Source organism: Anguilla anguilla, chromosome 1, assembly GCF_013347855.1.
Source record: "Anguilla anguilla isolate fAngAng1 chromosome 1, fAngAng1.pri, whole genome shotgun sequence".
NCBI lineage: Eukaryota > Metazoa > Chordata > Actinopteri > Anguilliformes > Anguillidae > Anguilla > Anguilla anguilla.
In genome coordinates this window covers 69,498,619-69,570,473 of record NC_049201.1, presented here as the reverse complement: position 1 = coordinate 69,570,473, position 71,855 = coordinate 69,498,619, and the positions used below count along the sequence as shown (strand labels likewise).

The window sequence follows — 71,855 nt, the reverse complement described above, 5'->3', positions numbered from 1 at the left end:
ATTACACACAGTGCCCAATGTTTCAAGCCTTTCTCATCCTCTCATCCTGTGCAACACGATGAGAGGATGAGAAAGGCTTGAAACACTGAATTTACTTGATATGATAGATTATCATTAATTCTAAATCTTAAGAAAGCATCCGTTCATGAATCATCTAACGTGCGCTATCCATCAACCAGCCTGGAATAAGCTCGCCAAGTCAGCCATCGAAAAGGGTCCCTCTGACTCATCCACCATTTTGCTCGTTTTTGCCTGCTCACGTATTCATGTAAAAATAGTGCAACCTTGCTACGCAGCTAATGAACCGTGGCATTTTCAGTCAGATAACCGTTTCGATATTAAGGAAAGTTGGCGTGCATGCTTACACGGTGTCTGGTTAAATGTCTACACTTGCATTTCAATTTTTCAAAAAGCACTTGCATGCCCGTTGCGGAGGTAAGGGCTTGTTAATACTGCGGTGAAATAAAGAGCAGATCTCTGGCCCGGTGACCTGCGCCACGCAGCGCCGTGGAGCTGACAGGAGAGAGCGCCTCCAGGCCCTGGCTCGCCGGGCCGCGCTGTCTCCGGTGTCTCGGAGGCGGCGGGGCGAGCCTGTCAAACGCTGCGGCCCGGAGGTCGCGTTCGGGCCAGGGGCCGCCGGTCACGGAATACGTCTCCGCTCCTCGACGCGACGCGAAGCTAAAGGCGCCATTAGAGCCCCGGACCGCGCGGGGAAAAGGCCGGCTCGAAGCCGCGTTTTAAAGAGAGAGAGGCGGCGCGGAGAGGCCCCAGAATGCACCGCGGGCGCGCGGCGGCGGCGTTACGGGAAGCGGGCGCTGTAAAGAACACAAACGCGACGCCGCGAGGAGAGGCCCAGAATGCAATGCGGGCGCGTCTTGCTTTCAGCGGGAGCACTCAGGCCCGTCCGGCGCTAACTAAACCGGCGCTGCCATTAATCACGAACACAGGCCCGGCGCGGCTCCGCGCCTCCGCCTCGCTGCATTACCGCGATCCAGCGCCCCTGAACTCCACCGTCAGCCCTCTGCTTTACAGCACTCAGCTACATTATGCAGAGCACTAAAGTACAATACAAACACACCCCCTCCCCACACAGGCTTCAGCGCGGAATAGATGAGGTCTACCTCCCTTCTTTCTCCCCCCCACCTCTCTCTCCTCTCCCCTCTCTCTCTCTCTCCCTCTCCTCTCTCCTCTCTCTCTCTCTCTCTCTCTCTCTCTCCCCCTCTCTCTTTCTTCCATTCTCTCTTTCAGTGACAGCAGTGTGGAGTGTTGTCACTCGGCTGTCGTCACTAGGCCCAGATAAGACCCAATCTGGGAGCAGCACTCCAGTCAACAGCACAGCATTCCTCTCCCCGTCTCTCTCTCCTTCTCTCTCTTCTCTCCATCCCTCTCTCTCTCTATATATATATTTTTTTTTTTCTTTCACCCTCTCCTTTTCTAATGAACACAATCTCGAGCTCTCTCCCGTGTCTCTCCCACTTTCGCTCAATTATATTTAATTCATGACAGGTGCTGGCAATGTTTTTCCAAAAGCAGAGGCAAGGCGCTACTCCGCGCAGCACGCCAGCGGTGATGTTGCGGTGCCTGCGCGGGCCGCCGCGTACGGTGCGCGCGCGTCTTAGCGCGTCTTCGTGCGACGCCGCCGCGCACGGGCGGGTGTACGCCACGGGTCTTTTCTCCTCAGAGATATTATTCCAGAATCCGCTGTTTAGGATTTAATGGTGCAACTACTGCAAAAAAAACCCCACATTTTTTATCCGTTTGTTCTGTGTGTTTGCAAGTGTGTGTGTGTGTGTGTGTGTTTGCGTAGGAGTATGTGTGTGTGAGTGAGGGGAAGAAAGGCCCTGTCATGTCTGTGTGAGCGTGTTTGTGTTTGTGTTTGTATGTGTGTGTGTGTTTGAGAGAGGGGGAGGGGAGGTCTTGCCATGTGAGTAAATGCAAGCCTTTTCCACAACTTAACATTAATATTCCCCTCCCTCGCTCCCTCCTCCTCTCTACTTCTATATCCTCTTTTCCATCTCTGGCTTTATTAATATCCCCCTCTGTCTTTCTCAGTCTCTCCTTCTTTTTGCTTGCCTTCCCTCTTTCTCCCCCTCTCTCGGGAAGTGACACAGAATTCTTTAAACTGCTGTAAAAATACATTTATTATCATAACCCTGCAGCACGCATTCACAGTCGCAGACTGCAGTGCACACGCATGCACACACATGCAGACACACACGCACACACACACACACACATACACACCCACAAACACGGCCTCACTCACTCGCCCCACACACACACACACGCGCGCGCGCGTAAACGTAAAAACACACACGCAGAGCAGACACACACACACACACACACACACCCGTGGACAGACACGGTGTGCTCACACACACGCTAGCGAAAACGGCGCCGAGCGCAGGAGACGCCGTCGCGGAGAGCCTGGAACGGAGACAGCGGGCGCAGCCCCGGCCCGCACACTCCCACACGCGGCGAAGCGACTCGGCACGTCACCGGCTGTCTTCGCGGGGACTTCCCGTCGGCTCGGCGCAGGGGCGGAAACAGACGAGGAAGAAAGGGAGGAAAAACGCATCAGACGCAGCGCCGCTTAGAGAAGGGCAAGTTCCCTTCAAAGCGGGATCATCCTTACATCTCCTTACTCATCTCCTCCTCGTGACAGAGCGAAAAGCTGCACATTAGCAGGTAGGGGAGGAAGGGACCGGAGGAAATTGATATTAGGCGCACCCCACACACGCACACACAGCCTACGCACGCGGGCAGAGTGAGGCGGGAGAAGCGGCAGAGCATTGATATTCAGCACACCCACGCGCAGACTGGTGAGAATGTTGGAGCCGCGCGCGGTGCCCTCCATATGTTTCCCCCGGTCACACGTTACGCCGCGCCGCCGCAAACGCGCCGACCGCAGACGCGCGCGCGCGAAGGCCGCGTGCTCGCAACGCGCCCTAAACGCACGCGGCGGGAAACCCCCGCCATTCACAAACAGCGTTCGGCAACGCAGCTACGGTAAATACACGTGGATCTACGTGGTTGGGAAAGGTGTGTTTATTTATGTTGTGTTTCACGGGCCGAATCGCTAAACCGTATCGCGCCGCGCGTGTGCGCACCTTCCTTAATAATCCCGGCGGGAAACACGCACCGGCGGCAGAGCGAGATCGGAAACACACACTTTCGCCGGTTTGAGATGTAAAATGACTCCGAATCACGGACGGAGGGTGAGGCAGATAGGGTGAGAATGGGGGATGAGGAATCAATACGCAGCAGACATAAATAGACAGGGATAGAGAGAGAGAGACAGAGAGAGAGAGTGGGAGAGCGACAGAGAGAGAGAGAGAGAGAGAGAGAGAGAGAGATAAAAGACATGCACGCAGATGGAAAGAAGAGCCAGACACACTGATTGATGGTCGGATACATTGACAGAGCCTCACAGGTCCCACAGTGGACACAGGTCAGCCCAGACCACTCAGAGAGGATTACAGACACACAGAGGAATTATATATTAATGACAGCGATTATATATATATATATATATATATATATATGCACAGAGAGGGAAATGGGATTATTCAATTCAATAATGTAATGTAAGCAAGGGAGGATTGAGCAGCAATGAATCCAGTGCTTATTACCAGGATCACTGACACGCAAAGAGGCAGATTTTTGGTTCAAGTCTGTGGTTAGCTGATAAAACTGCAGTGAAAACAAGGCCCAAATTGATTCTGTTGTTCTACGCTTGTTACGGCAAAGCACCACAGAGAATGCAAATTTCCCTGTTTTCCTTTCATCTTCTAATTACAGAGATGATTGCCGCTAAAGACTCTCAGATTTGATTTTCAAATGGCGACTTTCAGGAAATTCTCAGAGAAAGAACAGTGTTTACACTGCGGGAATGCAAGCAAACACATCACGCTCCCTAGGAAGGCAGTGTAGAAATGTATACTTTCATACGTCCAGGCATGGTTCCATTTTAGTGGCTCAACCTATGGGTGTGCTACGGAATCCTGACTGTGACAGTGTCCGCTGCTGCTGTTGTGTCGCCCCAGGGGGAACAATTCCGGTATGAGAAGCGATGAGGTGGACCAGCAAATACACTATACCTTTCCAGACTGGAAGGTAAGAGGAAAAGATGGGGGGCATAAATGTGATTAAATAAATAAATAAATAAATAAATAAATAAATAGATAGATAGATGTGGTCCTTTCAAGGTGAACTGACACAGTTCTGCTGTGAATGTCATTAGTGGTGGGGCGGCAAAAACGCAAGAAGTCACTTCTGTTTGTGTTCACGCCATTCTCTCGGGTGAAGTACCAGACCTCAGTTGAGTTTGTAATGTCACAACACACTATTTCATTACGTTTTACCGTTTTCAATGTCTGTATTATCAGAGCTGACATTAGTCAAACCGCGGTAAAATGGTTCAGCGGTTACACAAAGGACAGGTAGACTTCATAAATGCATGTTGGTTCCCATTTATGTTTGGTAATTCAAAATGTCTCTTGTCATATGATATGATGCCGTCTGCTATGTTTGCACTGAAGATCCTGTTCAAAGCAAGAAAAATGGATGTGACCAGGCATTTTCATATGTAGTTCACTGGAATATATTACAAGTATATCTACTGTATATTCACAGCCAATGCAAGCTCCCATAGTCCCATCTGCTTTCTACACAACAGGTGGTGTCACTCAAGGCAAGAAACCCCTGATGAATTGCAGAGGAGCATATCAAATGTTTCCTTCCAGACATCAATGCGCTCAATTCAAACATTTGGCTAATTTTCCAGACGCTGACAACGTATGCAACACTGATAGAATCTCAACATGAACCGATCTCTAAATCAAAATCGCCATTGCAACATTAAACAGATCCTTAAATCAAACTCACAGAGAATCGCATCGTAAACCGTTCCGAAAAGAAAAATCAAATAGGAGTCGCAAGAGAAACCGATCGTTAAATCAAAAACATAAAATCCCCCAAATAAAAGGGAGCAAAACACAAAGAAAACCGTCTTTCCTGGCGTGCTGAAAAAGAAATGTGAGCTGGACTCATGTGGGCACACGTCCATACCCATATGGAGCTACCTTCAGACGTTCCCTCAGCTCAATTAGATGGGCAACATTTCTGAGGGGAAAAACCAAAAGAACTTAAAACAAAATAAAACTGCATAAAAACAGGCTGAGGAATTTCTTGCCATCTCTACAAAATGGCCCTAAAGTGTATGACATACAAAGTGAAAGTACAACATAGCAGAAGAATTTGCCTAAGTACTATGCAAATCAACCATTATTCTCTTTTGTGAACAGGCAAAAAAAAGGTAGAAAGCAGGTATGAATTTGACTCAGTGTGAATGTACAATAGCTCTCCTGTTCCCCTGGGTTATAACTTGAAGCTATACGTCTAAAATAAAGATCTATTATGTCTCCAAGGTCGGGTTCTTAAATAAAGAGAAAAACCCACGTCGGCGACTTGGTCGCTTTGAGCACATTGGTTTCGCGGCAACCACGTTGTTTCCCAGGGCAAAAATGGCGTGCGTTACTTATCCAGGTTTCTGTGTGTACATAAAGAGGAAATCTTTTCGGTTGGCCTGTTTTCCTGCTCGGTATTTGCATTTCAATCTTTGTGTCTGAAAATTGGTTCTACCTGTCTGCAGGAAGCCTTGGGTAAAGAGAAGTGCAGGAGAATGCGCTCTACATTTAAGTTAAGTGCAAATGCAATAACCATGCAGTGGGCAGAATAGCAATGGCTTTGAACAAATTGTCCAAAACCTTTATCTGCTTGTTTTCTCATTAATATCAAGTTGTTTTCTTAACTGGTGAACAGCTCATAAACAGACATTTGCTGTAGGACTGAAGCTTGAGGAACCAATTCTTTGTTGCAGTTACACCCGCTGAGGGGAGAAAAAAAACTGTTTTTTTTTTTTTTTTTAAATAGACAAAACCTGTTAGCTCCTAATTCCCATGGTTTTTGCATTTCCACAGTGGAGCGATGAATGAAAATAAGGGACTCTGATGCCACTTTGCTGAACTATCAAAGTGCACGAAATGTAAGACACTAGAAGCGAGGGAAAAAAATCTTAATTTAAAATTCTTCACTTATTTATAAGTATTGTCTCTTTCATTCGTCTGATGAAACCCTGATGGAGGCTGTTGCCGCAACGCGTCGGTGTTAAAACGATAAAAGGGCTTTTTTTCATCCTCTTTACTTCACTGCCGAGCGGTGTTCGGAAATACAGGCCATTTAATTCGCACAGCAAGTTTTCGTGGCGCAAAAAAAAAACAAAACAAAACAACGGAAGCCAGAAAGAACGAAATGTGAAATCTCCTGTGCAGCTGACTGACATGACGCAGTTTGAGCTCAGCTAGATGTTTCAGAACAGTATGCTGGATGGGCTGAAAAACTTCCCAGATATTTCAGACTACGGTTTGGCAGCAGGGTGATGCAACTGTTGTAACTGCACCTGGTGTGTACTGGATTTGAATAAAATGTACGCAACGTGAAAAAAATGAATAGAATTCTCCTTTAACTGCTGTGTCTGTTTGAGCAGAAGGAATCCTGAGGTGTCCTCCTTTTTTTTAAGGAAAATAACATATACTTTTTTAACAGCCAGGTTGCAGGTAATAACAAAGAATCTGTTTTCACGTCCATTTTTCAGAGAAGTAAATTTGACAGGCAAAAAAGCACAGAAAATGGCTTCCATTTGGCTCAGCAGTACTACAAAATGTGCTCATTTTCTTATTTTCGCAACAATAGATGATGATCACAAAAACCAACAAATCCCTTTCCTTTGGCCTGCAATAACACTATTTTTGGCAGTTATTTCATCTCTTGAATACATTGCAGTATCTCACTGTAGAGGGCTTGAGAAAGTCCCATTTAAATGGACAAATCCAAGCTTGATTTTTTTGTGTGTTTTTTGGGGGAAACACATACCAGAATCTTTATTTTCTTTATAATTAAAAACGTTAATTAAAACATTGTTTGCAGCTTAATATATTGGTGATCCAAAGACATTCAACTAGAAATTCTAGAAATATTTCATGTGCGCAAGGACATATTTTATGGAGGCACAAGCCTGTTACCCTTAAATAAACAAGTGAGCTGTTTAGCATTGTCTACATGTTAAATGGTGCATAGCCAAACATGAATAACCTCACAGCACACATACCACAAACGCCCCCAGTACATACAAAATGCATAAAATATCCCCTTGATGTTAAACTCTTATTTTTACTACTATAAACTTGTGTCTATTAGACAATGTGGCCATATAATAATCATATCTGATCCGAAATATATCAGCCCAGAACAGACCTTAAAATAAATAATTTTTTCCCCACAAAAAACTGTCATTTCAATATATACAATACAATGTATTATTTTTCACATTGGGCCAACAGAACAATCTAAGTCATAACTGCAAATATTGACCCCTTCAATTTGTGCCAATGTAAGAGCTGCCCCTTTATGCAAAAACAGACCCTAAACTCAATTATTTTCATTATAATCATTTCGAAATTCATCGCCGCAATGTTGTGAAAATAACCATATGTTAAAACACGTTAATCTCATTTTGTTGATAAGAGATCTCATTATGAAAAAATAAGTCCTTTATCAGATGAAGCCATGTTTTCCAGTATGCAGTAATCAATTCTAGTATTCCCAAGCCAGTGAAAAACAACTATGCAAATAAGAAATTCTGGCATCCAATATTGCCTGATGCAAGTCATTTTGTATTCGAAATGTACGCAAATTCACTGAGAGACTGCTTTAAGGTGTTCATAAAAGCAACAGGAATTTGCATTAATGGTGCTCTAGCAGAAGCGGACGACAAGTTGAGTGTAATCAGCCACCAAATCTGTTCGTTGTCTTAAGCACCCGCATGACCGGCTTTGTGATCCGGTCCACGTGAATAAGCTGTTTTCTGAGTCACCATTGATCTCCGGTCATGAATATTACCATTACAGCAACAACAGCTGGAGACCACCCCCCCCCACCCCCCACCGCCCCCAACTGAATACCTCCAAAAAATGTAAAGCTTTTAATTTCCACAACTGGTCTCTCCCCTCTCTCATCCCTTAATTTATTACTCACAGTGAGCATCTAGCCCTGTATCATATATGGTTCTTTACATCTAAATGATATTTTTCCCCCAGTCCACAATCCACACAGCCTGCATGTGACTAATGAGCTGGTTGAATAAAACATGTCCCCCGCCCGTCCCCCCCCCCCCCCCCCCGCCCCCCCGCATTGATCAGGCGAGCCATGTTTGTAATTTTAAGGGGAATTTTTTTTAAGCAAGCGTGATCGTTTGTTTTGTTAACAGCTGTGCTGGGGTGTTGTGGCGCCAGACCCCTGCATGTATTTATTCAGTCAGGTTTTCTTAATTATGCGTCTGACGGGCTCAGAATCTCTCGCTTTAAAAATTGATGGATCAGGCGTGCCAGAACATCCCCCGGTCGCCGTAACCGAGAGCGCCGTCTCCGCCAAGCAGCCGAGCAGCAAAAACAATTTTCAAAATGTCTGAATTGCTTGTAAACTTTTTTTTCCTGAGGCACAAAAAGGCCCGCACGCATTCAAATGCCTCCCTTAATTGTCAGGTGGCTCCCGATAAGTGGCGATTTAATGGGCCGATGGCTTTGTTTTGTTTCAGTCAGCCATCAATGAGCAGGAACATCTGAATTAAAAGAGACTGTGGTTACTGCCCTGAGCGGGATAGGGGAGCTGCGCTTTCCCTCCCGAATCTGCATACATTTCCATCCTTCCTCAGCGTGCATCCGCACGGCAAACAGTCTCTCTGTGTGTCAAATGGTCTCAAACAAATTGTGGTGCCGCAGACTGATTGCTTTGTGTTCCTTTCCGCCTGTCCCCTGCGGGGCTTTTAGCATGTTTACATCTAAACTGCAACACAAAGCGCGTGCGCTTGCAGTGAGGGGAAAAAACTCACAATGCCTTGTTAAAACATCAGCTATAGTCACCATACCTGGGCTATTGTGCTCCTATATGGATCAGGTGACTAATGAATACCTTGCTTTTTTTGTTAGCGCTGAATGTGCCTGAGCAACAGCGGTCACGAAACAATGAACAAAGTTTGAAGTGTTTCGGGGGGGGCGAACTCGACGAGTAAGGTCACCGCCTCAGCGCCGGAACCCAAAGCACAAGGCCCGGGAAGAAGCGAACGTTCGGCCTACGGAACGGCCGACGGCGAGGAAAACCGGAGCGGGGACGGGAAACAAAACCGAAAAACAAGACCGCGAGGACCCCGAACCCGGTCCCGCTCGCCCACGCGACCGAAGGGTCGCCAAAAAAAAAAAACTTCTTTTGACCGCTGCCGCGTGCAGCCGAACGACGCACAGGCACTTTTTCTCCAGGCGCACTTCCACTTCGCAAACTAGGCCAGCGGTCCGAGGTACCAGGATGACTTCAAAGTGCTCTAAAACTGTAAGTGAGGAACAGGCAAATGAAGTCCAGGGAGAGACGTGCTGTTTTAATTAATGACACCATTTGAACAAAGGGAGGCAGGCTGGGTTTCGCCGGGCTGTCTCTCATTCCTGAAAGCCGTGATTTAACAGGGATTACTTCAGAGTTTGTACGGTTTGTGAGAGCCGGGTCAGAATTGTGACAGCGGTGCCTTTATTGAGATGTCTGAAATGTATTTTTGAACCTTAGAAACCAAACACTGAAATCCTTTCTGATCAGCACTTCCTGTTACAGCATCTGAATTTTTCATCTGCATAACAATTGCATTTTCAATTTCAGACAGTCAGTTCAGCGGAACAAAAAAACACATTACAGCAACATGCATTGACTGAAAACCAAAACTGACAGTTTTGTTGTCATTATAGAAAAACGAAATCGAAAAATGGAGAAAGCTCTGACTTGAGTGTAACCAGTACTGGGTTTTTTTTTAATCTTGATAAAACTCCCATTCACAGTCTTGATAAAATTCTCATTAGTACAACCTTTGTAATACCACTCGATACTCTTTCCAGTGTTTAAACAGTAATATACGCTTAAACAATATCCAATTGCAGAGCTGTGTATGAGCACGTACGTCACGACAGGATACATATCATGATACATGGATCACAGCATGAGACACATCGTGATATGACGCACATAACAATGCGCATGGTGATAATCAAATTCAGTGTACAAAAAAGCAAATGCACCCAATACTCATGCGTTCAAAATCGACTCCAGACTGTGGTCAGGCTGGCAATCTGTTCTTTGGTCAAGGTCCGCTCCAGAATTAGCCTACATAAATTGGCATGGATTGATAAAAGGGTCACTCAAACTATATTAATAGCTTTTAAAGAAAGTACACCGCAAAGCTCAACTGGAAGGCACATTTCCATAGAATTTTCCAGTTTGTGTTTTATATCCCAACTTTAAAACAGGGCGCCGCCATTTGATTTATGACGCTGTGTTCAGAATGTGCCGAAGACTGACTGAGAGTCGACTGGTCTAACATACGCTCCCGTGTGTTTGTGTAAGACAAAAAACTGCAATACAGCATGAGAAAACTGTTGTACTCTGCTTGGAGGACAACAATGAGCACTCTCCTGTGAATGCTGTTCAACAATACGCTCAACTGAAATGCATGGGTGCAGCGCGCTGTGGTATGTGGTGTGATGTAGCACGTTTCGCTGTACTGTCATTTAAACTGAATGCTATCAGTATTCAAGACATGGCTTGTGAATTGACTGTGTGAGATAGTCTGCAATGTGCAAACTAGGTCAATCTCTGTATCATTTCATAGATTTGAGATTCCATTTATGACGGAGAGAGATTATACACACGCACAAAATATGAACATTAAAGCATACAAACACACAAAAAATGAAAATGGTCCTAAATGCACAAACACTAGCTCCTACAGCCAATCAGCAGTCAATAGACACACCTATAAGCCCACAAGCATACACTGAAGTCCTATACTGCTGCCATATAACTGTAGTGTGTTATTTTTACAGCGTGTGTTTTCGTGCATGTATGTGTGAGCCTGTGTTTGTGTGCTTGTTTAAGGTGTGCACCAATTACATCCACCCCTGTAAAAATGACAAGCTAAATATGACTTTAATCAAAGCTCCTGGTCTGGAGTAAATTGAGGCACAGGAGAGAGATGAACAGATTGGGGTCAGGGACAGAGAGAGATGGAGACACTGAGAAAGGGGAGAGGGATGAGAGACGGAGGGAACCAGAGATAAATGGACACAGAGGGGAAAAGAGAAGGCAGAAGACAGGCATAGAAAAATAAGGTAATTCTCTGAGAGACGTGGGTTAAGGTTGAGATGAGAAATGAAAGAGGGATGAGAACAATAAAGAGGTTGAAACAGAGTCGGCGAGGAAGGAGAGAGAAAAGGGCAGAAGGGTGACTAAATACTGACATGCAACATACACAGTGGGTCAGAAACAAAAACAGTTCTCACTACACACTGATAAAAGCCAGCAGCAGGTAACTGATATGATAATAGAGGACCCTAGGGAAATAAGTAGAATAGGATGAAGAGAATAAGGACATAAAAGGCTGTGGAAGAGAATGATCATAGGTGCTATGAGAAGAGATAAAGAAGGACACAGATAAACAGAGAAGGGATGAGGGTGGGTGAAAGAGGAAGGCGATATGAGAAGAGATGAGTAAAAGTAGCTGCCATAAGATAGGCGTACAGACTGATTGTATGAGAGAGATAGGGAATTTGCGGCCATTGTTTCACAATACCAGTCTGATGTGTAGTAGCACATAGACAACACATAGCTGATTTGTAAAAGTTTCCCGTAAAGTGCCACTATACAAAACTCTCCACTCCATTCACTAGCGTAAGATTTGGTTTTTAGTTTCACCGGCTTCCGCATTACCGAATGCAAAAATTAGATAAAATTCGCATCATGTTGTTTTGCCGGTGCTGGATATAGCCTACTGCATTTCAAGAGCCGAACAGAGAAATTAATTTAATTATACAGAAATTATGTAAATAATGTCATGCATATGATCCTGGGGCCTCATATTTTCAGGCTAGCCTCGTGTACATATAAATGTGAATGCTCCTATTTTAGGCACGCGCCCAACAGAATTTCGTGCAAGTGCCGTATACACATACCCACATGAATGTAATATTGACTGAACTGGTGGACTGAATAGTGATTTTTTTCCACCATGAATGCAGATCTCACTTCCATGGTGTTTCATGCATCAAATAGGCTAACTTTGCAATAGCGTTAATCTTAAAGTGAATTTAACCAATTTTAATTTATCATCGAATAAACGTCTTAAAACTGAACCACATGCAAGCATATAAAATGAATATGCAATAAGCTTTTGTGCAGTTAACGAGCGGACTTAAAGGTATCCACATAAAAGCATGACACAGCACACTAAAGAAAACGAGAACTACAACATTAGCCAGCATATTTAAACGGTCGTGTTGTTTTTCCGTCGCCTTTTATGGAACTTAAGTTTTGTTTATTGACATTAGGCTAATTAAAAATAATTTTTCCTAAAAAAAAATAAGTAGCTACGAGAAAGCATGGTAGACTACTAGCTATATGGATTCTGAGTAGGCTACTGGCACTAAGCACGTAGGCGCGTACACATGCATACGCAACAACACAATCAATCTCGAGTTTCCCATCTACAGCGAATGGGTTAAATGAGTGTAGGCTACATGTCTGCACGTGTATATTTTTTTTGACATAAAATCGAGTACACATATTTACTTGTTAAATGGTGTTCGTTAAAAGTTCAGTAACAGAGTTAGCAATGAAAAGTAGCCTACTGTACGTTGGAAAACACGAAGATGAGAACTGATATTTTCTCTTGCTGTGTGGGGTGATAGCTAATGCGTCCCTACTTATCATGATGACTGGGTTTATCCAGTGATCTGAACTGAGTATATCACAATTAAAATAATTAAACTGCATATAGTGTAGTCAGACGTTACAGTGAACGTAGTGATGCACAGACTTACTGTATATTTGAGCTGTTCCAGTGGACTGCATGTCGGTTGGCATACACCAGGTAGAAGTTCGTACAGGTGAGCGTTATGAGACAGAGAGACAACGCCACGAGAGCCATAATCCTCCGATATCTCTCTTTCCCCTTCCCTTGCTCTCTCCCTTCCTTAGTCTCTATTCCTGTGTCCCACGCAGTTGTGTGTTGAAGACATTCCAGTAAGAAAATTGTTTTTAAAACACATAGCCGTGTACTGTTTGCAGATATTGTCCTGGTAAAATATTTTGCTAGCTAAGTGTTGTAAAACTCCAGTTCCATCGCGAAAACCCCCCTCCCCCCAGGCCCGCCACCTCTCACCCCCACCAAAACCCTATTTGAACGCTGCAGAATATTAATGCCACACTAGTAACTGTCTGCTAAAATAATATGCTTCTGTTCCTCGTATGTCCCCAAGTTTCTTCTTAAAAACAAAAATGGATACTGTGAGAAGGGGAATGGTTTGGGGGTAAAAGCCCCCAAAATAAAGAGAAAATTGTTTGCTTGCTATAGTTGAGTACGTGAAGCTATTACAAGAATCCTTGCAGCGCTAGATGAAACGAGGGTAACAATAGAGGGACAGGGGGCAAGCTTCCTCCACTTCCTCTCATGTATTCTTCAAATTATTATCATTATGTTCCGGGTATTTAAAAAAAATAAAAATAAATAAAACGCTTAATTATCCTCGCGTGGTCATTTCCTTACCACGCATAAGAAATCCGTTACAACTCAATGTTTGAGCATCTAAAACTGTTACAAACATTCCATTCGCGAGTTTTGAAGTCTTTTTCTTCTTTTTCCTTTCCATCCAGCAGCCCTTGCATCCACGCACGCACTCACCCCCTCTCGCTCTGTCGTTTTTCTCTCCCTCTTTCTCCTATTTGGTAGGCAGCGCGCATTCAATCGCTGACTCCACCCCCAACTGGTGACAAAAGCGCGCATCCTGTAAACTCGCATTCTTCCCAGCGCGCTCAAGTCACCCCCACTTGTGTTTGGGGGATAAGCGAGTGGGGTGTCGTTAACCCTTAATTTGCCGAGCTCTTTTGGAAAAACTCAGATGGCCACATATTTATGGAATGCTAATCAGACTTAACAATTTCCCTCGCCTTCTGTAGTCATTCATTGTTTTTTTCATCCCCCTGATTTCCACCAAACAGATTAGTCTACCTTTTGCACCTATCGTATGCATCCCCTCTTCCTTCCTCCTTTCAGAGTCCAGACACTGTAAGCCAGTCAGTCTTGACTAATACAGTATTATTATCTAAAATCCTCTTAGCTGGACAAATTGATGTGCTCCTCTCTCTCTCTCTCTCTCTCTCTCTCTCTCTCTCTCTCTCTCTCTCTCTCTCTGTAAGTCAATGTATCCGTGTCCCTCATTGTTCAGCAAGTTAGTATGCACATTGCACTTTAGCTGTTTTCGCTTTGATTCCATCTCTGGAGGATGGTATATGATCGTGCATGTATGTTATGTTATTCAGTCAGCCATGTGTAATGTTAATATTGTATCATTAGACACACACACACATGCACAAACAAACAGATCCCCCATTGTTTTTTTGTTTTTTTTCTTTTTGTCAGCGATGGCGCCTCACTTGCGTCCCCTCCAGGCGTGTTGCCGTGGTGATCAAGAAAGGGGCGAGAGGGAAATGGGGAGAAAGAGAGATTGTTACGGTTTCTTCTCGTCTGCTGGGAATGAGTTGGTTAAGGAGAAGTCAAAAATGATTTATTAGGAGAGAGAGGAAGAGAGAGAGAGGGAGGGAGGAAGAGAGAGGTAGGGAAAGAGACTGAGAGGGAGAAAGCGAGAGAGCGAGGGAAGCATCACCCTGCTCTCTCTCTCTCTCTCTCTATCTCTCTCTCTCTCTCTTTCTGTTGCTGCAATGTCTTGTTAAGTGTCAGTTTCCTTCTCTCTCCGGCCCTGACTTCAACAGTCTCACAGCTCCCGCCCCCCTTCAAACTTTTCCTAATATTCTCTCTCCATGTCCCTGTTTTCAACCTGTACGCATTATGTCAAACTACCTTCACTCTCATTTTCTGGGTCTGTCTTCCACCATCCCTTTGTTATCTCTTTCTCCCGTGACATATCTGTCATCTCATTCTGTCTCTACCTCGCTGTCTGCTGTTTCCTTCCCCTGCAAGTGTGGATCGTCACCAAACCACAGAGATGACTTATTTTATACATCTCTGTCTGGGGCGTATCTATCTGGAGCAAAGTTTCACATGAGTGCAATTTGTGTTAATCTAGAATTTAGTTGTTTCAAGTTTTGCAGCTGTTACTTTTCTTCGGATTATATTTTAAAAGGGAAAAATGTTTTGCCTCACTTTACAAATTCTGTCCAAATTGCACTGAGGCCCACTAAAGTTCTGGAATCTATTTGTTTTCACCACCTGCAGTTCACTGAAATGAAATCCAAGAAGAAAATTCTGTTTCTCAAATTACCTTAACAGACTTGAGACTTTAATAGTAGGGAACATATGTTCGGAAGTAATTCAAGGCAAATAATCCACTTTTATACAATATCAGTGTTTTTGTCCGTGCTATGAAAGACAAGGCAAATTAAAAATGGGAGCTGGCAAAATTAAAAATAGGAGCTGACAAAAAAATGTTTAGAACAATGGCCACAAAACTTCAAGGGCCTGGCTCTAGTACAATAACAATAGAAAATGGTAAATGAATAATTATTTTACACTTATTGCTTCTGTACTATATTCGCAAGGAATGCTTAAACTGTACTGTAAGCAGTCGCTCAAGGGTAATGATCACTTAATTTCTGTGGTGCTAATAACCCGATGTGTCTCATCAAAGTAGACCGGGGAAGTAAACAAAATAGGCAGAGGACGGATATAAAAAATACATTACAATTTGCAGGAAAGACTCCCTCAAGAAATGTTAAGAAAACCTTTGACTTTGTGCTGGTCCAGCTCAGTTTATCAAATGAAATATTAAACCATGTATTATTTTTTCCCACGCACCACAGTCTCCTTACCTGTTCTGTTGTTCTGTTCCGAATAAGTTGAAACTCATTATCAACTAACAGCAACAAATCTTTAATTTAAGTCTACCCATATATTATTGAAATCTGTTCCTTTTGAAGATACCTATTAAGTATGTTCTCATGATCTGCTTACAAACCACTTTTTTGAAAGAGTTCATGTTTACAGAACACAATGGAACATATTTATTATTCTCAATTTAGTAAATATATAAAGAGACCCTAAAAATGAAGTGTATCAGCAAATTACATTTTGAAAAAAAAATAATAATTCAAAGCTAACCAGAAATGGGTTTTTAGTTTACCCATTCATAAAATTTACTTTGGACACCAGACACTTTAAAATAATCACTGGGTGGAAAATGTTTTTCACAGTTGCCTGACTGCATTTTTATGGAACATTGCTATTTTCAGTCAAGGCAACAAAAATACTTGTCCACTCACCTTTCGTGATAAGGTTTGATAAGCGATCTGAATTAAAATGTTTTATTAGTCTCTTTCTCTCTTTTTTCGATCTCCTGGTGCTCACTGTTGTGTTAGTAAACTGTACTGACACTACCCCCTCCCTTTCTCTCCCTCTCTGTTTCTCTTTCTCTCTCTCTCATTCCCTCTCTCTCTCACCCCAATGATTGACATGAATTTTCAATTTCTCTGTTTACCTTCCACTGATGTGCCTAAACCAACACAGGCAGAGAGCGAGAGAGAGAGAGACCGCTAGAAAGACAGAGGGATAGACAGAGTGGAAAGTGAGGGAGAAGGACGAGAGATTGGGACGTACAGCAGGGTAAATTGACGGTTTAAAAAGACCAGCTTGGGTAAAGAAAGAGGGGAGAGAGTGAATGGGTGAGAGAGAGAGAGAGAGAGAGAATAAGCCAGAAACAAGAAAAAGGACAGATATCTATTCGTATCAGGGGCCAGCAAATATGGTTTTTTTTTTTACGAGACAGAAAAAGAAGAGGGGGGAAAAAAAGGAACAACCGTTGAGGCGAGGAACAGAGGCAAAAACCAAGAAAGACACATCAGCCGAGTGGACACCGGTGCTCTCAACAGACAAAGGAGAGCGAACTGAAGAAGTAGAGAGCGGAAGACAGTATGATGGGGCACACGGCATTAAGAGTGCAATGGGAGGGAGGGAAAGAAAGCGGCAGATTTATAGAGATGGAGGGAGAGGATGAGACAGAAAGAGTGATGCAGAGAGAGAAAAAAAGGTTTTTTTTTAAAGATGGGGGGGAGAGCAAGCCTAGAATAGCCATGCTCTCAACAGCATGAAATATTGAACGGGGGAGCTGAAAACAAGAGAGGGAAGGAGAAAATGGAAAGACTGATAAAGATAAATACAATCGTTATTTTTGTGTGCACTGCATAGGAGGGGCAAGGGGGGGAGGGAAACAAAGTTGAAGGGAAGGGGATTAGTGTTAGGGTATGGGGTATGTGTGAGGTCGGGGGGGGGGGGGGGGGGCGGCATACAGGGAAAGCTCAAATAATTATTGTCTGTGGACTACTCCATGAAGTAGTTTTGACAGAAGCCTCTCAAAAGACATTTAATCTATCCTCTCTCACCCATATTCTACAGTCTTTTAACAGGTTTTATTTTACTGAAAATCTGCGTGTTATGTTTCTTTACATGAATTTCCTGTACTTGTACCTGGGATCATTGTAAAGACAACCGTACAAACATGAGGCAGGAGCTGGTAATGCACAATGTTTTACAGTGTCCCGCATTGTTTTCACCACCAGACTTCTTCAGTGCAATGGGGCTGTTTTTGACAACAAAAAAAGTTGTCAGTGGTCAATGATTCACCAAAATCACCAATATCTACCGATCTGGTGCGCAGAGATGTCGGCTATCGATCAGTCTTGCAGTCTCGAGCGAACGGACAGTCTTGTTCTCGTTCTTCTCTCACTGTACCCATCTGACGCAGCTAGCCGGCGACGTCACCCCAAACGAGATTACATTGATTACTCCGAGCCTTGATTTCGGAGGTGATGAAGCAACATGCCGGTGAATTTTGTTTGCCTCATCAGGGTTCCTGCCGGGAATGCGCATGACACCAGCTGAGTTATTCATCTCACTGACAAAGCAGCGATCGCTGATCAATTGAGGATTCCCGGTCTGTATCGACTGAGGCCCCGTTCACTTACACCACCCTTTTCCCCGGTAGCGTGACATAAATCAGCGAGACAGAGAGCTGGGCCATGTTCGAGGGGCTCCTGGAATACCCTTACCACGGCGGTTTTAGGAAAGAATAAATATAATAACATCGAACGAGTGCAATTCATCAAACGGAACCTGTCGCGTTCTCAACCGACGGGCTTCCGGAACTTGAATTTGAACCAATCGGGATCGAGCGTTTCTCGCGTCGGGTTTCCATCACCAAACAGTGTTAAGCCCGGAGACCCGGGGCCCTCGTCGCGCCACCGTCCACATTATAGATCTTTTTAAATGTCTTCCATAAGCCTTGGGGTCAAAAGTTCGCTGTAATAAAGTGGTATGTGTGAGGTATGAGGCGGGCGGCCGCTGTGCTCCAGCAGAGCTGAGGATTTTTTTTGGAGGAGTGGAGATTCTAGAGCCTCGGGGAAGAACGTAAATGTCACAACAGGCATCAGAGCGATGCGTCACATGGGGCATTAGCCTGTTTAGCCACCGCTTAAAAGAGAAGAAGGCCATTAAGTTATCTCATATTTTTAAAAAATACCCTGAGAGGGAGGGGGCAGTTCCAAGAGCTGATCCCCCTTGCCACAGCACCGCAGGGTTTATAGGTCTCCGTATCGCTCTGGGTTCCATTTCAAGCAACAGATTGGCCAAATGAAATAATTAAGAGCTTTTGTCAGGATTGGAAGGAACAGAAAGCTCCAGGACTGAATGCTACACAGCCCTGCAAACATCCCATAATGTGTTTCGCGGACTGTGAGACTACCTGGCACTTTCATCTCAGGATTTGCTCAGTGACGCATTAGTGCGACGGTCTACAAAAACCCGCGGGAAGCAACTGGGACTAATTTCTGGCTCCAGGCAAAAATGAATTGAAAGTCTGGTCAAGAAGGAGATTTTTGACCTTGTTGGTCATAAAAGCCATAGTTTTTTTATTTTATTTTTTGTATTTTGGGAGGAAAGCTTTCATCATTTTTATAGAAGCACTTCATTTCATGTTTATGTTGATTCACAAAAGCGTGACTTTAATAAGGTCCTACTTATGGTAGCGTGTGCTACTTTGTCCTGCATGCACATACAGACATAACATTCATTTAATGCAAGGACCTTGAAGGTCGTATAGGTTAATTACCACTGCATGTGCTGTAAACTGATGCTCTAATAATTTTTTTAAAAACTATGCGATATATTGAAGGAATGAACAATGAACATACAGTGAAATCTTCAGGGATAATTCAGTTCTCATTGAATTGTTTATATATGAGCCCAGCTGTGTAAAGGGCACTCAGTTTATAAATGGTGTTCAGTGTACTAAAAAATCTATTCTACCAGAGTCAATTTTACACTAACCATTTTGCTGTACAGGATTCCTGTTTCTTGGCAGAGAGGATTGCTTTAAATGCAATCATTTACTCTCTGCTGTTGCTAGAATTGCTCATGTGTGTTAGAAGAGCTTTAAACGGGTAACAAGACTCGATTTTCTGTATTACAAGGGTTGCCAAGGAGCTAGTAAACAATTATAATATCCCATTTTCAGTGACAGTGAACAATGTAATGGTGAGAATATAAATGACAAAAGCAGTGGTGATGATGAAGGCCTGCTCCTTGTGTTTAAAAAAAACACAGTTCTTTGGTAGAGAAAATATGTAGTTTCTACCCTAACTTTTTTTTTTTTACCTAAACTTACAAAAGTCTAATTTTATCATATGAGACGTTTTCCCTAGACTGCCACACATTCCGTCGTTATGGCCACCAGGTGAGCTCTGACCGGCCGCAATCCAATGCTTCTCCAGCCTCTTTGTGTCACCAGATTGTAATTGGGCCACAAAGGAAATGTCTTACTTTTAATGCGTGTGATTGCGCTGCATTCTGCTCCCCTGCGTTTCGGCAGGCGGGCCGCAGTTACCACCCGATTGGTCATTTCGTTTAATTGGCGACGCCTGGACCTGAAAGACTGATGGACAGAACAACACGATACGGTGGCCTTTTTTTCTTCCGTTCTTCAGCCAATCAATCCTTTCCCTGCAACGGCGGATTCTAGCGCTCTTGCACTCAGGTTGTCCTCTCTTTTTGTGAAGTCATGTTCAGCTGCCCCGATCGTTCAGAACTCGCGAGCCGTTTTCTCTTTTTCTTCGCGTACTTGCGCAATTATTTAATTTTTTAAATCTTAATTCTTTCACTTAGTAGAGAACCCCATGCCTAGGCTATTTGTGGTTAGCGAACAACATAACAACCCATCAGTTGTGAGCAGAAAAAATTATAATTATAGCAAGTCTCAGCTCAACAAGCAAGGCACTTGTAAACAAGGAATGCTGATGGTAAATATTTAGTTTCGATTCCAGACTCCCCATGTTTTTCGCAACGTACAAAAACAGAGTCTCTTGTATCTAAAATCTGTAGTTCGTTGGTAGGGGTTAGTAGGATTACTTGTCATTTTATTCAGCAGACTCAATCTCACAATCTCAGACTCAGACACGATCTGCTGATGGCGTTTCAGTCCTCCTTTGAGATGTGTATACTACTTCAGGGGAATATTAAAAACTGTAATATTTTGCTGAGTACATGTGGGCTGTGTTCTAATACACCCGTTCGGTGGTAACGGGGGGAACTGTGCTTACGTCAGTGTGCAAAATTATCATTGCTGCAAACTAGACTGTTCAGTTTAGTCTTGGCAGTAATTTCCAAAGGGAGCCATGTTTGTGAAAATTTTAAATTACGAATTTTGATTAAGCACCTCACAGTGGATGAGCAGCAACCATTGGCTTCCAACTCCCTGAACAGGCAATTAAACAGGTATTTAATTCTAATTTCCCTATCAAAGACACAACTGAGCAAAAAGGCTCACTAAATATTTTTCTGAAGTGGGCTGTAGGACCGCCAGCAGCCTGAAACCATTTTGCTGCTGTCTGTGTGTCTGTCCTTGACCAGTGCTGTACCAGGCTGAGGGCGTTCTGCTGTGGTCCGTATGTCTGTCTCCATACACCGCTCTACCATGGTCAGGGATTGCGTGTGTTATTAGAATCTGCACTGTTGTGACATTTGCAGTGTCCTCTGCATTTCAAATGTCCTCATACTGCATATGTGTACTATCATTATCATGCACATTCTGTGTATGCATTAGCATGTATATTTACCACTGGAGTCTTCTTCAGTATTTTTTTTTCCCGACGCCCAACCTCGGTGTAGCATGGGTTCCAATTAATATTTTTACATTATTATTATTATTATTATTATTATTATTATTAGGTATTATTAGGTATTAGGTATCTAGATATATGGACTGTCCCAGCTGCAGTGGAATAGCAGTGGTTTTCCCTTTGGGAGAGAGAGCCCATCCTTGGATGACAGAGTTTCTTGGGAAGCCATCAACGCTGACATTTCAATGGGGTGATGAAGTCAGAGTGGCACACGTGGGGGAAAGGTCATCGGCAGACATTTATGGATGGAGCTTTATTCTTCAAAGCCCGTTGAACACCTGGAAGTCCACCCCGCCAACGATGTTAAAGAGGCCTGCTTGACACACAGACCAGAAGCGGTACAGAATCCCCCGAACCCGAGGTTATGCATCCACTTAACTATCGTTCGGGGACCGCAGATGAAAATGAGCTCTTAGCTATATCTGGTACCATGCATCAAATTTCTATTGCTGAAATTTATGTTACAAATTGTACATTGTCCCTGTCAAATACATTGAATAAATAAATAGATAAATAAATAAATAAATAAATAAATAAATAAATAAACGAACAAATAAATAAATAAATAAATTAAATAAAGTTGGACGCTGGATCAGAATTAGATGACACAGCGACCTTCCTCTGCAGGTTCTGAAAAGGCCCATTTTCCGTGGGTGAGTTTGTTTCGTTCCGTTCCGTGGAGGTAATTTCCTAAATACAAGCGTTCTGCTTCTAACGCTAAGTTCACCGAGCTCGGTGATCCAGACAATTCCAGAGAGACCACTCTGGAAATGGGGGACTTAATTTCATTCTCAAGTGGCTTTACAGGGGAGAACAGGAAATTAAGAGGCCTGAAATTGTAAAACACCTCTGGATTGCACCCTTTACACTCTTTGCTAATACATCTCTTAAAGGTTTTGTCCTGTATGCTGTTTTAATATGTGATAGTATAGTTAGTATTCATAGTTCATGGTTACTATCAATCTGGGTTTACCAATGCACGTGTAGTAAACTGTTCCTTCAGTTAATATATATGTGTGGCCCTTTTTTCACCAATGAGTAAGGAGGTATTCAGTGAAAAGCAGGCTGATGAACTCACTCACTCATGGGGGGGGGGGGGGGGGGGGGCGGAGTGGGGGGTTAGCAGGGTGGGGTATATATAAAAGCAGGTCTAGTCCAGGTGGGGCGCAGTCAGTCAGCGTGTTATTTTAGGAGGGCAGAGGGAGAGGGAGGGACGGAGGGAGGGGAAGATGAATGGAGTTAATTAAGATGAGCAGGCAGCGGAGACAGTGTGGAATTACACAAACACTAATTAGAGTCTTCGTTAAGGGGCACAGAACCGGATCGTGGCATCCATCATCCCAGCTCGTGCCTCGTCGTCTTCCTCTTCCTCCCTCTCTCAACGTCTCTGTCTCTATATATATACTCTGTGTATATATTTCGGCCGACGCGTCCGTCTCGCCATTCGCCCCATCATTGCTATCCCTCACACCTCCTCTGCTCCTTCCCTCCATTTTAATCTTGCTGAATAATGGCCATATCCGTTCGGCTGATACACTTTTAGGACCAGCTTACCTTCTTGGAAAAATTGTCACTTTTTTCTCATCCCTTATCTTTCAGCTATCTTTCCTGCTATCACTTCCATGACCACTAGTTTCCCCCTATTCCGGGGAGTGGTGGGTGGTGATTTTATCCCCCCCCCCTCCATTTCTTGCTCTCTCTTTCTCCCTTCCTCCTTATTAAGACCCAGTGTGTCTGTTCATACAGTGTCAGCATTATTTTTATTGTCTCAACACAACTGTCTCACCCCCCCCTCCCGCCCACCCCCATTTCTCTGGCTGTAGCACTTCCGCATCTACCCGATGCGTTCCTCTCTGAGGCCACCCCTCATCTTCCAAACCAAACAAACCCAGGAAGACTGTTTTGATTGGGGCTGCCATTTGAAAGATGTCATGAAGTAAATGGAGTCATCAAATTCTATCTTTTTAAATTGGTTTGTGGGTTGCGTCACAGATCTCTCTGCCACACACGCTCTGTACACAGATGTTTTGCTGAAGGGGATGTGGAGAAGTCCCACGTAACCAGAAATGATGCAAATAGGATTACTACAAATGCAGAGAAAAACAACGATCCCTCTTTCACCGTTCTTACTGTATTTTCAGGGGAAGGATCTGCTAGCAAACGAAAGGCATAATGGTGCCGTAGTCACTTTTCATTTATCTTCAATCCATCATTTCTTCATACAGTCTCTCGTGTCCCAAGAGATCATTGTCTGCCAGTAGGTTAACACTTCATCTCTTCATTTCTGCTTTGCTGAGTATTGTTCTTTCCATCTTTCTTTTCTTTCAAATTGGCTGAATTTACCACCTGCCAGTATTAGAATGGCATAGTTTTTTATTATCTTATTTGCTCACAAAAAAAACTGCTAATTTCCCCAACTCTCCAAAAAGTTTTATTTGCTTACAGTTCAGGCCTCATTAAATACCTTCATATTTTTTGTGTTAGTGCCTCACTAATAACCAGTAATTTACTTCCTCTCATGAGTGCTGTTTGTCCTCATGTTTTGAATCAGAACCATGTGACATTTCCTGCATAGTACACTGCCAAAATCCAAGCTGAGAATATGCAACCTTCGCAAAAACTGTTCAGTTTAATAATAACCGTTAAACACGAATGTAACAACATTCAAAAAATGCACATGCAGTATACAGTACTGCTGGTAATTTGCTGACCGCGGTGTTGGTCAATTAAAATTTTAGATTCATAGTAGTAGATTGAGAATAACTAATGATATGGGTGCCCTTGCATAACTGAGAAGACGAGGGTCAATATGACATCCCTTACATTTGTGTTTTTGGTGGTTTGTGCACTGTCAGATTTACATGGATGAGTCCTCATTGTTAGCGTTTCATGAGATTGGTGAAAATATTGTGGGGATCCTTGGCCATTCTTCCACAGAGAAGCTTCCATGACCCTCCAGGCTGTGCTTACGGACTGATCTCTTCAATTCAAACCACACATATTTTTTGATCAGTTCAGGTCTGGAGACTGAGATGCCCATCGATGGACACACATGCTGGAGATCTCAGCACCAGAACTCTGATTAGAACTGGGTGTTACATCTGCAGACGAGACCTCAAAAAAGCATACCTCAAAAGCAACCATGGCATTTAATTTGAAATATGTGTTTATGAATTGCCATGGTTATTGACCGATAGACTGTCTTGTTTATAGCTATCGGTTAGCAATGTTCAAAAATCTGTTCATACTGTATTCTTTGTGAATAGAATGTTCACGTGTTAAGAGCGAACACGTTGCCATTGAAACAATGGGAGGCTGGAGAATAGCAATGGAGTTTTGTGTGGTGTGTTGGTGAAACTGAATAGTTTTTTTTTTTGTGCTCCAAGAACAGAGATGGAAAACTTCGCTTGTACATCATATTTTTTCGTGAAACAAGCCCCAGGCATGTGCCATCAAGCTGAAAACATCCCCTGTTGGTCATCATTCATCATGTAAGAAAATCAAGCAGGATATGGGTCAATAACATTTTAAGAGTTTAACCACTGATACACTAGATCTGCTAAACTTGGCTAGTTTTCCTAATGAAATGAACCTGAATGATGACCCAAAAATGTGTATTACTTTTTAAGTGTAATGACCATACTGAAGAAAAGGCCATTTCATTATTTCTTGTGGCTTAAAAATAAATTCAAGACACATTGTGATTTTTTTTTTTTTTTTTTTTTTTTGATGCAACAAATTTATATTTCTTGCCAAGAAGTTGTATATGAATGTATACATTAAAAAATGAAAACCTTTATAATAAAATAATGATATAATAACTGTTGCTATTGTTGCTACAATATTAATCATTTGGTACATATACACGCAAATTAAAAACATGACGTAAAGACAGTAAGAAAATGATCCCCAGTTTTGCTGTTTCTCTTGCTCAACCTTTCCCTCTCCCACGCACACACATAAGTTTGCATTGCTTTCAAAGGACCTCCATTACAGTTTGATTTATTACTTGACCTAATTCACCACAAATAATATTCAGTGGAAGTTGTTGTACATCACCGGAAAATGCATTGTAGCTCCTGGGGGTGGCGGAGCAAGGAGTAAAGCAGAACAATCACTTGTCGGTTGAATCTGGAAATGACAATCATTTGTTTTCCTACAGGGAAGTGAGTGCAAACGTGCTATATTCTCGCTATGGCGCGGTGGTTACCGGTGCAATGTCTGTAGCGTTTGTGTTGTCTCCGGTATAAATCAAAGACAGGTGATAAATCCCTGTAAACGTCCGCGGATTCGAGCCGGCTCGTTCTCAAAAGAGCCCGATTGAGGAGCGCTGTTGGTGAGCCACACTTCAGAGCCTCCCTCTATTAGCTCGCCCGCTGTGAGAGATTTCTTCAACACCGTCGTGATCCGATGCTGACAGCTCACAAAGAGGAGCTGCAATTTGTGTTGCGGTGAAACCTGGAAAAACTGCCCAGGTTAATGAGACCGAACCTCCCGTCCTATATGTTCCTGCTGTAGAGCGCCCCGCCAGCGCCTCTAACACGGACAAGCCATCTTGTTTGTGAGAAGTGAGCGCCATTGATTTGTGCATAGAGAAAGCTCTCGGAAAATTCCCCCCTCGATCAAGCCCACAGCAGATAATGCATGCGTGCTCAGTTAGCGCTGTTGATGGTGTGTCCACTTCACGTCAAACCTGCAAAGCTGCGGAAATTGGCACGTCGCGCTCTTTAAAAATGAGACAGATATTTAGAAAAACACATCTTTGCTTTGTGTACGAGGGCAAAGATTAAGTTTTCCGTTTGGAATTTCAAAACGTCTGAGGCCAAAGCACTGCCTGGCCTCTCTTTTTGAGATATTCCTCTAACCATCTGCACTAACACATTCAACACATTGAAATTCACACTAAATTGATAGCAATTTAGATGCTGGGAGTTACTGAGCGAATGAGAGAAAGGGAGGGAGAGAGAAACATCAAGGGGGAGAGGGTAAGAGAGTTGGCCTTTATCACTCCATCTCTCTTTCACGCTCTCCGATTCTCCCCATTTCCCCAAAACGACTCCTCATTTCCCACTAGGATAGAGGGAGAGAAAACAAAATACACACTGCATTACACATTAATAACAGACAGACACACATTTCACACACATAATTCATACATTCATAAGCACACTTACACACACACACACATGCACGCATGCGCACACACACACACACACACATACACTACAACAGCACGCTTTGCACACTTATCATGTCATTAGAGAAACAATGTGCCTGTGTGTCAAAAACAATGCCTTCCTATTTTTGCACTGGGTGTGTTCCATGTTTCTCTGTTATGTGTGTGTGTGTGTGTGTGTGTGAGTGTGTATGCATGTGTATGCATTTAGGTATTTGGTGCTAAATATGTGCATAGGCATGTGTGCGGTCTTGTATTAATATGCCCTGGTGCGTGTGCATGTGTGTGTGCATGTGCGTTCCCATTTGCTCACATGTGCACGTGTCTTGATTGATGTCTTTCTCCCTGCGTCTGGCAGTAAAAGACAAATGAGGGAGAGGCAGGAAGAGAAAGTGGGAGAAAGAGATTAGCAGAGACAGCCACTTAGGTGAGGACTAAACCATTTAAGCATTTAACCTAACTGCTTTCTCTCTCTGTCTCCCTCTCCCTTTCTGACACGTTCTATGTCCATCCTTGATTGTCTCCCCTCGTATATTGTATCTCTCCTTTACACATGCTATCCTTCAAAACTTTCTGCCCGCCTGTCTGTCTTGTCTACCTCCCTCACTGGCATATTGTGAGGGAGTCTCTCATTATGTACAAATGTGCACGCTTTGCCCTCTGCAGCCTTCATTCGATGCTCCGCTGTGTATTCCGGGCAAACTATCAATGACAATGAATGCGAAACCTGGGCCAGGATTGTGACCCTCTTCCTCTGGCGTCCTCCACGGGCTTGGTGGGCCTTCCCACACCCGCAGATCAGTGGCCGCCGTCACTGCATGCCTGTATGCGCGTGTGCACGGACCACTGCATCTGTACATTGTGAGCGTAAATCTATAGAGCAGACAGTGCTGTGGGAGGCAGGGAATTAGGCCCTCGCATGTTACATCCTTCTGAGAAAGAGAGAGAAAGAGAGAGAGAGAGAGAGAGTGAGTACAGGGGTTTACTGCTTCTGTTCCCCAAATCACTGGAGCGCTGACTCAAAATTGTACTATGTTGAGGTCTGACAACACACTTGTCATGCCATAGACAGTATATGGGCGTGTGAGGGATGGACAGAAAAAAGGAGTGTGCATGTGTGTGTGTTTGAGAAAGAGAGAGAGAGAGAGAGAGAGAGAGAGAGAAAGGAGGAGGTGAAGGTAACCGTGGAGAGGCGTGTTCTTATAACTGAGGAGTCCTCTCGCTCACATTCATCTTCTTCTTTTGTGTTTCTATCTACTCCCCTTCCGCTCTCCCACTTCCCCACGCCTTCTGTTCTCCATATCTCCCTCCCTCTCTTTGCCCGCTTCCCTCCCCCCTTTCCCCCACAGAACGCACTTTGATTTATTGCTTCTTGTTGGAAAGGTTGGCGTTTTAATAACTCAAGTCCTGCTCCTCAGAACAAGAAAGGAAGACCGAAGGACCACGGAAAAAGAAAAAAAAAAATGTCCGTAAGCACAAAATAAAGCACGCGTGGAGAGGCGTGTTCTCACTCCCGTCTCTTTCTCCCTCACAGCCCCTCTCATCACCAGAAGGTTTTTTATTCTGGTACAGTATGTGCCACGGCATGGCCCTTAAGATCGCCCAAGACCCCGGTCGGCCGGGTTTTAGGTTATCTCCCCCCTTGCTGTGCGGCACATAACACCGGAAAGAAGAAATGAACACCGCTCACTTGAGCTCCCTAATTTTATTACCGACGTAATGTACATGAAACGAGCTTCGGTTCTAATGAACTGAAATGCAATTACAGTGAATTTTTTTAGAACTTTAATGTGAAAAATGTATTTATTTTCATGTGTTATGCTTTGAAGGAACAATCAATATGCAATCTGCATTTGAAGATCTGAAGGAGGATGTACAACCCCATGTCGTTTTTACGTGTGCATATACTGCTTTTATGTCTTTATTTCCTTTTTATTACTCTGATTTATTTTTTTAATGACAGCTTGTGACAAAGCATTCCAATGTATTATTAACAAATGGCCAACAGACTATGGACTTCAACCTGAACCACTGACATTTCCCCTTCTACTCTTCTCTTCTTTTTTCGGCTCTTGAAATGATAAGAGGGTATTTCTTCTATTTTTTGGCTGCAGAGCTTGTTGAAAGTACCAGTGCCATTAAAACGAACAGGTAGCACCTCTTGAAAAGGGAAGGCAATGAGAAAAAAGAAACATGAAAGGCAAAGAGCCAAATAGAAAACCAAGATGAAGAAACAAAAAAAAGCAGGACTATCTGAACCGAGGAGACAGGAGACATGGTAAAAAAAAAAAAAAGAGGTTGAGACGAGATGGGGGGGGGGTGGGGGGGTGGTGGGGTAGATGAAAGACAGACATATAGAGAGATTTTCCTACACTAAATGAAACCTTTATTTAGACTGTAATTATTCACGCCGGTCATTAGAGAAAGATATCACTTTTCCTCATTTACTGAAAAGAGAGCAAAGGAGTGGGGGAGGAGAAGAAAAGGTAATCATTAGAAAGATATCGCTTTTCCCCTGTGTTGCTAATGAGGGTTAGAGAGAGATGTGGGGAGGGAGAACAGACAGATATATGGACTTTTAGGCAGTCACGGGCTGATGGAGAAAGAGAAAAATGAACAGACAAATATTACTGGGTACCTCAGCAGTACCTAAGTAAGCTTACTGATTACCCATGATTTTACCTCAGACTACCTTTCTGTTTGGAATGTATTATGCTTAGCAGTCTACTACAGTTTCAACACAATGTCAACTTTATTTACATATTTGCAACCAATTAATAAAGCAAGCGGAGAAAAGCCTAATTAAAGAACACAAACAAGGATTACCGGAAAACATGGCACATTTTCATTTTAATTAAACTTATTTATTATTTAATTTTACAGATATAGTCTGGGGAGTAAGCAGGGGGAAACTCTATACTGATATCTCATGCCATGGTAATGACTTATTTTAAAAATTGTTGATGGAAAGACATTATTGACAAAAAAATCTGCATTTTCATCGCTATCCCATAATCTTCCTGCTGGTCCAGTAGTGTTTGATGTCCCTCTAGGGAACAATTACTTACCTTTTAGTTCCTAGCCATCATAACCTCCACCTCCTGTCCAACCCCCACCGCCCAACATACAAACACACACACACACTCTCTCTGTCACTCTGTTTATCTCTCTCTCTCTCACTCTCTCTCTATCACTTGTCACTTAAAGTCTGCTTTTCCCCTTAAATCAATAGGCTTGGATATATTTCGTTTCTTTTCCAGGAAAAATAATCATGGTGAAAGAGAGGGCAGAACATGGTCAGAGTGGGAGGTTCAGTGGGGGTGGGGCTTAGTCAAAAAGCTGTCAACAGGGTTTGGGTAGAAATTAAGAGGGTAGAAATGCACTGAGATCTGCAGGACAGAAGTAGAGTGGTACAGTATACATGATGTCATTGCTGTCATGGTGCTATATACCATTCTCCCTCTATTGTATCACTTGAACAGCCCTGGCAACAGTGGAGCCTTCCTGTCATGTCAATAAAGACCGTTTGAATTTGAATTTGAGGGCGAGAGACACATGGAGACACAGAAAGGCAACAGAAGGAGATATGAATATTTACAGCAGCCCTCATGTTGACTCTGTTGTTCCGAGCAGCAGAACAATCAGGGAACACTAATCGTTAAAAGCGTACTGAGAGAGAAGAGAGGGAGAGAGGGAGAGGGATAAAAAGAATGAAGGATGCAAAAAATAGGGAAATGGGAAAACTTTGGATTGGATATGATAAAATATGAAGACAGAGACAGGAAAAATGACCTCCAGATTAGAGAAGATGGACAGGGACGGTGTAATTTGAGGGTTGCATTGGAAGATCTGGATATAAATCACCAATATAATGAGGATGTATCATCTGTCCTTATTGTACATTAAGGCACAGTTGTTTGCAAAAAGCGCATTATCGTACCCTTTTTCTGTTGTTAAGAAACAATGGAGCCTTTTGTCTTCATCTCTGTTCGGAACCCACAAAAATGCTCTTACAAATATAATGATGCTGAGCAACCATTTATTACAATAAGCCACACGTTCCTCCTGCTCTCATTTAATACAACGCACAAAACGAATATTATTGGGAAGTAATATGTAAACATATAAACAAAGAGAACAACAAACAGAATTTGACTATTTCATTATGCAAACACTGTAATTTAATTTAACCTGAAATATGTTGGGATTTTAGGAAAAATTGGGCATAGAGAGGAGTAGTAGAGCAACAAAGCAGCAGGTTAAAAAAAACAGGGAGAGAGAGAGAAAATGAGAGACCGAAAGAGAGAAAATGTGTTGTTCAGACCAAGGGCAAAGAGAGGCACAAAACGGAAGAAAAAGAAGGAGTGAGAGAGGGCAGAGGGAGAGAGGTATAACAAAAGGCAAATGCATTTCACAAACATGTCTCTATAGTAACCAATGGGTAATTTGCTTGGTGGGAGAGGGAGAGAAATTTGGAGCAAAACAGAGAAGCGTTTACAGTCGCTGCTTGACTCCAGAACTGTAATTATGGGGCAGAGAGGGAGGGAGGTACTTACACAAAAAAACACACTGAAACTGTAAAAAAAAAGAGACGGGAGGGGAGTCTGGTTTCTGTGTGTGGAGGAGTTAATAACGCTTCATGTGCAGACGCAACAGGTAATTGTTCATGCTAGTTCATTTTATTAATTTTAAGTGCATATTATGCACCCTTTCCATGTGCCATTAATGCACTGTAAGTTCCAGCGAAAGGAGAGTGAGTGTGCTAACTTGAACTCGTCAGGCCTGTGAAGTGAAATTGAATTTAGATTCGAATTTGCATTTGCATTTGACGCATTTCAATTCAAAAGTGAGGCAGAGACGGACTGTGCGGAACAGATGCAATGGTGATGGGGATGAGAATGACAAAATGGCAGGCAGTGATTCAGAGTGATAAAGAGCGAACAGCACAGGAATGAACAGAGTTCATCAGCGTACAAACAAGGCAACAGAGTGAGAGAAAATGACAGGCAAGGTGAGTGATAAAAGAGTGACAGAAAGGGGAAAAGAGAATGAAGTAATAATGAAAATAAGTGTGAGGGGCGGGAGACATGGAGTGAGATGGAAAAGGTGAAAGAAAGGAGGAGGGAGAAAAAGAAAGAGAGAAAGCATAAAAGTCAGAGAGCGACAGAGCGAATGTGAGTGCCTGTGTACAGGGTAGTTGATTATGGTGCAGTGAGTGGCTTGGTGTCGGCCTGTGTCTGTACAGATAACAGGATTAACGTTCCCCTGACATACGCTGTACAACAGGGACCGAAGGAGAGGGAGAGCAAGGCAGAAATGGGGAGGGAGAGGGTCATAAGTGACACTGATAGGGTTGAGGGATTTGTGAAGAGAAAGGTGGGAAAGGGAGGGGGGATAATAACTTGGATTTTGGATGGATTCACTTAAATCATGTTGTAGTTTACAAGAGGCCTTTGTCTGTCTGTCTGTCTGTCCGTCTGTCTGTCTGAACAGGCCCGTGTGTCAAGCTTGCCCCCCTAATACTCACTCAGCCTAATATTACTTTAGCGACATGGCTAACAGCATATAAAAAATATAAATTACCAAATAAATTGGGAAATCCAAAGTGGCTCGGTCAGTAAACACACTCACAACATGTTTGGACACTACAGCTGCATGCTTAGGGCTCAAATGTGTCATTCGATGACTATGACCGGGAGCATTGCTCTCATCCAACCAGGAGTGGGGTTGGGTTTAAGTCAGCCAAGGTTCCTTGGATTAGATCCTCTGAACCACTCACAAGGCAAAAGACACACAGTGTAGCGGTTGTTGTCAGTGAGAGATACTCTCTTCCAGTCGGTGCAAGCTCTCCTGTAGTTCTGTGTGGTCCACAGGGTGTAAAATAGACACCTGCCCACAGGTGAAAGAATCAAAGGAGAGCATGTACATTGGCTGCAGTACTCCTTGAATTAATGCAGGAGGCATAGTGATGACAAAGAAAGACACATGACTGAAGATTTTTTTTTAAATGTTAAAAACAAAAAAAGGAAAACAGAAAATTATGTACGGCACGTACAAAAGGTGCCACATTTCTACTCATCACAAACTCTCATACAGTGGTCCTTCATTGCAGTCCTTTGTTTCTGACTGCGTGAGTTCAATTCATTTGTTGGCCAGCGAGAAGCGGGAGGCCCACTTTGACAGGAAGCCTCAGGCTTTTGAGAACTGCGGTTATCTCTAATAACATTCCGCTAAACTGCAGTCATTGTATTAATCCATCGAACGGCTCTCCTGGTTACTGTGCTGCTGTCATTGCATTAACCCGCAGAATGGCTACAGGTTACTTTGCTGTAGTTCAGTCGCAGGGTTTTGTTTCAGATTTAATAATGAGAACCACAAGAGGACAGGCATTTTGACTTGTAAAGTGATTATATCCTGTGCCAATGGAGACACATTCTCTGCGGACGGTTTCATTGAATTGTGGAAGCTCTGGCGGGACAAATTAAACTCAGCAAAAATCCAAGAAAAAAATCATGTCAAAATTATTCACGTATGGCAGAGGAAAGGACTAATGGGGGTGGGCTGTCAGGGAGAGGTGCACTTACCCCGTGGAAAGGGCCCAAAACAACGCATTTCCAGGGCTAATAATCCTAAAGGTGTACTGCCGTTCAAATGAGCGATGGTGTCCTTGTATTGGAGAGTTGCCTCATTTTCTGTACATCACACTCCTGTAATCTCTCTCTCTCTCACACACACACACACACACACACACACACATATGCAGATAATAACACAGGACCGCCTACTGCTCTCACCCATGGTGGCAACAGTGATTACTGCCACTACAAAGTCCCCCGAGACCCCTGTCTGCAAGAAGGTAAATTAATTCACACACACACACACACACACACACAACATAGGAAACATATAATTGGCTGTGCAGCCCTGGTAATAAGCAGAGAGGCAGCTGAATAGGACAAAATGCAAAGGGGAAATTGATGAGAAAAAAATATAACTGACAAACCAAATATAAAAGAATATAAGGAAGAAGCTTTCCCCACTTTAGCAATGGCTCGTTGATGCGAGGTAATAAAAACAAACGGTGACATTCAGAAACAATGCAATTCTAGCTTTAAACTATGGGACTGCAAATGGGCCGTGGGAGCAACACACAGCATGCAAATAAGTATTTAATGTTAATTTTTCTGGATAGGTGTTTCAAGTTTTTTTCCTGGCTAGGCAAAATGATACAATTAAGTGTGACAGCCGGAACGGCGCGGTGTAGTCTGCACGTGAATAAAGAACAATATTGAATAATGACAGCGAGGCGCACTCGGATTTTGTTTTCCTCGACAGTGGTTAAATTCTTTTGGGAAATTATGTGAAAATTGAAGAGTCTGGTATTTAATTATTTGTTTTACCTTTGACACTATGGCCAGTAGCATCCACTTCATCATAAAAAATAATGTCTGGGCCTGAGAACTGCCGTAGGCTACTCAGGAGAGAGCCTCAGATCTAGGCCTTACCGTAACTGTACCACTATCCACGAAGTCAAGAAAAAATATTTTTAAATGTCGCCGCTTCGCATTCTCGCTAATCACTTTGCAAGGACCGCCCATTTTGAATTTAAAACTATGGTTCATTATATGGTAAGACACACATAATATCCTGATTATGAACAATTTGAGGAATAGGCTACTGAGCAATCATTCGTTTACTGCGGGTACAGAAGTCGCCAGAAAAAAATGCACTGAATGGTTTACAGTTGGAAAACACTTCAATGGTCGACGTATGTAAAGAAAAGAAAACAATCACAAGTAGCAACTAAAAGTAGTGAATTCAGTGTGTTCTCTGTATAATGCACTTCCTTCCTAAATGTAAAACGCCGTTTGAAGGCATTTACACACCTTTGAGAACTAAACAATGTTAATACCGCCCATCTTCGTCTGTGATTCGTTTAAAGTTCGATGGTCCCTCCCTCTCTTTTTTCTCCTCTTCTAAAGCTTTCCCTCAAGTCCTACAAAGTTACTCGCTCTACAGTACATTATCTACTTGCATGGATCGTCGTAAATAGTAGGCTATAAACTATAGTATATTTATATATTGTAAATCTACATATTTATAGGTCGCGTGCAACCAGTGGCTCAGATTATTTGATTTTAAAACCGAAAGAAATATGAATTGAGAATGTGCACGATACAGGCTACTTAAACTAAAAAATAAAATTATTTAAGTTTTGTTTAAATACAAAATTGTGTTTCGTTTTACGGACGACGTAATTAGGCCTAGCCTATAGCCAGTTTAACAAACGGTAGGGAAAGAGGTTTTGACGGAGGCAACAAACACACCACTGGAACTTTTTTTGGATTTATTTGGATCTTTACACATTTTCAGTGTCACGCACTCTGCAGCCGTGTTTAGCGCACGCAACCTACATTGGATCTACTGATGAAAATAGATGGCGTGCATGAATTAACCGTTGATCTGGACTGGATGGACTAGACTACCTTTTAAAAAAAATTATTGCCCAAGGCGTTCTGCCGTATATTTTACCTGTCTCTAACTCACCCAACCCCCTACTTCGACCAAAACGACCACCGGAGACTGCTCCTCATCCACAAACAGTGTCCGACAGGCGTCATGGGTTGGCTTTGGTGTCCTGGAACTTCCAAAGCTTGGAGGACGACCGTTTTTATGCTACATGTAGTCTCCGCAGCATTGGCGAAGAGACACGTTGTCTTCTGGAACAGTACCAACACAAGGTAGGCACAGGCCAGAGCGTTTTAAAACCTATACGAGGGTAAAGGGCTTCCAGTTGGGATGCATTTCACTGGACGTTTGTTTATGACGTAACATTGCACTTTCTGCTTAATCTAAACCGTACGACCATTTATTTTTCAACACTTCCAAGTTTTTTACGCGGCTGCTGGGGAAGCGTCCTTAAGTTCCCCCACCGTGCTGTTGAATACGTGTGTGTCACTGTGATAGGAGAAAGCGCTGTTTGTACTGGTCAAACCTTAATTATATCTTTGCCTCTTGCGTAGTAGCCTACAGCATCACGGTAACCACACGTGTTTTCGTTGGCATTCATGTCTTGGCCTGACACCGGTTAACTTCAAATGTCATCCAGGGTGACTAACAGGAGCCTACCTGCAACGGTTTGATTTCACATTCTTTAGCTAAGCCGAAAGTTATGATTCCCAAGCACCGTTGATGTTGGTGTGGGCTTTCCCAAAAAAAAACAAAAGCCTGTGGGTTAAGCAGCCCTGTACCTTTGGGTATACCGATAGAATGTTCCACATCGGTGTTTCACTTGCACCTTGTGGGTAGTATCTTACCCCTTTCATATACACACAATCCTGAAGGCATTGTTTACAGCACTCTTCAGTTCAGGTTCCCTTAGGCTCAGAGGTTGCTGCCTTTTATTCGGCCTGTGCTGTTCTGATCAGTCCCTGGGCTACCCTCGCTGGGCTAAACTCAGGCTTTTTTTTTTTTTTTTTTTAAAGGCTACTAAAAGGGACACTGTGAACCCCTCTGAGCTGCAGCCGTGCTGTATCTGGGTTTGGGGGAACATTTCCCCCATTGCTTGAGTAACGGGGAACTCCGGTCCCCCTTCTGCAGCAGTTAATTAGTATCATGGAACGCGGGAGATTTTGACTTTCCAATTCCAAAAGGGGCTTCGATCAATAGCATTGAATAGATTAGAAAAGGGGCTGCTCTGGTCTCTGTGGACCGGAGTCCACTGCCATGTGGCACAGCGTTGCACACTGCACTGTGGCGAAGTTCAGCTGAGCAGCCCATTACACATGGGTGTGTCCTTTCCCCCTCACTGTAGCAGTCTTTCCCACAGCGTGTGCCCTCGGCATCTTTCTGTCCTCCTGTTGACAGTCTGTCGCTCCCTCCTCTCCCTGTCGTGCGCACGTCTCTCCTGTCCTGCGGTTTCTCTGCGGCCAGTCTTGAGGCGTGAGCCACGCCTGTTGCTGTATTTTTAATTCAGGCCAGGTTGTTTCAGGATGACGGCAAAAACACTTTGCTGCCAAACTGCTCGAACAAGATGAAGAGGGTTAATATAAAAACAACGCCGGAGATAGGCTATAACATTCGCCTACATACTGCAAATAACTCTCTTTATGTATTTATGTCTGTCTGTCTCTCTCTGGCTTTTCCTCCATCTCTTTCTCTCTGCCCCCTGCTCTCTCTCTCTCTCTCTCTCTCTCTCTCTGTGCCTCTCCCTCTCTCCCCCTCTTTAAAATTTGTGTGAAACCACCTCAACAAGTTGGGACACATTTCTTAAGGACGACAAATGCCATTTGTTCAGACAATATACAGTATTCATTTTACCTTGGTTAGTCATTCTTCCTTTTACATTTCTTCCCTTCTTTGGCAAACCACCCCCTTCTGTCCTTCCTCCGTACTTTTCCTTCAGTAGTGCGTTATTTGGGTGTGTCTAGTGCAAAGGCCTGTTTCCAGTTCCATGCATGTATTTTATCTGTATGCATAAACCTGAAATCAACTCTGGATGAGCTCAGAGAGACCTGCATTTAAGTGTGTAACCATTTATTGCTGTTTTTTATTTTTACATAATGACCTCATGTTAAAACATAGACACACACCCATTCCCCAAACACACACAGCAGAAGCAAAATGAATTTTCCCAGACATACATATATTCAAATTGACAGCTAAAACATCTGTAATTTTATGCCATCAGAGAAGCAGTGATTGCACCTCTAAATGCATTTCACATCTAGTTGGACTTTCATAATTGGTACAAAGTCTTTCCTAGTCTTGCATGTCTCCTCCACAAATAATTAACTTAGAAAAGCTGTGAACTGTAATCAAGAAATCCAGCATAAGATAATTATGTTGTTTGGTTTCTTGCTTTCCCGCAAACAAAGAAATAAAACAATCACCGCTTCATTTTCTCTCCCCTCTCACACTTCAAATTTTTCTGTCTCGCATTTTGTTGTCTCCTCTGTGGAGTGGTAAACCCTTTTTATTTTTCCAGTGGTGTTTCTTCCGTTGCAGTACGTGCAGTGCTGTGTGCACTCTGAAACAAACCCCCATCAGTTTGTTTGCCACATTATTTCCCCATTCTTTGGAAACAATGTGTTTCAGTGATTTGAGCGTAATCAATGTTTCTCTCTATTGAATGGCATTGTGTTCTCTTACTCCGGAACAATGATGCAGTCAGGAGAAAGTACGATGCAGACTGCAGCCCACTGAACGCGCTCGAGACTGAACGCGTGCTAGTTTGCGCACCGTCGTTTACGTGATCGTTGAAAGCTCTCACCCCAATTGACCAATTAGCCGTTATCTGTAGTATAGCTGAATCTAATTAAAATTAAAAGTATAAAAAGTCATTTTCTGTGACTTGTCAGTCAAATTCACCAGTTACATTTGAACAAGAAAAATTCCACAAAGTGTTTATCCGTTATGGTTGTAGTTCCAGTTTATATGGCTCATGTGGATTTATAACCATTAGAGGTGTGCTCTACTGTATACGTATATAGCCATTTAGGCAGTAAACACTGACCTTCTCGGTAAGTCTTGGAATAAAAAAGAAATGCCTGTTTGGTTAACCTTTCACATCGACACTGTTCAAATTTACAGCCTTGGATTAAAAAAAAAAAAAAATATTCATGAATTTGTTCTCTGCTGTATTCATCGTGTTGAAATGAATGTTGTACCTGCAGTTAGCTATTTGAGGCACGTGCTGTGCGTTGGGTAACTCCCACAGCCAAAATGGTTCCTGGCATTGCGCAGTCCTGCGGTAGCAGATGAATCACGCTCCGGCCTTAGACATGATCCAGCCGCGGCAGCGCTTCCTCCTTTGAGTCGTAAACGTACTTGTGTGTACGGTTTTTATGATGCTGGCACGCCGTCCCAATATGTGGTTCCTGAAAGGAATGAAAAGCATTTTTGTAGGCAGCTAAAAATGCTATATTTGCTAGAAATCGGTATGCAGTGTTGTACAAAGAGCCACAATTGTTAAACCGAACGACCAGATTTCCTCTTCGAATATATTTTTACTCACTGGGTATGTTTAAAAGGAATACCACCAGTGGTGTGTTTTTCTGTAATTCAGAAGGATTACCGAAAAAAAAAAAGAAATGGTTTTTGTTACAGGACTGAATGGTATTTGTTTGGTGGTTAGATTTATGTGTACCAGGTGGTTATGGTGTTCAATCACTATTTTATGAACTGAAAACAATATAAGGACCAATATGGATGAAAATGCTTGAAATTTTTTCATCCTTAGCATAGTGGTGATCCAGGCATCAGTCGATCTTATTTTGTGGTGGGGCAGTCAGGGAAGAAATGGTTTTGGGGTGGGCCAGTGGGGGAGGGCGGGGGGGGGGATGGGGAGGGATGCGGAATCGGCTGCATCAAATTTGCAGTTGAATTTTTAACACCTTGAAGAACGAACCAATCTTTTTGATTTAATTTTTTACTCACAAATGCTCGCTGGTGCGAGAAGTAATTCCGCCGCGTGTTCGGAGAGCGGTCCTCGCGGCGCCGAGACCTGGGTTCACCTTGGCTGCGCGCGCGCCGCAGGAAGCAGGAAGCAGGAAGCAGACGCGCGGGCTGCGAACGGGGAAGAGCGGCTCGTAGACGGGCTGTTAGTCGTGGGGGTTACCGCGCAGGTACCGGGCCGGTCGATTTAGACCCGCTCTGCTTCGGCCCAGCTTTTTAAGCGCGCGGCTGGCTTCCTGGTTCGCCCGGCGCGTGTGCGGGCCCCTGGTGTCTGTGCGGTGGTTTCCTTACGCACTGCTCGCGCCCCTGCTCTCGCCCGACCCCCCCCCCCCCCCAGCTCTCACCCGTCCGTCCCCCCCCCCCCAGCTCTCACCCGTCCCCCCATCTCGCCCGTCCCTCTCCGTGGAGGGCCTCCGCTCTCAGGCTGGGGCCCCGCGGCTCTGCTAGCCGCTCCAGCTGTCTGCTTGACTCGGGCTCGCCCGTGTCATCACTTATTGTGCTCCTCCTGCGCGCCTTGTCGGGGAGCCCCTGGGTCCTGCAGGACAACAATGAGGGGAAAAAATGAAGAGAAGCAGCAGTTTTCTCCCTGACAGCCCCGCGCGAGGCGAACGGTGGATTTGGAGCAGAGAGGTACACTAATGCGCGGCGCGGAGCAGAGCGAGATTTCGGTCTGTGGCAGGGGGGGGCCACTCCGGTTCAGCGGGACCCACAGACTCTTAGGAAAGGATGGCACACTTCCGCGCGACACGGAGCAATGCTCATTAATCTGCACCGTGCCGTCCAACAGGGCTTTGTCCACTAATGGCTGTGGCCCAGTTGAGCGTAGTCTCATATTCAGTGTGTGTGTGTGTGTGTGTGTGTGTGTGTGTGTGTGTGTGTGTGTGTGTGTGTGTGTGTGTGTGTGAGTGAGTGTGTGAGTGTGTGAGTGTGTGAGTGTGTGAGTGTGTGAGTGAGTGAGTGAGTGCGTGAGTGAGTGAGTGAGTGCGTGCGTGTGTATGTGTGTGTGTGAGAGAGTGTGTGTGTGTGTGTGAGTGAGTGTGTGTGTGTGTGAGAGTGAGTGAGTGCGTGTGTGTGTATGTGTGTGTGTGAGGTGTGTGTGTGTGTGAGAGAGTGTGTGTGTGTGTGTGTGTGTGCGCGTGTGTGTATGTGTGTGTGTGTGTGTGTGTGAGAGAGTGTGCGTGTGTGTGAGTGAGTGTGTGTGCATGTGTATCGTGTGCCCCTCAGTCTGAAGTTCACTTTCCTATCACTGTGTCAATATTGCTTGGTGATTTAGAAATGGGTGCAAAATGGAGGCGGAGCACACATGCTCAGAGAGGGCGGGGGGCGGGGGCGGGGGGGCGGAGGGAAAATGGGGACACTGGTGAGGGAACGTGAGAAGCACAGCAAACCTCTATGGCTGCCCTCTAATGGGAAAGAGCTTCATCAGGTAATTTGATTTCTCCCCATTACATACTACATATTAATTCTGAAACCATTTCTTTTCTCTGCAAAAATCTGCCCTGGCTGCTGAGTGCTGGGAGAGATGCTGCCGGCTGCAGCTTCACCTTTAATGCAAAACCCATTATTCCAGCAACGGATAAAGAGAAGGATGGAAAACGCATTATGAAAGGATGATGGGGAAGGAGTCAAAAGATTTCAACTCCCAAAACAGCAAGGGAACCCCTGAGGGAAGGGAGAGAAGGTGAGAGAGAGAGAGAGGGAGAGAGAGGAGGTGGGGGGGGAGAGATCGAGGGGGGGAGAAGGTGTCAGAAGGTATTACTATCAATGTCAGGACACATTTTGTGAAAATTCCCTCTCAATGCTTGTAAGTCTGAGGAGAAGGACGTGGTAGGAATGTCCCCTGTTTGAAAATGTCACATTTTATTGTTGACCATTTAATCTGAAAAATGTGACTGGCAAAATGTCACTCTGGCACAATATGTTTATAGAATGCCAAATAAGATGTGTCCTGCGGTCTCCAATGAGGTGGCTTCACAAAGGCATGCACTTTGTGTGTGTGCATTTGTGTGTGTGCGTGTGTGTGTGTGTGTTTGTGTGTGCATGTGTACGTGTGTGTGTGTTTGTGTGTGCATGTGTACGTGTGTGGGTGTTTGTGCGTGTGTGTGTATGCGTGTGTGTGCATGTGTGTGTATACGTGTGTGTGTGAGTGCCTGCGTGTGTGTGTGTATACGTGTGTGTGTGTGTGCATTCGTGTGTGTGCATTTGTGTGTGTGTGTGTGTATGCGTGTGTGTGCCTGCATGTGTGTGCATACATGTGTGTATTTGTGCGTGCTTGTGTGTGTGTGTCTGTGCACACGTGCGTGTGTATGCGTGCCTGCACACACAGTTGAATGTGCATGTGTTGTTTTAGCTGCTCTTGCAATAACTGGTAGCACATAAATTTCAGGTTGTTTGTGGAATCCACTTTACCTGCTCTGTCCCGATCCTTCCCTATCTCTGTCACACACTGTCAGTCCAGACAGCTTATTAAAATGGGGTCAAGCTTCAACTAGCAAATTCATTTTATTTTTTTCTTTTCCCAAAATAAGGTTTTCAGTAACCCCCCCTCCCTGCCAAAAGACCACATTTCATGCTGCCATTGTTCAGTGATGTGTTTTGTAAATAAAGTGAACCAACTTTAGGTTTGTATATTGAAAAAAAAAAATGTTTACAGTTTAACAAATAAATGTATTTTTGTTCTGTGATTAGGTTGAGTCCTCAGAATCTGTATCACGTTTGCAACCAGAATCCAATTATACGGAGTTGCTTTTTATTCGTATTCTATTTTTAAATGCACTACACAGACGCGTCTTTTATTTCAGTAATGCTGCCAATATTACAATATGAAATAAAAGCTTCCTCTGTGTTCTCAGGCTGTGCTCTGCGATGATATTGCATTATTGCGTTATTTGAAATCTACCACAAGGCGTTTCATATTTAAATGTGTGGTAGGCGATTCTTCCCCGGTATGAAATGGTTTGACATATTGTGTTTGCTGTCTCAGAAAAGGGCCCGTTACATTTTGGAGTCTCTGTCTTCAGGGTGCCATACCAGTTGTACAGGAATTATTTTATTATTTTTTTTAAATAAAGTTTTACGAATGCCAGTTCGCTTGCGAACGCAAATGTCAATCTCATATTAGAAAACTCGAAAGAGTTACAGGCCACACCCCTACGAGTCGGGTTTATTGCTTGATGGAGTCAAAGGGGATTGGAGAATTTGATAGCATTCGTTAGCTAGCCGTGCCGTGCTGACATTCTCCTCCTCGCCCAGAAATATCTCTCTGCCGCAGCTTGCAGTCCTGCTGCCCCGCACTGCCTCCCCAATCCCCCCCCCTCGCCCCCCCGACCCCGCCCTGCCCACTACCGAGCATCTGTATCATATTAGGGTTCCGTTTTTTAAATTAAATTTTCTTACATTTTACACTTGTGTCAGATTTGGCAGTTGTATTTACGGTGCCTTTTTACCCAATTTATGTTGGCGTCGGGTGGACTTGGAGGATCGCTCAGAGGTGCAGACCTTTGGCTCGACTCCGATTCCATACAGCCGCCAATACCGCGCGCGGGACGGGTGTCTGAGCGCTGATTAAAGTGAGCCGCCATAAAATACAGGAACGGCACCCGTCGATGAAAAATGATTTTGTGCAGCGCAATTTGATGCGCTCTCCATTCCAGGACAATTTCACACAAGTAATTAAGCAGATTTCTGCCATCAATAAGGAAAATTCCATTGCCTTCAAGTAAAATGTAAAAAGAAAGAAAAGAAGCATCTAGCCGTGTAGCCGAGCAATAATATTTATGTCAAACTTTGTGAAATATATTTTCAGTGAAGCGGGCAGTTAAAGCAAAATGTCTTGGCCCTTTTGTTTAGTCCCATTTGAAGCGGCAGTACAGTAGATGGATATTTGTTTATTTATTCTGATGATAGCGTGTGTGTTCATCGATTAAAATGCTCTTTAACAGCACAATCAATCTCATGTGTCGGAGCGTAATTACTTCTCTAATTATGCAACGCAGACTCATAACTTCGTTTAAGGGGAAATATATATTTAAGCCGGCAGTTTCTCTCTCTCCGTTTTCTGAATCGAATTTACAAATGGAGGAGCCGTCGGAAAAGAATCCACAGTCTGGCAGACATGTTTTCCTTCTGCTTATGTGAGGTCATCGGTGCTCTTAACCTGTCTCTCTGTTCCCCTCTGAAAAAAGCGTTCACCGGCTCTGTTGCAAGGTCACTGATGTGTAAATAAAATAGGGTCGCTAGGCTCTCCCCCTGCAGTGTCAAGGCTATTAGCATTCACAGCGGCGGTGGTGTTCTCTCACACCTTTAACTGTTTACCACGTACACTGGATTAATATACATATCTGTGATAATGCAGGAGCGCGTACTCCATGTATATTGGCTGCGTTCACCTCGCGAGCGAAAAAGCTGGAATCGACGGTTTTCTTCAGTTGATTTTGATTTCACACGCAAAGTGTAATTTCTCTTGGCTGTAAAAGCTGCCCGTGACTGCTTCTCAGAGGGAGATGCCGTAAAAGACCCATCGCGTTAGAAATGAGCGCGTGTTCCCGGCGTCGCCTCCCTCCCCCAGCCCTACAGGACTGTAGCGAGGGACGTGGGAAGCAAGCGCGTGATGGAAAGGAGGAAAACACGCAGAATTAAAAGGAGGTTAAATGGTGACGATGGTAAACCATTGTTGCCGTCCTCGTCGTGGTCACAGTCTTTGGTTTAAATGTAAGCGCTAATGTCGGTTATGTAAATGACAGGTGAGAGAGTGCGTTCATGTCGTACTGAAAGGAGGGCTCTGCTGTGTCATCTCACCTTTTATTTTATTTTTTATTTTTTTGAAGCGCATTTGAATTTGAATCTCAAAATTTCTGATGAAGAAGGTTAGAGAGGGAGGGAGGGAGGGATGGTAAGGATAGCACAGGGAGAGAGAGGAAGAGAGAAAAAGGGCAGTTTTGTCCCATGAGATTACAATGCAGTGACCGTGAAAGTGCTTAAGTAAACACTGTGAGAGAGTAGAGGAGGGGTGGGAGGGATGGAGGGAGGGATGGGGGATGGAGGGGATGGGTGGCAATGGGGGGGGGGGGAGTGGAAGCAGAGCAGAATGTGGCAAGGAGAGGAAGAGAAACAGGGAGCGGACGGAGGGATGAGGAGAAGGAGAGGAAGAGAACGCGAAGGAGAGGTGGACTTCCCCGTCGGGGGCGAGAGAGCGGAGATGGCGGGAGCAGCTGTCTCCTTCAGGAGGCCCCTGCTAAATAATTCAGCCCCTTCCCCGTGCGCTGGGTCCCGTCTGCCTGACATCTCTAAACGAGGGTCCGCGGGCCGAGCGCACGGGGCTGCAGGTCGCGCGCTGCACGCCAACCACCCCCGGGGGGCGCCGGCGAGCGAGCGCGCCCGGGCAGGGTGCGGCCAATGGCGGCGCGGCTGAGGCTCCCGAAACCTGGCCCGACGGCGCAGGAGAGAGAGAGAGGGAGAGAGAGGGAGAGAAAGAGAGAGAGAGAGAGAGAGAGAGAAGAAGGAGAGAGAGAGATAGAGAGGGAGAGAAAGAGAGAGAGACAGAGGGAGGGAGAAAGAGAGAGAGAGAGAGAGAAGAAGGAGAGAGAGAGACAGAGAGGGAGAGAAAGAGAGAGGGAGAAAGAGAGAGAGACAGAGGGAGGGAGAGAGAGAGAAAGAGAGAGAGAGGGAGAAAAAAAGAGAGAGAGATTTCCACAGCATCAAAACTGTGACCCACTTTCTAATGATGAATTCCAAACTGGGGCCTGATTTATTGTTATTACCTCTCTGCTTAGCAGGCGCCCTTTTCCAGCCCGGCGTGCGCGTTTTACCGCCTCCCCGCCCGCTCTAACCCATTTACACCGCCGGCGTTCTTATCCGAGCGGCTCCGCTCGAGAACAATGAGGCCCGCGGAGCGCCTTTCCACCGGAGGTCTGACCCCGCCCTGGCGACGGGTCCGCCGGCCGGGCCGCTGCTGTACGCCGCTGCGCCAGCGAGACCGCGTGACACCGACGCGTTAAGGATCTGCTAAAGCATTCAGCAGCCCGCTAGAAACAGACACACACGCACGTGTGCACACATACACACACACACACACACGCACGTGCACACACACACACACACACACACGTGCGCAGGCAGGCCCCCATGACGCGGTTATAAACCTGTAGAGGATAGGAGCCCTTGTGACTCGTGCGCGTTGAAGCTCAGCGCTGCAGGTTTGTGAAGCTGCGGTTGGTGGGAGCGGTAGCGGGTTTAGCTCCAGTGCGGTGTTGGCTGCTGCCCTGGCCGCTGTGTGTCTAACCCTGTTTGCTCCCTCCACGCCCTCGTGAAGCGTGCACAAGTAATGGGATGTTTTCGCCCGTGTTTGCGGGCTTTGGGAAAAGCCCTTTGCTTCACTTGGGCCTCCAGCTCTTCAGCTCTGACTCCCTCCCGGTGTGGGCGGGGGGGGTGAGGTGTTTGGGTTCGGGAGTCTCGCTGAGGCGATGGGAAGCGGTGTGAGAGTTGGCATGGCTTGAGCTCGGAACAGTCTGTCTTTTTTTATTTTTTTTTTTCCCAAGGCTATGCGGCGATAGGGACCTGTAGGCCCAACATCAGCGTCACAGTGAATCAGCTTCCGAGACCCCAGGCCCTGGCCACCTTCCGCATCGTGCCCCAAATTAAATCCCCCGCCCCCCTCCCCCCCCCCCCCCCCCCCCCCCCCCCCCGCCCCCCCATCTGGCACCCTCTCGCAGAGCGGGGTCCAGATTAGCTGCGAGGAGGCAGAGGAGCCAGGGGTGCCTCCATCCTGGGGACGCCGGGCCCCGCGCTCTGTGCTGTATGCTGCGCGCGTTTCAGCAGAAGGCCCCGCAGACCACCGCGCCCTGGAAATGGACAGCAGAGTCCCCAGATAACGCCGCTGTGGAATATTTCAGGATGTGTGGCCAGCGGCTCCTGCGGGGCCGAGCCGGGCGCGCTCGCTTAAATCTTCCCCCGCCGAGACAGGAGCGCAGAACTATCAGGCTGCTAACAGCGGGCTAACCCACAGGCCCACACACACACACGCACGCACGCACGCACGCACGCACGCACGCACACACACACACACACACACTGAAGGATACACACACACACCGACGGATACACACACACACACCGACGGATACACACACACACACCGACGGATACACACAGACAAACGTGCGCGCAGGCGGTCACATGCCTACACACATGCATCTACACACACACACACACACACACACACACACGCATGCACACACACACAAACACACACACACACACACACACACAGTGTGCACGCTGTAAGTACACTTATTCTTCCATGTGCTCACACACTCTGGCAGACATGCACACTCATAAACAAATGTGTGCATTCGCGTACACTCTGTACCGCTGTACTTGCTCAGAATAAACCCACACACGACCCCTCTCTCACTAGCACATGTACACACGCGTACACGCACACTACACACACACACACACACACACACACGCGCGCACACACACGTGCTCACGCACAGATCCGCTCACAGCGTAGGTGAGCCCCAGTAGTCTGCGCTCTCCCTTCAGAGCGCCGCGTGAGCTCGGTTTTCCGAGCCGGAACGCCGGAACGCCGGGCTCCCGGCCGCGGAACGGGACGGATCAATTCCGTTCCTCAGACCGCCGATGAATCCCCCCCGCCCCGGAACAATCGCACAGTAAACGAGAACACCGGCAGGCCCCCTCAGAACGCGTTTCCCTGACGGGATGTGTACTTTCGACCCGGGAACGAACGGAGCACGAACGAGCCGGATACCGACACGTGCGGAATCGATGACCGCAGCACGACCGGAAAGGCCAAATGAAACGCAAACAGACCGCAGATAAAAAAAAATAGGCCTGCCGGTTGTTTTGGTCTGTGAAAGGTCAAGACCAAGGCTCCCTTTCCTGCCGTCCTTCACAAAATGTGCGGAGATACAGACGGATAAATACGAAGGAGGGAGGAGAATAGCTCGGGGAAGGATTGTTCCGTTCGTCTGTGCGGGAGAACAGATGGCCGAACTCTGAGTGCGTGTTCGTCTGCGGCTGCCTGACGGGTTGTCCAGACACAACAGAGAAGTCTGAGCCGCTCGTTTCTCACAATCCTGTTTTTTTTCTTTCTTTCTTTTTTTTTTTCCCTTCTTCTGCTGTGTCTGTGTCTGTGTCTGTGAGCTGGGGAAGCGGGCTGTCTGTGGTGCGGGTTGTGATATTCTAATGTGCGAGGCGTCCTTGTGTTGCTGTCCGGGGCGGAGGTTCGCCGCACGCACACACGCCCGCACGCACGCACGCACGCACGCCCGCACGCACGCACACGCACGCAGAGCGGAGCGGAGGTTAATTCGAAATCCGCCGCCGTCTCTTCGTTATGCAGGCCGCGGCGTGCTGACACGGGCGTGGCGTTCCTGCTGACCCCGCGGGCCGCCCGGGAGAGAGAGAGAGAGAGAGGGAGGGAGAGAGCGAGGGAGAGAGGAAGAGGGGGAGAGAGAGAGAGATTGAGGGAGCGAGGAGGAGAGGGAGCGAGGGAGAAGAGGGAGAGAGGGGCGGTGGGTGAAGAGCGGAGGGGAACGGAAAGGTGACGGGGGTCACGGGCGCGGAGAGGAAGTCACGCAAAACGCCGCGACGAGACGGGCGAAAAGCGACGGAGAAGAGGAATGAGCCATTGATCTGCGCTCCCCCTCCCTCCCTCCCTCCCTCCCTCTCTCTCTCCCTCCCTCTCGCTCCATTGGCTCGGGCGGCGCTGTCTGTTCCCCTCTTTCGCTCTGTGATGGAGGGATGGCCTGTGGAGTGAAAGGGCACTGAAGCGATGGAATCCTTTGGGGGAAAGAATGTACTTTCTGTTTTGTTTTTTGTTTGTCCCTCCCCCCCCCCCCCCACCCCCCTCCTCTCCCCATTTTACACACTACCATGCTTCCCTGCTTGCCTCTCTGTCCCTCCCTCTCTTTTTTTGTCATATTCCTTGGACGCTAAACGTTCCTGGACAACGTACAAAAAAAATGGCTGAGCCACGTACCCAGAATGAATAATTAGGGACTGTGATTTATTCCTTTCAGCAGTGATGAGCACACTCCACTGAGCACTTTGATACGTCTTCGGGAATTATTAGCATTGCGCAGAATAGATATCCTGGAAATTCACTTGTTTACATTATAATGTCATTCTACTGGGTCAGGTGTTGTGACCGTTTGTGTGCCTATACGCATAACAGTGCCCATACGTATAAGCACTCTCACATATATAAACATAATAAAAATATTTATACATGTATATATGTATGTATATATATATATATATATATATATATATGTAAATGTATGTGTCTGTGTATATACAGAGATAGAGAATATTTATATATGCTTATGTGGCCATCCTCTACATAAATCATATATAAACATATTTACATATAGGTAGTGTCACACAAAAGCCTTTCATCCAGGAAATGAAATTTACAGAAATGACAAATAAATAAAGCAATATAACCCACAGCATTATGGTTTAATCACCAACATCCAGTTATTGAGTTGTGAGACGTGAGTTGGATACACTGAGCTGAATAAGGACTTTTGTGTAAAAACAAAAAAATATGCAAGGGCTTATCCTCCTGTGTGTGTGTGCATGTGTGTGTGCACGTCTGTGTATATGCATGAGTGTGCATGCGTGTGTGTGCATGTGTGTGTGCACGCGTGTGGGCGCGTGTGTGTGCACGTCTGTGTATATGCATGAGTGTGCATGTGTGTGTGTGTGTGTGTGTGCATGTGTGTGTGCACGTCTGTGTATATGCATGAGTGTGCATGTGTGTGTGTGTGTGTGTGCGTGCGTATTCGTGCTTGTGTGTGTGTGTGTAAAAGCCTTCAGTACTCATTGCATTAAATCACAGCAGTAGTTTAGCAGCAGCGCAGGGAAAGTGATGAGCTGTGTATAAATTGCGTGCTCTCCCGCGCAGCCGCACGCAGCGTTAGGAGTGGAGCTGAGCGGGCTGGTGCTGTATTGCGGTCACGTCGCGGGCCCCGGACGCAGGATCAGCTGCATGCTGCACGGCCTGCTCTCTGAGCGCCGCGCGCCGACGCTTTTCAGGAGCTGCCTGTAATTAGAGCGAGCCCGTCTCAGAGTCAGGGAGCCAGGGAGCGAGAGAGTGACGGAGAGGCTGAACGCTGCCAATGCATGCACATACACACACACACACGCGCGCACACACACACACACACACACACACGCACATACACACACACACACACACACACACATGCTCACACGCACATACACACACACACACACATACATACATACACACACGCTTACACACACACGCACACACACACACACACACACACATACACATACACACACACACACACATACACATACACACACACACACACATACACACACACACACACACACACATACACATACACATACACACACACACACACACACACACACATACATACATACACACACGCTTACACACACACGCACACACACACACACACACGCGCACACACACTCACACACACACACACGCTCACACACATACGTACACACACACATACGCACATGCACACGCACACACATACACACTCGCACACGCACACACACACACACACACACACAAACACAAAACACACGCGCGCACGCGAGCACCCCTCTGCAATTACCAACAAACATTTCATCCGGGGGTTGCATGGGGGTGAGTGAATGAAGGGAGCCGTGATGGAGGAGTGTGAAAGAATAGAGAGTAAAACTGCAGAAAGAGTGAGAAAATAAAAGGCAAGGTTGTTATGTGGAGAGGGAAGAGCTGTGTTCTAATCAGTCGGTAAACAAATGCTTCCTTCAGAACTGAAGTAGCCATTACCCACAACCCCTTCTGTTTTTGTTTTATTTTATCTTTTTTTAACCTAGCCACCCAGTGTCCAGGCCAATTTATATTGCCCATATCTGTATTTGTTGTGAAATGCACTGAAGAATCTGGATTACCATACCATGGCACACGTCTGTGACACATGATTGTATCCCACACATTCAAATTAAGACATCTTGAGACCCTGGAATGGGAAGGTAGTAACCGTCACTCCTGTCACAAATTAGAGATTTAGGTACAAGCCCCGTAGTCCTTTCATTGTGCCAGTTGTCCCTGAAAATGTGAAATATGGTCAAATGTGGAAGTGTTACCTGCATAAACCCCTTTCATCTTAAAATGAATTTCCTTGCTGCAAGAACCCAGATGTGATATATAATAGATCGCAGAGCTTTGCGCCTTAGAGCTGTGCTTTTGACAGACAGGAGCCTCGAACCGGCCGAGGTCCCTGATACGCATCTGTGCTGCCGCGCCCGGCGTTTCCAAGGCGCTGTTAATTGAGATACGCTGTTATTCTGGGGTGTTTTGCGCGCAGACAGCGAATTGATCCCATTGGCTTGTTTAAGTCGCATTTGAGCAATCGGGATCGATTCCGTCCCGTCAGGTTGATTGATTGCCGATATTGCGCGACTGGTATTGACCGCGGCGCTGGTTAGTGTAATGGGGCTGTAGTCATGATGCAGAATGGTGTGGAGTCCTCCGAGCGCGTCGGTTTTATTCTTCCCCCCCCTCTCTCCCTTGTGCGCTGCTTCACAATGGTGGTCTCGCAGTTTTTTTTGTTTTGTTTTTCCGGTTCATTTAAGTCCACCTCTCCGCAATTTCTCTTCTCCTCTCTCAGGTGTTTCTTTTTTTTCCCTCCTTCGCTTAATATTGCTCTGGCTTTCTGCTGTTTCTTTTCTCCCCTCTTTTTTCCCCTTCACTTCTTTTCTTTTCCGTCCAGAAACTTATTCTTCTCAATAGTCACCGTCTTAACTCCCTCTCTCCTTGCCCTTTCCCCTCTCCTTTCCTTCCTTCACTGACTCTCGCACTCGTCTCTCCTTCCTTCCTCCGCTCTGTCGCTCTCCTATAAAGACCCCCAGTGACGGACCTGAACTTGCAGCCCTGGCTGCACATCCTGTCTTCTCTTTCCCTCTCTTCCCCCCCCCCTCATCCCTCTCTCCTTCCCTCTGTACGGAGCAAGACCAATTAAAATACAACTTGTCTTCTCGCTGTCTCTTACAAGGCGCTCTCCAGGGCCTCTAATTATAACAGAACCCCCTCTTTCTCTTTCTGTCTCTCTCTCTCCCTTCCACCCCCCCCCCCCCCACCACCATCTTCACCTCTCTCCCTTCTCCGCCCCCCAGCCCCTGTATCTGTCAGGGTTAGGAGTGTGTGTGTGGGGGGGGGGGTGATACTCCCCGTGAAACAGTGCACATGGGCTGCGGCTTTCTGCGGTGGCTGTGTGGAGATGAGTGTCGAAATGAGGCTGGTTATGAATTCACCGGCGTCTCCCTAACGATATTGTCCAGTCATGCGTTTGCACCCTAAGATGGCCGACTCTTTGCTCGGGGACGTGCGTGCGCGCTTTTGCAGCCATTAGTCTTTCCTTTCGCACGCCCTGCCGTGGCTCGATTATGCAGGGGCGGCGCGCGTGTTTACAGATTCGCCCCCTCCGCGCTCCGGCGTCCAGCGGCGGGAGACGTTTGACCTTGTTTGCGATGCGAGCGCCGCTGTTGCTTTCGAAGCGCCGCTCGATCGAATCGATTCCCCTGATTTATATTTTCGCCCGATGAAAATGCCGCGCGCACACATCCGCTGAAGTGCCATAATCTATAGCGCGTTCGCTTTGCAACGAAGAAGAGAAGAAAAAAAAAACACTGCCACCCGCTCCACGTACCATTAGAAATGATTCAAGACATGAGATTTTAAAGGGGCCGCTCAGTTCAAAATGTATATTACACGTTGTAAAGTATTTGTCAAAGCCTCACTTTGATGACTGAAAATTATGCTTTCAGTTTACAGTCCACCCAGGGCCAGACCCCTGGGGCCCAGTCGTGTAAGTGGAGCTGAGGTGGCTGTGGAGTGGCTCTGGATCTGTGGGAGGAAGCAGGGCGAATGTGTGCTAGAACAATGAAACGTTTCCCCGTACAGCGAGTGCGCGTCTGCACGCTGAAAAAGTGTTTGTGAGACCTGTTCCGGTTTTTTTTCTTTTTTTTTGAGCGAGCTGAGAACCTACGCACAGAGGGACCGGGCCTGTGCCCGTAGCTTCCTGCTTCCTCCCACTCGCCTCTCAGAAACAGCCCAGAGGCTGCCTTGGCAACGGTTAGGTCATCAGCGGCCCCGCGTGCTGTTCTGGCGGCCGCGGGCTGGCTGCTGTAATCAGTGCGTAAGTGAAGGCCTCCCAGTGCTCCAGTGCCCATTTCTGCTCTCTCTCTCTCTCTCCATCCAGGCTGGTGCAAGGAGACCTCTCCATCCAGGTGGACCTCAATGACTACCTGGACATCTACTGCCCCTACTATCCGCCTGAGGCCCCCACCTCTGCCCCCCCTGAGGTCCTGGCGCTCTACCTGGTGGCGGAGGGGCGGTTCCGGGGCTGTGTGGAGACGCGGGGGGCAATTAAGCGGTGGGAGTGCAACAAGCCCCGCGCTGCCTTCGGCCCCGTGCGCTTCTCTGAGAAGATCCAGAGGTTCACTCCCTTCTCCCTGGGCTTCGAGTTCCTGCCCGGGCATCACTACTATTACAGCTGTGAGTGGTGTGTGTGTGTGTGTGAGAGACAGAGAGAGAGAGAGAGAGAGATTGCGAGTGTGTGTGTGCGTGTGCGTGTACGTGTGCGTGTGCGTGTGTGTGTGAGACAGACAGAGACAGAGAGACACAGAGATTGTGAGTGTGTGTCTGTTACGTGTATTTCTGTGTGCCTGTTTGTTTGAGTGTGTACTTGTCGTTAATGGAGAACTTTTTAATGTTGTACAATTTCCTTCTGTCAGTCACACAGCTATAAATGCCTGCACTTGTGAGAACTGTATTACAGAGCCCCAGATGAAGAGAATATTGGGCGAGAAAACAGAGCTCGAGTTTGTCTCATTTCTGTTCTCCTTCACCTCTCTTTCGTTTATTTCAAACCAAGACTAGATGGAAAGATAGGAACCGTGTTTGAAGATGGACAATTGCTTCCTGTGTGTGTGTGTGTTTTTTTTTTTTTTACAACCCTCTGTTTCATTTCTAAGTTCTTGTTCTCCCTCTCACCATTTTCACCCTCCTGGAAAATTGAAAGAGAAGATGGCTAACACCAGAGAGAATGAGGGGGGAGACACAGAAGCTGAAACTGGTAGAGAGAGAGAGAGGGCCACTTGAGCAGAGACGGGGAGACAAACGCGGGGAGACTGACGAAGAGAAAGAAAGGGAAGGGGAAAATGGGGCAAGGGAAGCGTGGAGTGACGGAGAGGACAAAGGACAGGAGATGGACGGGGGGGATGAAGGAACATGGGGTTGTGAGAGAAAGGCAGAACAAGAGAATGAAAAACCAACAAAGAGAGGGTGGGGGGGAAAGAGGGGGAAAAAAAGGGGAGAGACGGAGAGAACATCTTTGCATAAATTACTGGTCGGGTTTTCTGGACAATGGCCTATTGTCGAGCCATGAGACAGTTTACACACAACAGTGGAAACCCCATTGTGTCACTTCAGCTCTTGTGAACTTAACAATGGCTTCCCCCAGATTGCGGGAGTACAATATGGGCTCACATTTTTGTGTGCTTTGTTACCGGAAAAGATGGTACATAACGTTTCTGTCGGTTTTTTTGGTATTTGTAAAATATGCCAGACTTTGCGTAAAGGTGTAATTACAGTAATTATACACTGTAGTTTAGTTTTAATGCTGGTCAGAGAGCAAACGGCGACGGCAAAAAGGAAAGACCTTTGTTCCCCTGATGCATTATGGGTAACCTCTGACCATCCTGTCATATCAGTTATTGTCCAAGTGACCCGAATATTCTGAGGTTATTTTCCAGTTGTTATTTTGACCGTATACAGTAGCACAGAGCAAGAACGGTTTTGTTTAGTGTTGCATTGTGGGAGTTTAGGTTATGTTGGCAAGCTTTTTTCACTCTCCAGAAGGCTGGTGTTAAATTACTGACTCACTGCACCAGTGGAGAGTGAATGGATTTCTGCCCTTGTTGGTGTTGCTTACAGATTATCTGTGTGAAAATGCTGAAAAAGCCTCCCGGACCTATAGATTTATTTGGGAGCAGCAGAACTGCCAATGTTTAATTAAAACTGCCGTTTGATTTAATGAGTGGGTTTTCATTCCACTTTTGGAAGGCGAGGGCTGACGGCTTGTTTTCTCTGTGTTACTTCTCCTTTTCCCTCTCCCCGCTCTTCCCCCTCTTCTTTCTCCATCTCCTCCATGTTGACCAAGTGAATCTCAGTGTCCAGACATCTCCCTCCTGTTCCCTCTTTTCCTCCTAGGTGACAGTGTTGGTACCCTGGATGTATATCATTGTGTGAGTGTGTGTGTGTGTGTCAAAGAGTATGAGGGAGTGTGTGTGTGTGATTGTGCATGTGTGTGTGTGTGTACCTGTGTGTGAGTAGTTGTGTCTGTGTGCGTGTGTGAAAGAGTGTGAGAGAGTATGAGTGAGTGTGTGTGTGAGCGTGTGTGTGTTTATGTGTGTGCGCGCGTGTGTGTGTGTGTGTGTGTGTGTGTTACCCCAGCCTCTGTATCTCTTTCTCACTCCCCTTCCCTCTTAAGTACACTGCTGAAGTTCTTCAAAGTCATGGGTAGGAAGTCCAGATGGGCGCGGGGACGTTTTGTAATAACCGGCCTACCTGATAGCTGATGCAGGACGGGGGGCGGGTCCACCCCGTGAGAGCGTGAGGGCCATGAATAAGGGAACAGTGCGGCGGCCCAAACGGCGCTACCTGATGCAGTTTAAATCCGGAAATAAAATTAAGCTTTTATTTTTTTATATTATTTTCTCAGCCCAGGGCTGTGAGGCAGGGGTGATCAGTCCATTACTTTTTCATTATTTTTAAAGTGCTCTTTTCTGCTCCTGGGTAGCGCTTAGCCTTTCTGCTGCCATTTCCAGGTCTGACTTTGGTGATTATTGAGTGACTCTCTCTCTGTCTCTACCCCTGCCCCCCCCCCCCCCCTTCCCCAGCGATGCCCATAGAGGACGGGCCCCCCCTGACCTGTCTCAAACTCCGAATCACGGTGTGCTGCGAATCTGGTGAGTGCACCCCTCTTTTTCATCCCTTCATCCTTTCTCCTGTCCCTGACTACCTCCTCCCCCCCTTTACGATTCACTTTCCGAAAGTGTCCTCACTTTCCATCTATTCACCCCTCCTCTCCTCCCTTTCCATCTATTCACCCCTCCTCTCCTCCCTTTCCATCTATTCACCCCTCCTCTCCTCCCTTTCCGTCCATTCACCCCTCCTCTCCTCCCTATCCATCTATTCACCCCTCCTCTCCTCCTTTTCCATCCATTCACCCCTCCTCTCCTCCTTTTCCATCCATTCACCCCTCCTCTCCTCTTTTTCCATCTAGCCACCCCTCCGTTCCTGTCGTCCGTCTCCTCCTTTTTCTCTCCACGTGTTTATCAGCGATGCGCTCTCATGTCCCCCCACCTGCCTCTCCTTATCCATGTCCCGCTCACTCTGACTCTGTCTGCTCTGACTCTGCAGTGGCATATGGGATAGGACGGGTGGGGGGGGGGTTGTGCAAATGTGGAGGGTGCCCCTTTTCCTCAGCTTCATCCTTTCTTCCCTCTCTCTCTCTCTGCCCTTATTCTTCCAGAGTGACTGTGCTTGCAACGAGTGCAACCCTTCATTTCTCCCTCGTCCTCCTCCTCCTCTCTGCTCTTGTGGCTCAGATTCGCTCTCCAGTCACAGTCAGGAGGGTCTTGATTGGCGCGGTAACGCACACGTTGGTGGCCAAAGCTGTAATCTCAGCAGCACTACACAGAAGGGGGACCAGACGCACAGTTCTGGGGCGGCGATTTCCCACCTTTCATTCGAGACAGTGCCGCACGTTTAGATTTTTTTCTTTTTTCCTTCTTCCTCGACGCCGTGTGCTCGCTAACCTTTGTTTGTGAATCAATGGCGTCTCCCCTGGGTTGACTTAACACCGAGGGGGCCCGGAGAAACGTTGACCTTCTGGTCGGACGGGCGGATTTCTGATGGGGAACGTCGGTCGTTCGGCTAGCGTAGGAATGCCCGACGCTAGCGCCCCGCACTACCCCCCGTCTGAACCCTGTTCGGTCCACTCAGCCATTTTAAAAATATTACTGGCTAAATCAATCACGCTTTGTGAAAGATACTAAGTGAACGAGTTAATAAGAGACTTATTCCAAATTAATTGATGGAAGGATTTGCGCAGTAATGTGCGTGGAGCGCAATTACACGTTTGGGCCCCAGCTTTGATATCTTGCTTAATCCTGGCTTTACTCTTAATTTCTACAGGCCCATGGGTTTTAATTAAAATATAAGTTACCTGCAGATCGTTTCTGATAGAGCGCCATGTTTACTGACCTACAACAAAATGCACCCGCAGGACTGGAATGGCTGTAATGCTGAGAAAATGTGAACGCGTATTTCCCCGGGAAAGTTTTTAAGCGTCGCAGAAGACATCGGTCTGTTTCCTGCTAGCCCGAGACGCTGAGCAGTAGCATTCCGAATATGACCCTTTATAACCCTTCTGCGGTTTCTCACATGCGCTTTCTCAGTCTGCCTACAGGTGCAGATCAGTGTGTTTTTAAACTCTTTGCTTCTCCAAGGAAAGCTGCAGGGCCCTTCACGCGTCTCGCTGGTGTGTAAATGTGTGCCCCCCCCCCCCCCCCCCCGTAGTCTCTCTCTTTCATTCCGAGATGGCCCGTCTCCCCTGCCCTCCTTTCCCCCGCTGTCCTGCGACCCCGTGCTCTCCGAGCGAAACTAATCCTGACTAAACTGTAGGATTCCCCTCCTCTCCGTCTGGCCCCCTCCCACCCCCCATCCCCCCACCCCCCCACGCCCCTTTTCTAGTGTGCTCTGTCGTTCTTGAAGTGGCACTAATCTTCCCCTCTTTCTGTTTCTTCTCCTCTTTCCTCCCTCTCTTGTTTTTATGATCTGTCGCCACCGGAGCAAAGCTAATCTCCTCTCTATCCACTACGCCTCCTTGCTCCCCGCTTTCTTTCTCTCTCTCTCTCTCTCCCTCTCTTATTCCCCCTCTCTGCTGCGCTCCCCGTCTTCCCTTCCTGCGCTCCCCGCGCCTCCCTTTCCCTCCCTCCCCGTGTCTTTCCCTCTCCTCCCCTTCCCCACCTTCTCCCCCCTTTGCCCTCCGTCTCTCCGATTTGTCTCCCCCCCCCTCTCTCTCTGTCCCGTCTCCCCTTTGCTCTGTCATTTTCTCTTTCTCTCTCCTCCTCCGTCTCCTCTCTCTGAAGTGTGCGGTCCTGTGATCACGCGGTAATAACCTGGCTGAAATGAGACTGTTAGGCGGGCGGCGGCGGCATCAGGCCGTGATGGGGGGCTGTTTATCCCGGCCCAGCTCTCCTCTCTGCGGCTGGTTATGGTCCTTTTAAGGATTCCCTTTCATCTGAAGGGGGGGACATGAGGCTGTCGTTTGCGTGAGGCAGTGGGTGTCTGCTCTCGCCCCGTGGAAGCGCAGCGTCTGCTGTTAGATATTCCGGCGTCTTTATTAAAGATTCACCTGGGCCGTCCGCAATCTTTCACCGACTGACAGCCGATGAAAAGAGTCCAATTAAGTAATTACAGTGAAAGTGGATTTCCTATAATGTCGCCCGAGTGCAGTGGGGAAAATAATCAGCAGACATTAGAGAGCTGCGAGGCGAGGGCTAGTGCTAATGTGGAGTGGAAGTGTGTGTGTGTGTGTGCCTGTGCGCGTGTGTGTGTACGTGAGCGTGTGCATGCGTCCATGGTGTGTGTGTGTGTGTGCGCGTGCATGATGTGTGTGCGCGTGCATTGTGTCTGTTTGTGCGCGTGTGTGCGTGCATGGTGTATATGTGTGTCTGCGCGTGAGTGTGTGTGCGCGTGCATGTGTGTGTGTGTGTGTGTGTGTGCATGCGTGTGAGTGTCAGTGTGTGTGCGCGTGTGTGTGTGTGTGTGTGCATGCGTGTGAGTGTCAGTGTGTGTGTGAGTGTGTGTGCGTGCGCGCGTGTGCATGCGCGTGAGTGTGTGTGTGTGTGTGTGCGCGTGCCTGCGTGTGTGCATGCATGATGTGTGCGCGCGTGCATGGTGTGTGTTTGTGCGCGTGTGTGCGTGCATGGTGTATATGTGTGTCTGTGCGTGTGCATGTGTGTGTGTGCGTGCGCATGTGCGCGTGTGTGTATGCGTGTGAGTGTGAGTGTGTGTGCGTGTGTGTGTGTGTGTGAGTGTGTGTGCGTGCGCGTGTGTGTGTGTGTGTGTGTGTGCGCGTGCATGTGTGTGTGTGCGCGTGTGTGACTGTGTTGGGCTAAATGGATTTCTGCTTTGTTTCCTCCCTTCTGCTCCCCCGAGTTCCCCGCTCTCCCTGTTCGGTTTAGTTCTGTTCAAAAGACTCTGTGTTGTAACGGTAATCCTTGCAGCTGGGTTGTCTGTCAGTCATTTGTCCTTTCAGGTCTTAGCCAGGTTTGTAGCATAAATTAAACACCTAGCTTTTACTCCAGCAGTTAAGCCCTCCATTGAAAGAGACCTTCCAGACAGAAAGACGTGCATAGCTGTCTGGTAATTATTTTAATTTACACCGTTATTGTTAATTTGATGGATGCGTTTGTCAATATTTGTCACCCCAGTATTAATGTCCTGCGCAAATAATGTATTGGCATTAGACAGGGTTGCCAGAGCATTTTAAATATCTCCCTGCGGACTCTGCGGTGGCAGTGATGTCCCAGGGAAGGGACCTCACCCCCTGGCTCCTCTGCGCTCCCTCGGTCCTCTTTCACCGCACTCCTCCTCTCTTCCCCCCTGTCTTCCTCCTCCCACCATTTTCAGAAGGCATCTTGTGGAAACATTAATTCTGCAGTTGTTTTTTTTCTGCTCTTTCTCTCCCTCTCTCCCCTGCTGTGAAAAGCCATTACAGCCATTTCTAGTCTCTCTCTAATTGATCCCCCTTTTCTAGCCTCTTCTTTCTCTCCGTCTCTCTCTACCTCTCTCCGTCCTGCTGTGAGCCCACTATCATGGTCATTTTAGGTTGCAATTCCTCTCCCCCTCTCTTTCTCTCCCCTTTTTTTTCGATTCTAAATCTCTCCATCTCTACTTTACGCCCCTCCGCGCTACCTTTTACCTCCTTCCTCTCGCTCCGTTTCCTTCGTGCCTCCCTCGTCTTTTCGCGACCCGCGGCGAAAAGTCCTTTTTTTTTCACGACGAATTTGCGTCCCCGTTCGGTTTCCAACGGTCCCGTGTTCGTTAGCAGCCCCCGCGGCGCCGCGGCGAACAAAAGACGGCGGTCGCCTGGCTAAATATTGTGGCGGGTCTGCAAAATGGCGGCGGGGAGAAGCGGGGACGTCGTGCGGAGAGGCGGCGTGGCGGTTTTTTTTTTTGTTTTCCGAGGGACGCCTGCACGACGGATTGACCCCACCCACCCCACCCCCCCCACCCCCCCTCGTGACACGCCTGCGGGACGTTGAGGGGTGTAGTTAACCCTGGAATAACACGATCGTCTGCCATGTTGACGTGTTGTTCCACCTGGTGTGAGGTTTGACTGATGCAGAGCTGCGCAGATTTGAGTTGGCGCATGATACGACTGCGCAAGTTTTAGAACAAGGCATTGGCTGCTGTGCGATGGCGTGCGATTAGCACTGCTGCGTAGGGTAACCTGTGGCGTAACGGAATACTCTATGGTTTGCTGGGGTGGGGTCTGCCCTTGGTACGTGTACAGAAGGGTTGTATAAAATTAGTCTCTGATGGTATAATATGTGGTATACTTTTGTAGTTTAACGTCGGTACACAATGTGATTTTAGAAATACTGTGTACCATAAACTTGTCTTTGAGAGTTTATGGTATGGTAGTGTAGTTTATCCTTATGTATACAGTAATGACGTGTAATAAAGATTTATGAGTAACAAATAGCTATTCTTTACACTATTTTATTTAGTGTAAAGAATAGTGCTGTCAGCATTGGCTTGAAATTGAGTTCAAATTTAACCTTCTAAAATTGGTATGAATTTGAATATATTCGAATATCATTTGCATAAATATGTTTATTATCGGGCGCAATATGTAGGCTGTAATAATAGGCAGTGACGCTACCTGTAATCTATTATAGGCCCAAGCCTTATCATCCATAAAGGTGTCGTATGGCACAATAGGACATTAAAAATATTAATAAATGTAACTTTAGATAGTTACATAGGCTTTGAAAATAGTTGCTTTTATCAATGTGATTTGGTGGGCCCTAAAACAAAGATTTGAATTCTCAAATTTACGTCTGATCAGTATTCGAACTTTGAATATTTTTGGCAGCCCTTGTGAGTGATGTAGTTTTAACCTGATGTGTACAATAGTGATTTATACTGTGGATATCGGTTTTTATGAGGGTATAATGTGTGAGTTATGGGATGTGGTTTATCCCGGTGTGTTATGCAGTAGTATATTGCGTCATAGAGATGGGTTTTTTCGAGCATGTAGTGTAAGAGATTTACTTCATACTGGTGTGTGTTGTAATGCGTGTATAAGTGGTATATTTTGTGTAATGGTCTGTGGTAGCGTAGCATGTGGCACAGAGGTGTGATGGTCTTCCAAGCGGCATTGCGGCATGGCTGTAAGTATTTACGTACAACTCAAAAGCTACCTTTCTGACGTATTGATTTTGTGTTTGTGTGTGTGCAGTACTTGGGGTTGTTTTCCTTCTGAAGATGATTGTGCTTGTTCTTTGTTTTCTTTTGTGTTTATTTCTTTTACCCTTGACAGAGTGCCCAATAATCCCTTAAAGCATTTTTTGAATTCTGGAAAAGAAAAAAAAATCTTAAAAAAAAAAAAAAAACAAGTTTGGTGTTTTGGCTTTGTTACTCATTCGCATTCTTGTTTACCTGCGTAGGCTTGTGGGTCATACAGAAAACTTCATTACCCAAAAACCTATGCAGATTGATCATAATCAGGACAGTTCTGTCCTGAGTCTAGTTTTTTTTTTTTTGTTGTAAAAATTAATTTAATCTTTTTTTGCTCTTATGTTTCCATTGAGACAGCACGCCAGGTTTTCCACAATATTTATCTCAGGAAAACCACAGCATTTTTCGCAATAGTGCGTTATAATCATATAATCATATTCACGAACAGTTTGAGCCAAATTGCTATAAATAAGAATTGTACATACTTCAATAATGGCATTGAAGTGGAAAGACTCCAGTGTATAAATTGTTTGAGGAAATGTAGGAGCTGTGTGCCATATTTGCTCAGTAACATCCAAATAGCTACAAAAAAAACAAAATCTTTTATGGCTTTTGGTCTTTCTCATGTTCTCATTTTAGATGCAGAAGTATTAACAAGAGAAATATAGCTGCTGTAAAACTGTCATGAGAAAGGTACAGCCTATGATATATATATACCCCAATGATTTCTATTTTACAGGAGTTCTGAGAAATTTAGAAAGCCAAATATAACTGGAATTGAACACTGCTAAAATAGAATGGAAAAATTCAGTTTCGTGAAAAGGATCCATCCTAATTTTTGTCTCGGTGTCTGTCCTCGAAGTTTGTAATTTTCTTCTGTTTAAAATCCAAATTAAATTTATTTTTATTTTTATTTTTATAATCGTAATTTTTGTGCAAATGACCCAGGCCCAGATAAGGGCAGCAACAAATATGAATCAGTTTTTCCTCTTCTGCAAAGCAAACGGGACACGGAACACGCATTTCTTGAGTAGCGTCGCAGTGCTTCGTCTAAACGGAAACCTGCCGTTTGTCGAATCGTGCGGCTGACGTTGCTGCGGAGCCAGCTGGAGCTGGAGCGAGCCCAGGTTCGCTGTCAGTCACATCAGCTGACCCGTAGACTTAACACCGAATTTCAGCGGAAATCAATGCCGCGAGCGGTCCATAGTTCATAGGCCCCTCTTGGCCGTGACTCAACACTGCGATATCTCCTGCGCTCCCCGTCCCGGATCGATACTGGACACTCTGACAAAACGCCATTTATCAATAAGTCTGGTCTAGTGTACTCATAAAACAGAACTTTGCTTAAAATGAGGAGCTCAAGGCTTTCAGCAGCAATGGGGGGGACATTAACCGGAACAATGCTGCAACATGTGCACTTTTTTAGTAATCTCTCTCTCTCTCTCCCTCTCTCTCTCCCTCCTGCGCCACTCTCTCATTCTGACTCCCTCTCCTTTCATTATTTCCTTTTAGTCGGCCCCCTGCCATGCAGATGACACCCAGACACAAACACCCTCCCTTCCTCTTCCCTCTCTCCCTCTCCATCTGACCTTCTTTCAGGTTCTCCTCTCCCGCTTTTCTCTCTGTTTTTCTCACACTTCTTTTCCTCCGTCTCCCTTGCGCTTTCTTTCTTCTGTCCCTTCCTCTGTCTCGCTCTGTCACTCTGTCTTCATCTCTTTGTGCCGCTCCTCCTCTTCCTCCTCCTCCTCCTCCTCTCTTTCGGTTACTTTCCCCCCTTTTCTTTTTCAAATCTTCCCCGTTCTCTCACTTCCTGCTCTCTGTTTCTGGATATTATATTCCCCTTACCTCTCAGTCTGCTCTCTTTTGCATTTGACCTTTAAAGAAATCTGCATTTGTGATGTATTTTTGGACTGTGCTGCTGTGGTAGTCGTTTCTCATGCTATTTGCACTTCTGTAATGGTAAATGCATCAGTCTTTTCATTTGCTCCTTATTTTCCATGGAGTACAGTTAGGTTGGCAGTAATCATGTTCAGAGAAACCAAATGTAATAACTTGTCTCCCTCTACACCTGTGTCCGTCTCTCTCTCCCTCTCCCCTCCTCTCTCTCCCCTCTCTCTCTCTCTCTCTCTCTCCCTCTCTCTCTCGCAGTAACAGCACAACCTAATCAGGAACAGGGTGAGTTGTTCAGCAGCGTGTCTATTGTCCATTTTCCACAGTCTGCCCCTGTATTAATTCCTTGTTTGTAAACATTTCTCTCTCTGAAAATGTGTTCATTTAAACAGTATGCCTCATCCCTGACTTGTTCCTCTCTGTCTTGTTCTCTCTCTGCCCCCCCCCCCCCCCCACCCCCCCCCCTCCCCCAGGTAACCCAGCACCTCGCAGTGCGGTCCGTTCAGTGATGGAAACTCCATGGCTCCTCGTCCTCATCATCCCTCTCTTCCTCCTCTCATCCATCTGACCTGTCTCTCTCTATATGCCCACCCAAATATGTGTGAGCGCACACTGAGGGTCTGCCTTTGTGTGCCCCTGATAGAGAGGGCCAGACATGGTGCTGATAGGTCACACCTGAGAAATCTATGGAGACGCCTCGGTCTCATACATACGATGGATCAGCTACCCTGAGGTTGCACAGTCATTCTCATTAGGGTGCATATCCGTCCGTAGGCACAGAGCAGAGCCCTGTTGAGTTATACACTGCACACTGTCCATCTATCTCCTGCACACGGCTATATATTGAACACACTCTCCATCTGCCTCCTACATACAGCTGTACAATGAACCATCCTTTTCTCAGGTTCTGTGGTCATTGAAAGCAATACGCACACACATACACAGACGCGCACACACACACGCACACACAGGGTTTTGCATTGATTCACTGTCTCACACACAGAGAGGAAAATACTCCCTTGGGCATTCTCTCTCTCCCTCTTTTTCTTCTCTCTCTCTCTCTGTCATTTTTGGAGTGGCACTAATCTCTCTGCTCTTTTCTCTACACCCCTCCCTTTCCTGCTCTCTATCAAATCCTCTTTTAGGCTTTTGGCCCCCTCTGCCCCCCTCTCACTCCCCTTCTTCTCTGATAAAAGTTCACCCTGAAAAAAAACCCAACAATCTCAGATAAAAGCATATCCATTCATTTCACACTTCTGTCCCTTTTCTCTTTCTCCCTTCTCTTTTCATCCTGTAGCATCTGCCTTTCTCTATTTATCACTGTACGTGGACCCTCAGATGAGCCAAAATGGATCAATGGACCTGACTCTGAGGCGTACAGACTGTACGCAGGCCAATGCCAACTGGACTCAGCAGCACTACAATCAGCCAGCCAGAGTTGTCCACTGGACCAAAACACACTGGCTAAATCTGATCGCAGCTTCTTCGACTTGTAAAATGTTGGCCGGTTTGGGCTGACGTGGACCGCAAACTAAATATTTATCGCAACTGAAACTTTTACTGAAACTGAGCCAAAGTGGGAACAACTGGACTAAAATGGACGACGTTAAATGTGAAGGTGCCTCGGGTTGGAAAAACTGAACTTGCTGAAATGGGGGGGGGATCAAACTTGCTGAAAGCTGGACGGGGCTGTGTTGGGCCGGGTTTTTCGTGGTACCGTGCTCTGCCAGACCGGACTGGCACGAGCAGAGGAGATCTGGACTGCGCTGAAGCGGCCATTTTGAGGCAGAGAGGGAGAGCTGGGCAGCGAGAGGCCGCATAAGCCTTCCTCCCTCTTACGCATAGCCTGCTGCTCGTCACTGTAAACAGCCACGGGCCAATGAGAGCATTGATTTACACCAGCAGTCGCACTACAACACCGGCTATGGAAGACGTAAAACCCTTTTTGATTCTCTGTTGAGCGCTTAGCATTGTGTGGAATCAGCCAACAGGACAGGATCGCTCTTGATTTCTCAGTATTTCTGTAAAATGTGTCGATGTAGTGCGAATTGTTAGTTTTTGTCTCCACGGTGATTTCTGTAGCATTTTCAGACACTGGTGTTTGCACCCTTTCTCAGTCAGGGATTTTAAAAATATTTGTTTCGTGAAATACCTTTTCATGGTCCAAATTAAGCTAACTTTATATGGGCATTACTTACCTGGAAATGGTTTAATTAAGGCATGAATCAAGAAACAGCTGGTGTGGATGTTCATTATGAGAGAACTCATTTCTATGAATGATCTAAATCTGGACTAATGTGAAAAGTTTATTATAAGTAGAATGTTCTTACAGTTGCATTGAATGAATGAATGCAGCCCATTTACACGAAGGTATTCATTCAGTTTATTGCTTGACCGGTGAAAATGCCATAGGTGGCCATTCAAGTGGTCCCGTTAATGATGCTATTTTGAGCTAATATAAAAATATATTTCCCTCCTGAAGTGAGGCGGCATTATTTTAAAATTGTACCTTCATGTTCTGGGTGAAAATGACTTCACAGAAATGTAAACAGTATTATTTTTCCATGAAATGGGAAAAGAAAAAAAGCGTTCTGTAAATGTATTTTCTATTAATTTGCCTTCATTAAGTGTTTTTTTTTCCACGGCATAATGAGTACATTTTGTCGGAAGGTAACATTTTATATCTGGAAATATTGGTCATGGTTAAGCTTTAATTTTGCCTTTTAATTTTGCCTTAATTTTAACTAGTGTTTGCCGATGCTAGCCTTGAATACATATATTGTTTTTTAACTACATGTAAATGAACTACTCTGCTGAAAATAGCAATGGGTGCCAGTGTTCTTGTCTGAGGCAAATTATCTGTAATCTGGTTTGACTCTAGAATCAGACCCTATCACAATCACGTAGGACAAAGTATTATTTTTGTATATTCGTATTTTGTTTTTCGTTTTTCACATTTTAGTGAAGAATTTAGCATCTTCTATGAAGACCTGCAATCAGGGTCCTTTTTCTAAGGCAAGATTTAGACAATAAATTTGATTGCAAGAAGGCCATTCCTTTAGTTTTTCTTTTTTCCTCTCCCTGCTTGTCCTGTGGTGTGTGTGTGTGTGTGCGAGAGAGAGAAGGAGAGAGAGAGCGAGAGTGAAAATTTACAGAACATTTTTGCTTTAATATTTTGAAAACAATATTTGCTTTAGCTCATACCTGATATATTTGCAAATTATCAGAAATAACGTGAAAAATGTGTTGACAAAAAGCTCGATTCAGTTTCCTATTGACCAAATAACACTGAAACCACAACAATGCAAGGATGCTGGGATTTTTTGTTATTTGTTTTTTTATGTTTCACCAGACATGACATTTGTCTCTGGCAATTAGTGTTACTCAGGGTGCCATTAGTGTGTGTACCCATACCGTGAAAACCTGCTTTGATATCCCCTGTATAGCACTTCAGACTTATTATATTTTGGGGACATCATTTTAATGGGGAGATAGCTTGAACTTCTCTCTTCCAGAAATAGGATCATCCTGTTACTGACCCAGGAGATATGCAGTCGTTCAGCTCCACAAGGCTAATGGCGTTCAACAGGCTATTGCGGACTAGGCAGTTACAGCACTCACACACTTAGAAGTTAGTTATAGAATTAAAGGATGACCGCATGCTGTAATTATCAACCAGGGGGTATACGCTAGCAACGCGAGCCCTCGGCGTGGAGGACTTCCACCTTTGGATGTTGCTCCGAGCGATTTGGCACAATTGCTCTGGCTGATGAAGGAAAGCGGTTTCCTGTCAGCCCGGCGGCCGATGCGTTCGCATGCGTGAGCTGTTTGGATGGATGAACTCGATGGGGTGTGTAACGTGCTCATTGGTTACACACGTGTAGCACTCTTTTTCTTTCTTTTTTTCTTTCTTTTTTTTCCCCCCTCAGCCAACCAGGAGACTAGTCCTCCAGGAAGGCAGATCAGCGCCATGGTTTCTGACAGGCTGGGGGATCTTGGGCTGCCGCAAGCTGTCCCTCCCAAGGTCCTGTCACACAGCAGGCGGGGTGACAGTGGGTGGGGGTGGGGGTGGGGGTGGGGGTGGGGGTGGGGGCGGGGGGGTGGGTGGGGAGGGGTGGCTGCGCGGTACTGGTGCAAAGCCCTGTGCACCACAGTGGGCCATGGGCCGTTGGTACACATAGAGGTGTGCAGGGCTGGTTACAGCCGTATGCAAATGCCACTGCAACGCTTTCTCCGTAGGGCGTTTTTAGCATGTGGAGATGCTAATGTGCAGCCTTGCGCTGCGGTTCATAAATATGCACAAAATGCCATAAACGTATGCTGCCTGTGTTTCACAACAGCTAAAATGGAAACGGCTGGCAGGCGATCAAAGCCTGTAAATCGAAGGTAATAATCAAGAGTAATGGGCATGGCAAAAGCGTTGCCGGAGTAACAAAAGGTGAGAAATTTATTAAAGTCACATTGTTAGATTTATTAAAAGGTGATCGCAGCAATGAGTCAAAAGTTGAAATCATTTTTATTTGACATTTAAAACATTAGATTATTATAGAGGAAACTGTCAAATGCCTTTTTTTTTATCCAAAAAAGATTCTGTAGTGCTCAAGTAACCCTATAAATACATTCATGATAGATTGATCTTTACATATTAAATAGCATGTTAGACCAAAACTAGGATGTTATTTAATACATAAATAACATGTACATGGTACCTGTATATATAGACATATGCAGTAAATGAAACCTACATCCCTTTCTGTTAATTCAGGAGTATGTGGAGGGAACATGTACCTGTGTGTCCTTCCTTAGAATGGGAGAAATATACATATATAGCCTTGACATTCTACAGAAGTCCGGAGTAACACTGGCATTTGTTTAGAGGCATTTGAGAACACATCTGTGTAAACAGGGAGCATTTTACTGCGACGGAAGATTTTCAAAGCAGTATTTCTGTAGCTTGTGAGGCAGGTTCTCCAGACACAGGGCGAGGAGCGGCGGGGGGAGAGGGCAGCCCCTGTGCAGGTGTTTCAGGAGCCTTGGGATGCCTCCTGACCCGTGGATGCGGCTCCTCCAAGACGCTGGAGTCACAAGGGACTGGAGGTATGAGACGTTTCAGTGACAAGAGGGCATTCCTCAGGAAAGATTCTCTCTCAGTTGAGAAAAAGACAACGGTAACAGAACACTAACGGCCAAATTTTCTTCTCATTTTTTTCAGAGGGAGGCAGCTGGGCCTGCGAATGGCGGGTGGGTATTGCGGCAGGGATCAAGTTTTTAACATTGTAAAAGAGTTCCACGCTCTGAGAGGGGGGAATTGACTTTTTGAAGCATGGTGCTATCAGTTTATTTTTAAGTACATGGTTAAACCGAATCTTTAGAATTTAAAACTGGGGGAATGGATTATTATGTAGCCCTGGAACTGAAGCCATCTGGTGTTGGGTTTCCTGAGTCAGTCGGGGACTCTACGGCCATTAGGATTTCTCCTCTATGTATGCTTCCTGGTATCTTGTCTGGTGTTGATTCTTGGTTGTCCTTTACCTATAATGCTGAGGCTGGGCTGGTGTTTCTGACTCTGTAGGTGAATCCTGGGAGGAAGGGCTGCTGTACTCTGGCTGGCTGAGGTGTTTGGTGGGGGGAGTCATGATCTTAAATGTGAAATGTTTTTCACTCTTAGGCTCTGACATCTTTTCACATCCAACGTTGTGTCCTCCGGCATGAAGAGCATGTCTAACCTGCCTTTCTCAGAAAGAGTGAAGCTTTTCTTCACTGCGTGCTCTTTTCCCAGCAGCACCTGGGTGTAGAGAACTTCCTACCAGGTGTGGAGAACTTATGAATTCCTGGACAAACTGCCGCAAGGAGGAATGTTGTCTATCATCCGTCGAGGAGTTTCTGTTCATGTCAGGATCGAGAACCATGTTAAATTCCCGTTCAGTCTCCCACAACAGCGCAAGCTGTATTTTAAAGATATCGATAAAGTCTCTTTAATATTTATCGTCTTCATAGTCTCGGCATATAGACTGTGTACATTCAGAAGGGTGAACAATTTATTACATATTGCACAAAATAGCACCAGGTAATCTTCACTGTGGTAATAACCATATCATATGTATAGTATACTGTAAACATAATAATGACTCCCTTGCTGCATGCTTTGTGAACTAGAAAGCACATTAGCCAGCCTTTCACTCTGTCTAGTAGTTCAGTATCATTAAATATGTATGAAGGTATTTGAACATGAAAGTGTTTGGTAAAAAATGTTTATCAAAGACATAAATAAATCCCCCAAAGTTCTGTGTTATAAAATGACTGTTATTGGTGACACTTATGAACTGCTTCAAGATGGTGCTCCAGTACCTGTGTACACCTCCATTAATCCTCTCCTCTCCCCTCAGCATGCATGTCAGCTAACCTACAAGACATCTTGAGCTGGATGGCAAACCATCATCTGAAGATGAACTAAAATTGAGATGCTATACTTCCCTGCCAAGTCTTCCTTCCTGCTTGACCTTGACAGTGTCAGGCTCTTCATAGGTGTGGTACTTGACATCAAATTGTCCCTTTCAGAGGACATTGTGGCAGTATATCAGGCATGCCAATTTTCCTTTTATAAATATTCTGAGAATCTGCCCCTTCCTCACACTGACTCAACCCAGCTCTTAGTTCAGTTATTAGTCCAGTTACTACTTAGTCATTTCCTGGCTGGACTACTGCAACTCCCACCTCACTGGCCTCCCTGCCTCCACCGTCACACCTCCGCCCCAAAATGCTGCTGCTCACCTGAACTACAGCCTTCCCAGGCTGAGCCAAGTCACTTGCCTTCTCATCTCCCTCCACTGGCTACCTATATCAGCTCACTTTGCATTCAATACCTTGGTGCTTGTTTGTTTGGCAGCTAAAGGGACTGGACTGTTCCTTTATATGTGACCCTACACACCAGCCATATCTGATGTTCTTCAATTTTGTAACTCTTTCTGAATAAGATTTCCTGTCTCATAACTTATAATGCAAACCGCAACATTACATTACAGTCATTTAGTAGACGCTCTTATCCAGAGCGACTTGCACAACTTTTTACATAGCATTTACATTGCATCCATTTATACAGCTGGATATATACTGAAGCAATGCAGGTTAAGTACCTTGCTCAGGGCTACAATCGAACCTGCGACCTTTACGTTGCAAGACCAGCTCCTTAACCATTATGCTACACTGGCGCCCGCAAGACAGACAATGCTGTGATTTATTTTGGTTCAAACCGTATTGTTTTTTCATTTCTGTAGAAGAGCTGTACGGAAAACCACCTCGGGGCTTTGTCCTTAGTGTACTCTGTTTGCATGTTTTCCAGGGTATGGATATGCATAAAATGCCAGCAGCAAATACCTACATTTTCCACTTGGTGAAAACAGCGAAAGAAAAGAAATAAGCAGCTCTTGTGTATACCAGTGCTCAACCAAAACAATGGAAAAAGCGCATAAACAGCATGAGATATTCTGCAGTTACCCTGGAGCCCCACAGACCTGGCTGTGTCCATCATCTGCACAGCTACTATTCTTCTGCTTTTGCTTTTTATTCGGAGTCCACAAATAATGGTGACTGCATGTGGCGTAAGTGATGTACCGTGGTAACAGCTATACGTTACCACAGTATTATCTCACTGTACTCAATGTGTCATACTGTAAACATATGAAACAGGAATAAAAAATCAGCATTGAGATACAGATGAGTATGATAGTTGGTAGTTTCTATGTCAGTGTATAGCATAGGAAAATACCACCATTTTTGGTATGCTTTTGATCATGTATTACTCGCTTAAAGTTAACCAATAATTTAAATAATTGAAAATCACATTGAAGCACAAGGAAGCAGTTTTGCATGTTTGCTCTCTTCCAAAATTTTTCCATGTTCTGTCATCAAAATTTTAGCCCCCCCCCCCCCCCCCCCCCCCCACCCCCCCCTCCCCCAATGCAAAATGAATTATTGGGCACTTTAAAAAATGAAAGAAAAAAAGAAAGATTATCATGATAACTCCGTGCCGCAATTCTGTTTTCAGTATCGCTTTATGAGACTTGAAAGGGTACATGGGTGGCTGAACTGAAATAAGCCATTTCTTATTGAAATGATATCGTAAAATATCAGTGCGAACTGAGTGTGCTTCATCTGACTACGTTCCAGTCTGTTGTGCTTGAAACTGTGATAACAGCAATGAGTTCAAATGAAAAAAGAGAGAGAAGTGACCGGATATTGAATCTCAATGTTTTGTGATCTGCCGTGTGAGTTTTCTCAGTCTTGCAAGTATTGCAAATTCAAATTTTTTTTTTTACCTCATATGCTATAGAATGCTCCTTATTGTCATAAAGTACTGAAAAATTTTAATCGGCTTTTTTTTCCATAAAAAGCACATGAAGGAATGTCTGAAGCCAGAGCTCTCCAGTAATTCTAAACGCTTTAATAGTGTGATTCCATTGCTTTTTTTTCCTTTCACAAAACCTGTTGTTTGCTGATAATTGTTTTTGATATTTGGGCCAGGGCCAGAAGGTGCATAAGGAAATAAAAACAAGAACAAGTCCCTGAAGACCACAAATCTTTGTCTTTTTCTTAGAGTGGGGGAGCCACCATTTATAAGCTTTGGAATATGATTGGACAAGATGGGAAAAGGAATCAATGCTCTGTCTACAAAGCCACTGTAAACATTAAGTTCAGAAATACAGCAGATTAAGCCATGCTGGAGAGAGAAATGATTCCCTGCAGAATACAATTCAGCAACTTTATTTTCCCCGAGGAAATTTGATTGTGATATCAGTGTCAAAAATAAAATGTGCAATACAACCGCTATAAAAGCAGAGAACAGTTCATTACACTGATGCACGCACAAGACAAGTTGATAAAAAAACAGACTGCAGACAGGACAGTAAAATAACTACGTAAGACATCCCAGCATCCACAAAAACAAATTTTCAAGACTATCTGTTTAAAAGACCTATCGGTTTTTGGAAGAGAAAAAAAATAAGCTGTTGGGAGCTCTTTCAGTTTTAAAAAATGGGCGCTGCAGTCGGCTGTACGTCCTGATGGATGGCGGCTCATACTGATCATTGAAAGGGCGAGTGGGGGTGAGTGCGGCTTGCCCGCTGTTTTAAAATGACACGCATTACCCCAATCACGCCCCAAATCAGAGTCAATCTACACATCGCGTGCAGGTGCAGGCATGCCAGCCGTTGCCATGGAGTGTGTCGCGAGCAAAATTAATTCATTTCGCAAACTGTGATCCGAGGGATGTGTGCAGAACACCCAGTTAAACAGAAGCACTTGCGGAACCACCCATCCATTCAATTGCTGTTAATATTTACAATGCGTTATCATTTTCATACCCCAAAAACATTCTCCTATCTGAATTTGCCT

The 71,855-nt window shown here is 45.5% G+C and overlaps 2 protein-coding genes and 1 long non-coding RNA gene across 4 annotated transcripts in view; 2 read left to right on the top strand and 1 right to left on the bottom strand.

Annotated features, from left to right (window-relative positions):
- Positions 1-13,872, bottom strand: part of LOC118214803 (ephrin-A3-like) — a 48,105-nt gene extending 34,233 nt beyond the window's left edge. The window contains exon 1 of the mRNA XM_035395054.1: positions 12,969-13,872. Coding sequence (XP_035250945.1) covers positions 12,969-13,075 — 107 coding nt within the window. The 5' untranslated portion in view covers positions 13,076-13,872. The remainder of the gene's footprint in view (positions 1-12,968) is intronic.
- Positions 13,873-34,488: 20,616 nt separating this feature from the next.
- On the top strand, positions 34,489-65,518 carry si:dkey-246i14.3 (ephrin-A4). Of its 2 annotated transcripts, none has more exons than XM_035436054.1 (5): positions 34,489-35,244; positions 52,237-52,532; positions 54,938-55,006; positions 62,724-62,750; positions 62,939-65,518. In XM_035436054.1, the coding sequence occupies exons 1-5, from the start codon at positions 35,123-35,125 to the stop codon at positions 63,031-63,033; spliced, it is 609 nt and encodes a 202-aa protein (XP_035291945.1). In that variant the 5' UTR covers positions 34,489-35,122; the 3' UTR covers positions 63,034-65,518. The 2 variants fall into 2 exon arrangements, with proteins under 2 accessions (XP_035291945.1, XP_035234757.1); XM_035378866.1 differs by lacking the exon at positions 34,489-35,244 and adding an exon at positions 40,380-40,640.
- Positions 65,519-67,396: 1,878 nt separating this feature from the next.
- Positions 67,397-70,357, top strand: LOC118212483. The gene is made up of 4 exons (XR_004762241.1): positions 67,397-67,562; positions 67,678-67,706; positions 68,852-68,990; positions 69,805-70,357. It is a non-coding gene; the product is annotated as an uncharacterized LOC118212483 (long non-coding RNA).
- Positions 70,358-71,855: the final 1,498 nt, after the last annotated feature.

Excerpts from the sequence above, each read along its gene's own strand:
- si:dkey-246i14.3 (XM_035436054.1), top strand. The coding sequence starts at position 35,123 with ATGGGTTGGCTTTGGTGTCCTGGAACTTCCAAAGCTTGGAGGACGACC. Across the intron at positions 35,245-52,236 it reads TGGAACAGTACCAACACAAG|GCTGGTGCAAGGAGACCTCT; the intron begins GTAGGCACAGGC and ends CTCTCCATCCAG. Across the intron at positions 62,751-62,938 it reads ACAACCTAATCAGGAACAGG|GTAACCCAGCACCTCGCAGT; the intron begins GTGAGTTGTTCA and ends CCCCTCCCCCAG.